Genomic DNA, 72089 nt, shown 5'->3' with positions numbered 1-72089 from the left:
CATTTTGCTTCTTTTATGAGAGCTATAGGAGGCCGAACCAGGGAGCCGATCTGAAAGAACGCCTGTACCTCCTAGTAAAGAACTCTATGCGAAAGGGGTTATCTTGAACATATTAAATATGCCAGTTTTATAGTTTACATAGCCCCTCTGTTACTCTTCGTGAATTCACTGTAACCAGTTCTCATTTTGTATTGACAGTCTATATTGTACTGCTTTTCTAATATTATGTTGGCGTAACGTCGTTGCAAGCGAGGAAATTTATAACGATGTTTATTCAGTATTATAGCTGTAGTTCTTTTATTAAGTGTCAAAAGTGTAGGCGGGCGTTCGTGCATATTGTTTTGAGAAATATAACTTGTATATGTGCATAATAATAATAAACACACATACAATATATATATATATATATATATATATATATATATATATATATATATATATATATATATATATATATATATATATATATATATATATATATATATATATATATAATAAGGGAAAGTAGTGTATACCTAAGGGCTCGTTTTTCCTTGTTTTAACACAATAATAATGAGATCTAACAGACAGTAATGCCAAGAAATGTAGAGGGGAAGTTATTAGAACCTATGTAATGTAAATAAGAAGAAAGAAAAGTGGATGAAAAAATAACCAACCGTGGGCAGGAATCGAACCTACGACCTTCGAATCGCTACGACCTTCGAAGAGCATCGAACGCGTTATTCGAAGGTCACTCCGACGATGATTCACTCCGACGAAGGCAGGCCCACCTGCCGAAACGTTAGTAAAACTAGTGTTTTCTCGCACGTTTGTCGACCTCTTTTTCTACCGCATTTTCCACCGGATCCATTGAGTTTCACCCCACCATATATATATATATATATATATATATATATATATATATATATATATATATATATATATATTATTTATTTTATTTATTTCCAATACTGCTGCTCTCATCTGAGAGCGTAGCAGGAGGGCAATACAAAAAGTGCAATATATAAAACATAAAACATTTCAGGAACAATGAAATATCTAATAAATGTAAAAAAAGAGGTTACAATAAATATAAGGCAAGAACAAATAGCGTTTACCAAAATATATACAATGAATACATTTATCACACTATTGAGACAGGCCTGTAGTTATATCCTCTCTGTGTCGAGGATTAGTTGCTTGTGCCTTCAATTTTATTAACAAATTCCGAGAATGATTTGGTGTTTGTGATCGATGGATGTACTTGATTCCATTCCCTAATGGCAAGTGCAAAAAAAAGAATGCTTGAAGGTTTCATTACTATATGAATATTCTGTTAGTATATTGGGATGCTGTTGGCGTGTAGGTCGGGTTTCGGAAAACGAAATGTACTTCGACACGTTTATCTTGAAACTGTTGTGAATTATCTGAAACAAGAATTTTAAGCGGGCTTCTTTCGCCCTTTCTAGCAGCGTTTTTAGATTGGATGCGTTTAAAAGGTAAGTTGGGGAGTCAGTGCGCCTGTACCTGTTGTGAATAAATCTTATCGCTTTTCTTTGCACTGCTTCCAGTTTCCTTATGTTAGTCTTTGTATGCGGGAACCAAACCACGTTGGCATATTCTAAAATCGGTCTTATAAATGTCTTATAGGCAAGCAGCTTTATTGGGGTGGGAGCTAGTTTTAGGCTTCTTTTAAGAAAAAATAACTTGCGTAGTGCTGCTGCGGAAACGTTATCTATGTGCTGGGTCCAGTTAAGGTCCGAAGTAAGCGTCACCCCTAAATATTTATGTTGGTTTACTTTAGGTAGCATGGTGCCGTCGACTGCATAGTTGAATATTGAGGGCTGTTTTCTTTTAGTTATTGTGATCACAGCGGATTTTTTTACGTTTATTGACATCTGCCATTGTTTACACCATTCGGATATTGTGTTTAGGGAGGCACTCAGCGCAAGGTGGTCTGTATGGCTATTGATTTCCTGATATATAACACAATCGTCAGCAAAAAGTTTTATGTTAGAGTCGATGTTTGTTGCAATGTCGTTGATATAGATTAAAAATAACAATGGTCCAAGAACTGATCCTTGTGGTACGCCTGATGATACAGAAACGGTTTTCGATGTAGCTTGTTCAAAGAATACGAATTGTTTTCGATTGAGCAAAAAGTCCTTAATCCAACTGGCGAATGAGGTGTTACCTAAGATGGCTTCCAATTTCGCAATTAATTTGTTATGGCAGACACTGTCAAATGCTTTTGAAAAATCTAATAGGACCATATCTGTTTGACTGCGGCGATTGAGGCTATGTGCAAGGTCATGTACAACTTCGGTCAATTGTGTAATAGTTGATAAACCGTTTCGAAATCCATGCTGGTTGGGAGAAAAAAAATGTATTTGTTCAAGGAAAGATGTGATGTGTTTAAAAATAACATGTTCTAGTAGTTTGCACGATGTACTTGTAAGAGATATAGGTCTATAGTTCGATACCAGGACTTTATCTCCGGATTTATGTATTGGTATGACTTTAGCTAATTTCCAGTCAGACGGTAATTTAGCGAGCTGCAAGGATTTCCTAAAAATTATTCCGAGATATTTACTACTCCATTCCGCGTACCTTTTAAGAAATTCGTTCGGAATGTTATCGGGACCACTAGATTTCCTGGGATCAATTTTCAATAAAAGATTCATGACACCGGCATCTGTAATGATTAGGTCATCGATGGTCGTGGTAATGCGCGAACTAATAGAGGGTACATTTTTATTTTCAGCTGTGAATACAGATTGAAAAAAGTTGTTAAATGACTCAGCTTTATCTTGTTTTTCTTTTGCAGATAGTTGTGTCACTGCCCCCTTTACACTGAAATGTTTCCAGAACCTGCGAGGGTTATTTGCAAGGAAACTCGGCAGAGTTACGTTAAAGTAATGATCTTTTGCCGCTTTGGTTTTATCTCGTAGATCAGTCTTAGCGTTCTGCAGTTTTAAAGTTATCGACTGGCTTTGGTTATTTTTTGCTGTTTTACGAAGACGATTCACGCGACGTTTTGAGTGAATAACTTCACGCGTGATCCATGGGTTTGACCTCTGCTGTTTTCTAGTTTTTTGGGGAACATACTTATCGATACAAAAAAATATAATTGATTTGAACTTAATCCATAGAGCGTCTATGTCACATGATGCGTCCGACGCGAGTTGTGAAAAGTTGGCAAACTCGTAGTCTAAGTGTGTTAGTATGCTGTTGTCGTCTGCTCTTTGAAAGTCAGCAATCACAGACACTTCGTCACGATTGATTTGGGTATTGCTAATAGGTAGAATGCATAGCGGTATATCGTGGTCCGAAATGCCTTCAATAATACTCGATTTAACGGCACTTATCGGGAAGTGTTGGCTGAGAAGGATAAGATCCAGGATGTTTTTAACGGCACCTTGTGTGCGCGTAGGCTCAGTTACGATTTGTTGAAGGTTAAAGGCAAGCATAATATCAAGGAGAGCTTCAGAGGCTGCTGACGAGTGATGCATAGTATTCCATTCTATGTCAGCAAGATTGAAATCACCCATCAGCAGTACTTTCGAATTTCTCACATTTTGATGCATGAATTCTTGAATGGCCGATATACTTTCATGACCCGATGACGGGCTCCGGTAAACACACCCAATGAACACAGTCCCTGAGTCACACGTGAGTTTACAAAAGATTGCTTCAGCTTCTAAATTGTGCGCCAAAACGTGGAAGGAAAAGCGATTCTTTATCAGCAGAGCAACACCACCCCCTCGCGTCAGACGGTCCTTGCGGATTACAGAATAACTTGGGGGAGCAATTTCAGAGTCGTACACGTCAGGGGTGAGCCATGTTTCAGTAATAGCCACAACATCAGGTTCATATTCAAGCAACAGATTTTCAAGAGCTTCGATTTTGTTTAGAATACTTCTAGCATTTATATTCAGTACAGTTATTTCTTTAATTTTGTGCCTTGACGAGTGTAAGGCCGCCCCTTCGTGTCGTCCTTTTTTTGACGAAGCAGAACTTTGTCATTTTTTTCGTTATTCCAAACGAAGGCTTGGCCATTAATATAGAGTTTGTCGAAGGCTAGTGACACCTTCTCGTGTTTCTGTCGATTTTCTTTTGCACTCTCCCAAAGCCTCTTTCTGACTTCCCGTATTTTACGCGAGAAGTCTTCACCAATGGACAAGCCAGAGTTTTTCAGTTTGTACCCATTTTTGAGTATTCCATTTTTTTGTCTAGAATCCAGCAGTTTGAAAATCACTGGTCTGACTTTATTTGTCTGTGCATTCCCTAATCGGTGTATACGTTCGATTGCAACTGGTTCAAGTTCCAGTTTTTCTTTAATAATACCTTCGTTTACGGCTTGTTCTAAGCTTTCACTTGTTTCTCCCTCCTGTTCAGCTAAGCCGTACACAATAAGGTTTGACCGGCGGCTTCGATTTTCAAGGTCATCTATTCTTTTTTGCAGTGTTTCAATTACCTGTTTCATGTTTAATATTTCACCGTGAGAAGCTTCGACTTTCTTTTCTAGTTCCGTTATTGCGTCAAGCTTTTTATCAATATCGGTCAGACGCTTCTCTTTTATCTCTTTTATGTCGGAAGCAATTTCCTTTATCTGTCTTGCGATTTGGGTTAGCTCAGGCCCAGGGTTTGTTTCAATATCGCCCCCAAGGAGCAATAATTTCTTCGCTAGGTCTATACATATTGACACAATTCCACAAAACTGCCGCGGGCACAGCAGCACAAGCAAGAAACGGTTGTCTGATCGAATACAAATTCCATGTTCCCTTCTCACCTGCACGATGAAGACGAAGGGGTTAAGCGTCCGCATTGCCTGAGTGCCGCTGTGCCCACAGCCTGCGTTGTTTGGTGCGGGCGCTTTTGTAGTCGTGGTTATCCGTGGTGGCGCTGCTTGTAGGTCGATTGCACTGGTTGCCTTGTAGTGACGCAACACAGATTCAACTGCCACGAAGAGCAGGATATCTGGTGCGTGTAGTGTCGGTGCGTTGAATGCCTGCGCAGTCCACGTGTCCGTGGTCAAGATGGCGTTTCCACCGCTGACAGAGAACAGCAAGTCCGGGAAGAGCTGCAGCATCTGCACGATGAAGACGAAGGGGTTAAGCGTCCGCATTGCCTGAGTGCCGCTGTGCCCATATATATATATATATATATATATATATATATATATATATATATATATATATATATATATATATATATATATATATATATATATATATATATATATATATATATATATATATATATATATATATATATATATATATATATATATATATATATATATATATATATATATATATATATATATATATATATGGTGCATCGAACGCGTAATTCGAAGGTCGTAGGTTCGATTCCTGCTCACAGTTGGTAATTTTTTCATCCACTTTTCTTTCTTCTTATTTACATTCCATTGGTTTTAATAACTTCCCCTGTACATTCCTTGGCATTACTGTCTGTTATATCTCATATATATATATATATATATATATATATATATATATATATATATATATATATATATACATACACACATTGGCACTAGTACAAGTTCTGAAACTATTATTTCCACAGATTCTGGCATGCTTGTATGTGCCGCTGTTCAGAAGAGGACATAGATGCGCGTGCAGAGAAAAACAATAGTCATACTGCGGAAGACTGACTGCGGAGTCATACGACGGAAGAGAAGTGCTGTTTATGTCATGAAGCGCATTCTGCAGACTTTTTAGATTGTGAGGCGAAAGAACGAGAAGTTAAGCTGCTGGAAATTGTGGAACGCAGGCGTTGCTCCCAGAGGGAAGCTGTGACTAAATTACAAGAACGCTCGAAAGGTTACGCAAGCGCTACAGCACGGCATACCACTGCTACGGATGCATCGTTAGCAAAATATATAGCAGAGGCTATAGAGAAGGTAACGGAAAAGGCGATGAAGCGTCTTGTCAGCAGTATTATTGGAGTCGTGGCTGAATTGTTAACATCTCATTTGACCCAAATCACTGCTTCAGTGGCTATGAAAAATCAGACTTCACAGGATTTGGAGGTTTCAAAGTGTGCCGGGACAGAAAGTCCAATAGCTCCTACACGATGCGCATCTCCTAAAGCAGGACCCTCCAATAAGACACTGCGGGCAGATCCAGAACCCGTATCAGATGACACTGATGAATTCACAGATATGGATGCAGAATCTCATAATTTCTTGAAGCGTGCCAGATCTCCCCTATCGAAAGAGTCTTCACAGAAATCAAAATCTAAAAAGTTCCTGTCAAAGAAAGACTTTTCGGAGAACCTCTCCAAAAAAGACTTTTTGAAGAAACATGTTTTGGATCAAGCAGTCTCTGCGGCGGGTTTATAGAGTCGAAATAGGCTCCTTAAAAATATTACAGTGGAATTGTCGATCAACAGGGTCGGCTACCACAGATTTATCGTGTATTTCTTCGCAAATTTCCCCAGATATTATTACTTTACAAGAAACTTGGCTTACAAATGGACAAAAATTTTACCTAAAAAATTATCGCTCATTTCGTTTAGACAGACCTAGCAGAGGTGGTGGACTTGCCATTTTTATATCAACTAAATTCAGTCATAGAGCGAAGATTAACTACCTGTGCATGGATTCTAACTATGAAATTATGGTATTAGACATCACTCTGCCAGGCTGTTCCCCTTTTTCTTTTGTTAACGCATACTTTCCGGTAGGAGTACAGGACACAAGATGCTTAGATGCAATGTTAGCTTCCTGTAGGAAGAATGTAATATTAACTGGTGACTTTAATTCACACCACGTGTCTTGGGGTTTCAAGACTGATGTAAATGGAAGGCGCTTGTGGGAACGGACTGTTGATAATAACTTATCTTGTGTAAATTTCCCCACTGTTACGTTTATTAGGAGACAATCAAAGTCGGCGATAGATCTGACCTTTTCCAGCTCCTCACTAAACATTTCGTCGTGGAAAACATTAGATTGCGCAACAAACAGTGACCACCTTCCTATTAGCTTTGATATTAACTTTCCCGGGATATTTTTAACTGGTAAAATTGGCTCGTTTGTAAATTATGAGCGTTTACAAAAAGATTTAAAGTCTGCTTGGTTCTTCGCAAGGACATGCAGGAAGACATTCGGGCTATGAGTCTGTGTGGGGTATTGAGAAGAGCAATAAAAAAGTCAACTTTTTCGATAACTTCAGGCACAGGCGGGTCGTTTAGCCCATGGTGGAACGCTGATTGTATGAGGGGGTATAGAAAACGAAAAGCGGCGTGGAAGCAACTTATTCACAACCAATGTACAAAAAAACTGGTGTGACTATAAATACGTGGCAGCAGATTTTAAACGTACAGTACGCAAATCAAAAAATGACTATGGCACTAACAAATTTAGCTATCTTTCAAAACCATACAACAGAAAAGCGCTTTTTAGATTTTTGCGTTCCAGAAAAATGATACCACCATCAGACAATATTGATTCTTCAGTTCTATCGCCTACCGAATTCACTGAAATATTAGAAAATGTTGCTAAAAGATTAGAAGAAAGATTCAGATCAACAATGCCAAGACACATAGTAAAGCCAATTGCAGGGGAGGAGTTCAATGAGGTGGCATTAGCGGAAGTAGCGGGTGTAGTGAGGCACTTACCTCCTACAGCACCTGGACCAGATGGAGTAACCTCAGCAATGATAAAAGTACTGTATGACATTTCCCCACATGAACTCTGTAATATGGTTAATTACTCTTTGAAAAATTTTTGGATACCGGCGGATTGGAAACTTTCCAAAATAATTCCGATACCTAAAAAACAGGGACTTGGGTATACACTTGATAATGTGAGGCCGATTTCTCTTACATCTAATTTGGTTAAACTAACTGAAAGAGTTTTGAATGCACGTGTAATAAAATACATTGAGGATAAATCAATACTGAACCCCAGTCAAATTGGCTTTAGATCGGGATGCTCCATATGGTGTACACGCGGATTTGGAGAGTCGTATACAGTTGGCTAGGCGTAGAATAGAGTATTGTGCATTAGTTACTCTGGATTTGGCCAAGGTGTATGACAAAGTGGAGCATATAGTACTAATAGAGCAGATGGAAATGTCACACTTACCAATCTACATGACAGCAAGGGTAGCAGAGTTTTTAAGGGAGAGAGAGTTTTATTGCTTTCAAAGGGTTTGTTTTTCTAACAGATATCGACAATACCGTGGCGTACCACAGGGGGCAGTGCTCTCGCCGGTGTTGTTTAACATCTTCCTCAGTTCGATTCCAACACATAGCGATATTAATTTATATGTGTATGCAGATGACATTGCTTTCTTTGCGACAAACAGTGATCTGCAATTACTTTATCAGACATTACAGAATTACCTAAACATGATAGAGGAATGGCTTGAAAAAATTGGAATGTCTCTAAACGTAAGCAAAAGCGCGCTTCTAGCGTCCTCGTTCAGGGGTCCTGTCAACATCTCCTTGATGTATAGCACAGAGCAGATTCCCCAGGTGGATTCACTCAAATACTTAGGCATCATATATAACAGCTCGTTAAATTGGAAAAGCCACATCGATCACATTGCGTCCAAAGCAACACGAGCCATGGGGTGGTTACGCAAGCTCAGCAACATAAAAAGGGGGTTGCGAAGAAATAAATTGGTAATGGTCTATAAAATGTACATTCGTCCTATCATGGAATTCAGCTGTGTCTTATTTTCTGGCAGTGCGACGTATAAAATGAGACCGCTAATACTATTAGGAAGGGAGGCTTTACGACTGTGCCTTGGACTGCCCAAGTTTGGTGCTAACAATGTGCTATACATGGAAGGGCGTATACCGTCATTGTTGAATAGATTCAAAATGCTTACTATCCAAACATTTTTAAAAATATACAATGTGCCCCAGAGAGCATCATTTTATGCTTTTATTAAAGAACCAAGCTTATTTTTTGAAACTTGGTGGTCACGATTCCACTGCCCACAGATCTTGTTCGTTCAAGCGCTGCTAGAACCACTGAACGTCAAAATCAAACATATTTTCTCAACAAGAAACGTTAATTTAGATCTCAAGATAGAATTGGAGAATATTTATTCTTATAACGCAAAGCAAATGCCATTTGAATATTTAAATGATTGGCTGCAGGATTACTTGGCACATGTGAACATGAACAACATAATTGCGACTGATACATCCGTATCAAATGAAAAGGCTGGGGCAGGTATCTTCTCACGTTTCCTTGACTGGCCCTTTTCGGTTAGACTCCTAGATTACACACCAATATTCATGGCAGAATTATTTGATTTGTACTGGCACTACGGAAACTTCCTTTGGGCGAATCGGAAGCAGTCGTAATTACAGGTTCTTTTTCAGTATGTGCTGCTCTGTCTTCAGGAGCCAACTTAACACTTATGCACATGTTTCGACAACTCATACTGACAAACTTGAAAAAACTGCAGCTCTTATGGGTACCAGGCCATCGTGGCATATATCTCAATGAGATGGCGGATGCACTAGCCACAGTATCTCTTAGCGGTCCCCTTATCCCGATTTCGCCTGATACGGCTTACGCGACAGCAATAAGGTTTAGAAACCTCTGTTTGCATGAATACGACTGCTACTCATTGGATAAATATCGAGATTTCGTGCATCTAAGATGCCGCTAGAATAGGCAGTGGTGTGCAACACGGCACTTGGAAGTTACTTTTACAAGATTGCGTTGCAGAATTCCGCAACTGAATTATTATTTGCATAAAGTTGGTCTAAAGGCGTCACCTTTATGTCAGACTTGCGAAGAAATGGAAACGATAGATCACTTGTTTTTGTTCTGTCACCGATATTCTCATCAGCGGAAAAGACACCTGGTAGCTCCACTTGAAAAATTGGGATTAGAATTAAATGTGGCAGTAATTTTGTCGTTTGGGAGCATAAAATTCGGTTATAGCCACAGGGACGTCTGCTCTGTGGTATTTGAATACATAATTGAAACAAAGCGATTGGCATGTTAATCTGCCTATATATATATATATATATATATATATATATATATATATATATATATATATAATATATATATATATATATATATATATATATATATATATATATATATATATATATCATTTTACACCCACCATTACCTCTGTCTCAAATCGCATCTGATAGCCTGCATCGCTCCCTGCTCAGATATACTCCTTTTTCAATTTTCGGCTTTTCTTTCTATATTTTTTTCAGCCCAAAATTACGTTTTGCTTGAAAAACCATTAGCCTTTTAGTTAAGATCCTGCCGCCTGGTTCTTGGCCGATCCCCCTCTGTGGGTGTGCGCCAGAGTATCAACGATCATCATCATCATACTGCCGTTGTTCGAATCAGTTTGACGTCCTTGTGTGCCATTATCAGCAGGTTACAGTTACGTTGTAACGTGACACTGGTGGAGGTGCTGGGTAATAGTCTATGCACTGTTACCACGAGGAAGATCTCGGTCCCAACATCGACGCCTTAATAGAAACAGCCAACCTTCGACGCAGTCGGTGGCAACTAGGCCTACCACCCGAATTCAGCCCTCTTTCGGAACGCTCCAGAACCATGGCATATGCGACAACTGCAAGCCAGACTGAACAGACCGCGACTCCGCCAGCACCATGGCTACCAGCCTCTCGAACGCCAAAGCCCTTCCATGGGGAGCCCTACGAAGACGTTGAAGACTGGCTGGACCAATACGATCGAGTCGCCGTCGCCAACGAGTGGGACGAGCTCCGGAAACTGCGGTTTGTCTATTTCTACCTGGAGGATTCGGCGCGTATTTGGTTCGAGAATCACGAGGCCGCCCTGACAACCTGGCCGGTGTTTTGCACTCAGCTGCGGAACACGTATGGTAGCGCCGACCGGAAAAAACAAGCCGAAGGTCTCCTCAATTCTCGCAATCAAAGACCCAATGAAAGTGTGACCATGTTCGTTGAGGGGATGTCTCCTCTGTTCCGTCGAGCGGATTCTGCAATGACGGAAGACAAAAAGGTACGCATTCTGATGCGGGGTGTCAAGGAGCAGCTGTTTGCAGTACCTGTACGAAACCCACCAGCTACAGTGGCAGAATTCCTCCGTGAAGCGACGACAATGGAGTGAATGCTAAGACAGCGGTCTTCACAGTATGAGCGGTCCGACAACCTTGCATGTCTGTCAGCACCCTTGGTAACAGCCGATGTCACGAGCGTGAGAGACCTTGATGAGCTAGTCCGTAGCATCGTACGCGATGAGCTGCAAAAGCTTCACGCAGTGCCTTCACAGCCTCAAGTGGCTGCTCTGACAGACGTCGTCCGTGAAGAGGTGCGGCAGCTGGTACGACCATTAGCGCCACCTCCAACCGAAGCTCCTCTGCTAACGTATGCGGAAGCTGTACGTACTCCTGCACCAGCAGCCAGCTATTTCTCCCGACCGACTAGCCTGCAGACGCCGCAGCACTTCTCGGGCGGGCCACGCTATGAAAACCAACGACCGACTTGCCTGCAGATGCCGCAGTACTTCTCGGGCCCACCACGCTATGAGAATCCGCGACCCAATTTGCGTAAATCTAGCGTGTGGCGCGCTTTCGACAATCGGCCACTATGCTACCACTGTGATAAGCCAGGTCACGTGTACCGGGAGTGCTCGTACAGACAGATGGGCCTACCTGGATTTCAGCCAGACGCTCGTCGGCCCAGGGACGGCGAACGACCCCGCGCCATCGCAGAATACTTGGGAAGTCTACCGTCTCCGAATTTTCAGCGACGCCAATCACGCTGTCCGTCTCTTCGATGCTCTACGTCCGCGAATCAATACTCCACTTTCGCCGATGTTGTTGCGGGACGATCCGCTAGGTCCCCAAGTCTACGCCGGGGAAACTAGAATCAGCGGCCTCCGAGGGTGGGACCGCTGTTGATCTATCATCAAAACAGCCTCCTCCGACCCTTTCACCGACCTTCGATGATTCCTTTCAGCCGACACCTCACATCGCTGACGAACCCGTTTCTGCTGACATTGCCGTTCGTGTCGACAACCATGCAGTGACTGCTCTGGTCGACACCGGTGCCGACTACTCAGTTATCAGCGCTGAACTTGTGGCTGAACTCAGGAAAGTCACGACTCCTTGGGGGCATGGACCAAACCTTCGGACAGCCGGTGGTCATCTCTTGACACCAATCGGGAGATGCACCGCAAGGCTGCAAATCTGTGAGTCGACGTTCGTAGCTTCTTTCGTTGTGCTTCCCGAATGCTCCCGGAAGATTATCCTTGGCATGGATTTCCTTCGTGAACACGGCGCTCTTATAAATCTTCGAGACTGCCTCGTAACGTTTGCTGACGACTATGGCCCGAAGCCTAGAGATACCAATACGCAGAAGACTGCGCTTCGCATTGTCGACGACACCGTTACACTTCCGCCACGCACCAGTATGTTCGTTACAGTACCGGGCGACATAGACCATGACAGTAGTGGTATCGATGAAGCCAACCTTTCGGTGCTCTTGTCTCAGCAAATCTGTGTTGCCCGCGGCATAATTCAATTTAAACGTGGGATGACTGAGTTGTTGGTCACCAATTTTAGTGGAGCATACCAACATTTGGCCAAGCGAACAACTATCGCTCATTTCAAATCCATCGACGATGAAGCGTGTACGACGATAGCCCCCAATTTCTGCAGCCGTTGAAATGACACCACGGTAGCCGATGCAGTCGATGTCAATCCGAAGCTGTCATGTGCACAGAAAGAGCAAATCCGCTGTATCCTCCGCATGTTGAGCGACTGTATCGCATCTACATCGAAGATAAAACAAACGCCAACCGTAAAGCACCGCATTGTCACTGACCATGCTGAGCGACCCATACGTCAGCACGCCTACCGAGTATCACAAAAAGAAGAAGAGGCTATACGTTCTCAAGTGAAGCAAATGCTCGAAGATGGCGTAATCCAACCCTCGAACAGTCCATGGTCGTCCCCCGTCGTACTAGTAAAAAAGAAGGACGGCACTTTCCGATTTTGCGTCGATTACCGCAAACTCAACAGTCACAAAGAAAGACGTTTATCCGCTTCCGCGCATCGACGACTCACTAGACCGCCTACGACGCGCCCGATACTTCTCCTCTATGGATTTACGCAGTGGCTACTGGCACATCGAAGTTGATGAACGCGACCGAGAGAAAACAGCATTCATATTGCCTGATGGTCTGTACGAATTCAAGGTGCTGCCCTTCGGTCTGTGTTCTGCCCCTGCGACAATCCAGAGGATGATGGATACAGTGCTCTCCAGTCTCAAGTAGGAAGCATGCCTTGTTTACTTAGACGACGTCGTTGTCTTCTCCCAAACGTGTGAGCAGCATTTGCCGCGACTTAGATCTGTGTTTGCTGCGATTCGCACGGCAGGCCTTCCACTGAAACCAGAAAAATGTCATTTTGGTTACAACTAATTAAAGTTCCTCGGTCACCTTGTTAGCCCTGATGGTATTCAGCCGGACCCAGACAAAACATTGGCTGTCGCAGATTTTCCACCACCTACCAAGAAACGTGATGTGCGTCGATTTTTAGGTCTCTTCGCATACTACAGACGCTTTGTGGAAAATTTCGCAAACATTGCCGGACCCCTCACTCGTCAGACAAAAGACGACGTTCCCTTCGTGTGGGGCCTTGAGCAAACACGCGCTTTCTCCGAGCTCCAGCAGCGTCTCCAGTCTGAGCCCTTACTCGGACACTACGACGAATATGCCGACACTGAACTACACACAGAGGCCAGTAACATCGGCCTTGGTGCATTCCCCGTCCAGTGGCAAGGCGTCGTCGAACGCCCTATTGCTTATGCGAGTCGGATTTTATCATCTGCGGAGGCGAATTAAACAACAACTGAAAAGGAGTGCCTAGCTGTTGTCTGGGCAATAGCTAAATTCAGACCGCACCTGTATGGTCGCCCGTTCAGAGTTGTTGCCGATCATCATGCGCTCTGCTGGTTGGCGAACATTAAAGACCTTTCCGGACGTCTGGCCAGGTGGAGCTTACGCCTTCAGGAGTTCGATTTGACAGTCGTGTACAAGTCTGGCCGGAAGCATACTGACGCGGACTGCCTTTCCCGAGCTCCTCTTAAGACAGCGTCAGGTGATCACGATCTCGACGGCCGTTTTATCTGCGCCGTTAGTGTATCCGACTTGGCTGAACAGCAGAAGAATGATTCCGAGTTTCGACAATTCATCGAATATCTCGAAGGCCGTACGCCGCATCCACCACCAGCATTCGCCCGCTCGTCATCATTGTTCTGCGTCCACAGAAATATTCTCTATAAAAGAAACTTCGACACTTACGCGACTGAGTACCTGCTCGTTGTCCCGCCAGCGTTACGAGCCGATGTCTTGTCCGCCTGTCACGATGAGCCTTCCTCAGGCCACTTGGGATACACACGTACCTTGGCCCGGATTCGCCAACACTACTACTGGCCTAAGCTCAGTCGAGACGTGAAGCATTACGTGAAGACGTGTCACGAGTGCCAGCGCCGTAAAGCACCACATCAGCGCCCAGCCGGCTTTTTGAAGCCCGTCGATCCTCCGACACAACCGTTCCAACAAATTGGCATGGATCTACTCGGACCTTTTCCCAAGTCTCGTGACGGCAACCGGTGGATTGTAGTCGCTACTGATTACATGACGCGCTACTGCGAAACGAAGGCATTACAACGTGGCACCGCCATTAACACTGCCCACTTTTTTTATGAAAAACATCGTCCTCCGACATGGAGCACCAGCAGTTGTCATAACTGATCGTGGCACAGCTTTTACCGCCCGGATGATACAAGACGTCATGCAGCTTAGCGGCACAGGACATGGAAAAACTACTGCATACCACCCACAAAGCAACGGCCTTACAGAGCGACTAAACAAGACGATCGCCGACATGCTGTCCATGTACGTTGACCAAGACCACAAAAACTGGGATGACATCCTCCCTTACGTAACGTTCGCTTACAACACCGCTGTGCAAGAAACAACTGGATTCACACCATTCCGGTTGCTTCACGGCGGGGAGGTCATTACAATGCTGGATGCCATGTTTCTACCAGACAGGCACCAGATTGGTGTCAAGACGAGCGAATTTATCAGACTGGCAGACGCGGCTCCTAAGCTTGCAGTCGAACGAATCTATAAGAAACAATGCATCGACTCGCTGCGGTACAACGCACGTCGTTTAGATGTCTCTTACCAACCCGGAGAACGAGTATAGTTGTGGACTCCCATTCGACAACGGGGCCGGTCGGAAAAGTTGTTACGCCGCTATTTTGGTCCCTATAGAGTTCTCCGTCGTCTCAGCGAAGTGAACTACGATGTTCTTGACGAGGACATGGCTCGTCAATCCCGCCGTTCACAACAGCCACACGTCGTCCATGTTTCGAGGATGAAACCATTTTACCAACGCTGACTATTCGTCACACTCCCTTGAATAGACTTACAGTGATTGTGAACACCCCCTTGTGTACTGCTTATCGTACGTGTTTTCTTTTCATCTGGTAATTATGTTATGACATCGGCACGATGTCCTTTGGGAAGGGGGGTAATGCCACTAGAACAAGTTGTGAAATTATTATTTCTACAGATGCTGGCATGCTTGTATGTGCCGCTGTTCAGAAGAGGACAAAGAGGCGCGTGCAGAGAAAAACAATAGTCATACTGCCGTTGTTCGAATCAGTTTGACGTCCTTGTGAGCCATTATCAGCAGGTTACAGTTACGTTGTAACGTGACAATATATATATATATATATATATATATATATATATATATATATATATATATATATATATATATATATATATATATATATATATATATATATATATATATATATATATATATATATATATATATATATATATATATATATATATATATACATATATATAAAATAAGGGAAAGAAGTGTATACCTAAGGGCTCGTTTTCCGTGTTTTTAACACAATAATAATGAGATATAACAGACAGTAATGCCAAGGAATGTACAGGGGAAGTTATTAACATTAATGGAATGTAAATAAGAAGAAAGAAAAGTGGATGAAAAAATTACCAACTGTAAGCAGGAATCGAACCTACGACAGAGCGGGATACATATATATATATATATATATATATATATATATATATATATATATATATATATATATATATATATATATATATATATATATATATATATATATATATATATATATATATATGTGTGTGTGTGTGTGACGCTATGATGAATGGGCGACGTGGCCTGGCTCATACCCATGTTTATTCTACTCTGCACTTCTTCCTCATCTGCTTCTACCAACCGTCCCTGCCTTCTTACGTCACAGGATTCCCCCTCCCCCCGAAAGATGGCACCGGTTACAAACTACAACAAATTGAAAAAGAGAATAAACAAAACAATGGCCAAGTTCACAGTTTCACATCCCGACGGAGTTTCACAATCTCACTGAATCTTCAAGCCCGACCGAGCAGTCCGGTGAACTCTATAAAAACTCTGGTGGGCGAGGCTGACTGTTGCGTTCCGGACAGAGCGGGATACACGTGGATACTGACAGTACTGCTAGAACTCTTGTTCGGGCTGACCAAGGTTGGAACGCTTTGTTGCATCGGCAGCTGGGATGACGCCGGGGTTGTATTTTTCGCCGTGAATGGTGCAATCCTGATGCTTCTTGCTTGCGTGTTTCTCGACAGACTGTGATAGAGTGCCTGAGTGCTTGCGGTTTGCAAGCAGTGCTTCCACGTCTTTCTCGGCGCTTTCTGTGGTTTTGCAGTCGGCGGAATAGCAGGCGCTGGGAGCGTTTGTGGCGACTTTTCTTTGTCCAAAAGTGTCTGACGTCTTGTTGGTTTGGAGATCTTATTTTTCGATGTTCTTCAACTGGTGAACGCGCTTCCATTGAATTTGGCGTTCGCCGATGCCCTCGTTGCAGTCTCTCTCGTTTTCTGAGTTTGTGAACTTCGTTTTGCTTGCTTTGCTGGTGCTGCTCAGGAGATGGCCGTAGTGGCGCCCCTTCTGGAATCGGGCATTCATTTCCTTCGAGGTTTGACGCGTCCTGTAGACAGCTGATGCATGGCGAGCTGGTGTCTTGCTTATCGGGCATAGTTGGTAATGTGCCATCATTATGCTCTTTAAGGCTTCTTCGCAGTTCACTGCGAGTGGTTCTTGCGCCTGGTAGCTTGCGACGTTCGATGAGTTGGAGCCTTCAGTGTTTCTTCCACTGTCGAGTGTGTATGGACTGGATGGCGATGCATGAGCCCGTGTGGAAGGAGCATGGCTCGACAGGGTATTTTCCCGATGCGCCAGGTCATCTACCATAAATACGGCGTCCTTATAAGGCAAATGGTGAGCGTTAGGAGCGCTTGAAGAACCGCGTGATGAAAACCCAGGTGGTGGACCACGTATGCCAGACGAAGAGTGAACGGCATCAGGTGGTTGGGCAACGTCTCGGGTCATATGCTGAAGCGGTGACTTCGCAAATGCCGACTTTCGTACAGAAGGGAGGCGCGCTCGACGGCTGTGTTTTTCCCAAAATACGCGTGTTCGTCTGCCACTGAACTCGTGGGCCACTTCGTCTTTTGTCAGAGGTCGAATCTTGTTGTGCGTTCGAATGGTTGAAGACTGCCTGTAAAATTGACGACTGAGTGCAGTTGTCTGCGGATGGTGGGATACAAGCAAGTGTTCGTCGTAGTCGTCATCGTATTTTTTAAACCAAACGATCATTTCTTGTTTTATCTTTTGCCAAGACTCATCGTTGTCGAATATGTGGGTGAGGTAAAATTTAAATGCCTCACCGGTGACGTAGTCGCTGAAGTTCGTAACCATCTCCCGTTCCGACCAAGATGCAGCGGCGGCGTGGACCTCGAATAGGTTGGACCAGTCCTGCACGGGTCCGTCGTCCGCTGATCCGGTGTACTTGCTGATGTCGAGCTCAGTCGATGGTTCTGTCATGGTGCCGGTAACTGTACGCGCCTGAGATCACCTCTTCTGTGGTCGATATTCAGTTGAGGCGTACTGCAGGTGGCTTCATGAATGATGTGAGGTTGATGAGTGGTGGCCAGGTCTTCATCCTGTCGACTCGTGTGACGCTATAATGAATGGGCGACGTGGCCTGGCTCATACCCCATGTTTATTCTACTCTGCACTTCTTCCTCATCTGCTTCTACCAACCCTCCCTGCCTTCTTACGTCACACACACACACACACACACACACACACACACACACACACATATATATATATATATATATATATATATATATATATATATATATATATATATATAAGAATAACTTCGGTTGCCGCAAGGTTATAAATATGAAAGTAGATGCGCTTTCACATAACAACTGTTTATTGTGCCGACGTTTTGACGGGAACCCCGTCTTTTTCAAGGCATAATACTATTTACACATGTTCCGTGTCTTCTTATAGCCTCTCGAGACAGGAGGGAAGGGGTCAAAAGAAAAGTAAAAAAAGGAAAAAAAACACAGAGAGAGAGAGAAAAAAAGGGAGAAGAAGAAACAGCGAAACGGGAGGACAAACATTAAATAAAATATAGAAAATCTAGGAGAAGAAGCAAGACCGACACGGCGTAATTAGAAAGAGCGGCATCTCAACAGAGTAGGGCAGAGGTAGATGAGCATTGTCATCATTGTCAACAATACCTCCCCCGCACCCACTCTTCCCCAAGTGGGCAGTGAGCCGCCGTTCCTGTATTTCACCTTTCCGTGTAGTCCGCTGGCGGCTCGTTTCTCTTTGAAGTTTAGGATAAGTTAATGGGGAGGGCTTAAGTGCGTCGAGTGCGTGCTGGTGGCGTCGGGAGGAATGAACAAGCCGGTGATTGAGGCACCACCATCGATATTCATTATATGCAATGGCTCCTTGGCAGTGGAGGAACAGAATGTGCGTTAAAAATTAAAGAAGGAAAAAAAAGAAGTACAAGAACAGGGGGAGGGGGAGAGACTGTACGACATCCCGGACAGTCACCACACAGTTGCGGCTCACTGGGAAGACATGGGCGCATGCATGGAAAAGTCAACGAAACCACCTAGCTGTCAGCTCCTTGTCAGTGAAGGAACAGAATGCGCGTTAAAACTTAACGAAGCAAAGAAAAGAAAAAGAAAGAAAAAAAAGGGGGGGGGGGACCGTACGACATCCGGGACCACTTATCTGTGCGTTCCGGCTGTGCTTGATGAGACAAATCATTTCTGTGTTGCCAGATGCATAGGCCAAAAGCTTTGTTAGCGGGTAATATTATTGTCGTAATGAAACCGGACTGATTAGAGAGAAGCGTTTGCGTCTTTTAGCGGTCGTAACGCTGACAGAGTGCCTGGGTGTTCATTTATTCCGGATTTTATCGTGTTAAATTTGTAGATAAAATAAGATTCCCGTTGTTCCCGTTCTCTGATTGTTCGAAAGTTGTTTTCTAGTAGTGTAACCCCAATGTCATCAAAGCTTTGGTCTTTTAATGTGTTTTGAAAGTGGAAGGCCTGGCAGAGATCGTACATGTGCCCGATGGTTGTTAAATCTAATTCTAAACGAAGTGTCTGTGTGGCCCACGTATTGCTTGTTACATACCCCACATTCCAGGAGGTATATGACGTTGTCTGAGTCACAGTCTAGTGCACCTCTTATCCTGTGCTTAAAATCCGAGTGGGTGCTTTTCGCCACTGTCGTTGTCTGCATGTGTTTGCATACCTTGCATCTGTTTTTTCCGCAAGGGTGACACCCAATTTGAGGTTTCACACCTATCTTTGAATTTTAAAATGATCTTTTATATTTTTTGGCCGTCTGTATACAAATCAAGGAGGAGAAGTGAAAATTTTGAATAGTCGCACGCTCTGTTCCAATATGTTAAAGTGTTTTCTTAGGACCTTGTTTATGTTCGGTGGGTTGCTCGTGAAAGTTAATAGCAAGTTTTTGTTGCGGTGTTGGTCGGCGTTTTTCTGGTGGTTGAAAGAAGATGAAACAAGATGAAAGAAAATTGGACTCTTGTAATATCAAACCATTACTCTATAAACGGTACCTAGATAATATATTCATAATTTGGACACATTCGAAAACGAGCTGCTCAAATTCATACAGGCATTCAACCAGGTACACCCCAGCATTTATTTTACACACTCCTACTCTAACACTGAAATAAACTTTCTTGATGTACTCATTCGAGTTGACGATGGTGCGTTGGTAACTAACGTATACAGAAAACCTACGGACAGGCAACAATACCTGCACTTCAAAAGCTGCCACCCGCGACATTGCAAGACCAGCATTCCCTATTCCGACGAATCTGCTCCCGCACCGAGGACTTCCACAAAAACAGCACACATATGCGCGAAGTACTCCTTAATCAAAAATACTCGCCAGCTATCATCGATGACGCCATCAAAAAAGCTGAAAATCTGGACCGTCAGATTCTGCTCAACCACCAGAAAAACGCCGACCAACACCGCAACAAAAACTTGCTATTAACTTTCACGAGCAACCCACCGAACATAAACAAGGTCCTAAGAAAACACTTTAACATATTGGAACAGAGCGTGCGACTATCCAAAAGTTTCACTTCTCCTCCTTGTGTTGTATACAGACGGCCAAAAAATATAAAGGATCATTTAATAAATTCAAAGATAGGCGTGAAACCTCAAATTGGGTGTCACCCTTGCGGAAAAAGCAGATGCAAGGTATTCAAACACTTGCAGACATCGACAGTGGCGAAAAGCACCCACTCGGATTTTAAGCACAGGATAAGAGGGGCACTAGACTGTGACTCAGACAACGTCATATACCTCCTGGAATGTGGGGTATGTAACAAGCAATACGTGGGCCAAACAGACACTCCGTTTAGAATTAGATTCAACAACCATCGGGCACATGTACGATCTCTGCCAGGCCTTCCACTTTCAAAACACATTAAAAGACCAAAGCTTTGATGACATTGGGGTTACACTACTAGAAAACAACTTTCGAACAATCAGAGAACGGGAACAACGGGAATCTTATTTTATCTACAAATTTAACACGATGAAATCCGGAATAAATGAACACCCAGGCACTCTGTCAGCGTTACGACCGCTAAAAGACGCAAACGCTTCTGTCTAATCAGTCCGGTTTCATTACGACAATAATATTACCCGCTAACAAAGCTTTTGGCCTATGCATCTGAAACACAGAAATGATTTGCCTCATCAAGCACAGCCGGAACGCACAGATAAGTGGTCCCGGATGTCGTACGGTCTCCCCCCCCCCTTTTTCTTTTCTTTTTTTCTTCTTTAAGTTTTAACGCGCATTCTGTTCCTTCACTGACAAGGAGCTGACAGCTAGGTGGTTTCGTTGACTTTTCCATGCATGCGCCCATGTCTTCCCAGTGAGCCGCAACTGTGTGGTGACTGTCCGGGATGTCGTACAGTCTCTCCCCCCCCCCCCCCCTGTTCTTGTACTTCTTTTTTTTCTTCTTTTTTTTAAGGCACATTCTCTTCCTTCACTGACAAGGAGCCATTGCATATAATGAATATCGATGGTGGTGCCTCAATCACCGGCTTTTTCATTCCTCCCGACGCCACCAGCACGCACTCGACGCACTTAAGCGCTCCCCATTAACTTATCCTAAACTTCAAAGAGGAACGAGCCGCCAGTGGACTACACGGAAAGGTGAAATACAGGAACGGCGGCTCACTGCCCACTTGGGGAAGAGTGGGTGCGGGGGAGGTATTGTTGACAATGATGACAATGCTCATCTACCTCTGCCCTACTCTGTTGAGATACGGCCCCTTTCTAATTACGCCGTGTCGGTCTTGCTTCTTCTCCTAGATTTTCTATAGTTTATTTAATGTTTGTCCTCCCGTTTCGCTGTTTTTTCTCCTCCCTTTTTTCTCTCTCTCCCTTTTCTGTGTTTTTTCCCTTTTTTTACTTTTCTTTTGACCCCTTCCCTCCTGTCTCGAGAGCCTATAAGAAGACACGGAACATGTGTAAATAGTATTATGCCTTGAAAAAGACGGGGTTCCCGTCGACACGTCGGCACAATAGACAGTTGTTATGTGAAAGCGCATCTACTTTCATATATATATATATATATATATATATATGTGTGTATGTATATATATATATATATATATATATATATATATATATATATATATATATATATATATATATATATATATCCACAAGTATACGCATTTATGTCACACGTCACCGCATCCTTAACAACATCCATGCAATGGCCCTTAGAACAGCCGCTATTTTTACGCCGTGCATTTTTTGTCCAACTACGTTAGACTTGACCTAGTTTTGAGACGTAACAGTGTCGCAAAGATGGAATTTACGGTGTCAATTAGTACAGAGGCACGTCATATTATGCTTCGCCAACTGTAAACGTTTGGCGCAGGGCTACCCAGGATTTTTTTTATTTTTTAGGGGAGGGAAGTGCAGCAGAACGACTAACTTTGGCAATTGGCGGTCACTGGGAATACGTGTATATATTTTAGTATACTCTGAAAAGTTGAATTACGAAAACATTTCGTGCTGTAGGGGGTTCAGATTCCCTTCCTGGCCCCTCTACTTGCGGCCTCCTGGTTCTGCGTGCGTTTGACGCGGTATGTTTTTTTTTCATCCCACAGCTTTGCAAGCGCAGCTAACTTTAAATCAATCGACTCAGTTATGCTTAATATCGTAGACGCCTGCTAAGCTAGAAGAAAGGGTTGAGAGAAGTCATAACAAGACACGCCCTATCTAAATAATTTTCGATATCTTACAATAACTTTTATGGAGCTCAAATTCAGTGGATTGGCGTGTCATTCTTCAAGGGTTATGACATCATGAATGATGCAAAGGTACGAAGAAATCTGTATCAAAAAAGCGCGCCGGAGAAGCCGGAGCACCTATAGCAGTTCCTGCATGCGCGCGGCGCGCTGTTCTTTCAGTACTATTCGACTGCTGCTGCGGGCAATGCGGAAGGCATCAGGTGGTGAGGTGCGGTCATGCCACTCAACACTTCTAGTACGCTCTACCGATGCTGACACCTATCCTTCTAGCCACCATAATGCTGTTTTCTAAGCAGTCTGCGTAGACTACATGCTGTCTAAGAATTGGAACACAGCCAGTCTACGTAGACTACTTGGAAGACAGCTCCGAGCCCATGCTGTCCGTGAATTGGAACATGTCTGAGCGGCTTTTACGCGACGATGCGCCACCTCGCGTCGAGAAGAGAAAGCCAAATAAACAAACGTAATAGTTGTATTTTCTGGCTTATTTCATATTGAAACTTAAATAATATTAAACGTTACTCACATTGAGCTACTGAAGAAGCGTCTGCTTCTGTGCAGACGAGCATTCCGGCGAGGTACAATCTATCTGAGCGATTCGCACAGCCGCCATCTTGTTTAGACAGCAAAGTAGCCTGCATCATGCCTGCATCGTATTTGGGTGTGTTCCAATACTACAGTGCTCTAGATCTCTACAAATACTCAGCGTAGACGGCTAAATAGCCAGCTAAATAGATGACCGCCCTCTTAAGTCTCATTCCAATTTTCACGTAGCCCAGAAGTGTGGCAGCTTGTGCTAGTTGGTATTTATTTAATAATTTATTTACATTACCCTCAGGGCCCGTAAAGGCGTTACAGAGGGGGTGGGTAATATAACAAAAATGCAGCAATAACAGAACACAATAATACAACCAATTAATTAGAATACACGTTGAAACAATATTCAGTTATTAGAGGCTTAAGATATGATCGGTTAGTGCAGTCTTGAAGGATGAGACTTCCTCAATGGAGGTGATGAAGGGGGGAAGGTGGTTCCACTCGGCACTGGTCTTTGGCAGAAAGGAGTCTGAAAAAACGTTAGTACGGCAGAAAGGAATAAAAACTTTATACTGATGATCAAGACGTGACGATATGTATGAAGGTTGCGAGATGAGTTCCTGTTTAACTTGAATTATTTTGGTAAAAGATTTTGTGAAAAAGGCATAGACGGGAAATTTTTCTTCGAATTTGCAAATCAATTAGTCCAAGGTTTGATTTCATTAGTGAAACGCTAGATGTGCGGGTACAGTTTGAATTAATGAAACGTGCTGACCGATTTTGAACCGACTCAATGATTGCTGATAATGTTTTTTGACCGGGGCCCCACACAGAGGACGCATACTCAAGCTTAGGTCTAATTAGCGTTTTGTACAGCATTAATTTTAAATGGGAGGGGGCTTTAGAAAAATTTCTGCGTAGGTAGCCGAGGGATCTGTTGGAATTGTTAGTGATGTGTTCGATGTGCGCATGCCAAGAAATATTATTGGTTAGCTGAATTCCGAAATATTTATATGACGTTACGTAATCAAGATTGATGTTAATGATAGTATAGCCGAAAGAAGTGGATGAGCCAGAGCGACGCGAAAAAGACATGATTTTGCATTTAATGGGATTTAGGAACATTAGCCATTGTGAGTGTCAGCGGCACCCGAGTTCGCACAGCTGAATTCTCCGGTAGCGTCTCATTCTCCGGCAGCGCCTCCTTCTCCGGCAGCGTCTCCGTGCTTGCTCGGGAAAGGCTGCACTGCGTTACGTGGACTCCGAGCCCTGAGCGCGTCCACTCGACGCGGTTGCTGATTGGTTCAACGAACATTCAAAAAACAAAAAGCGAGCCTTCGAGCCGGGACCGCATAGCAACGCATCGCCAAAGAGGGGAGAATGAGCCGAGATTCGAGCCGGGACCGCAGAGCGACGCACCGCAGAGCGAGACGAGAAGCGAGTGGCGTCGGACGTATCCGATCGAGCTCCTGCACCGAGTCCAGTTTCCTTTTACATGTAACCACTGACGATTCACCTGTAACTTACCACAATACAGTTTTTCTTAAAATTTGAACCTTGCCTTGATTACATTCATTCGGACATCGCTGACAGTGAGCACCACTTAGATATGTTATCTAGGTCTGACTGAAGAATAACGTTATCATGCTGATTAGTTATTTCACGATATAGAACACAATCGTCGGCAAAAAGTTTTATAGAGCTATTAACAACAGTAGGTAAGTAATTAATATAAATTAAAAATAGAAATGGGCCCAAGGCGGAGCCTTGAGGAACACCTGACTTTACGTGACAGTGCGGGGATGCAGCATCATTAGCGGTTACAAACTGAGTATGGTTAGTTAGAAAGCATTCTATTCAACTCAAGATGTTAGGATCAATATTAAGAGTACTGAGTTCAAGAAGTAGTAAGCGATGAGACACCTTGTCAAAAACTTTAGCAAAGTCTAAGAAAATACAATAAATAACTTGGCCTTTGTCTAAAAAGGAAGAAATGCTCTGTATAAATGATAATAGTTGTGTTTCGTAGGAGTAGTTCTTGCGAAACCCATGCTGAAATGAAGTGAATAAAGAGTTTGACTGAAGAAATGAAACGAGATTAGAAAATATGACATGTCCAAGGATTTTGCAAGGTACGCTGGTAAGTGAAATGGGTCTGTAATTGAGAGGAGAATGCGGGTTACCTGATTTCAACAGCGGTACCACCTTCCCCACCTTCCAATCTGCGGGCAAAGTCGAGCACTCAATAGACTGGGTGAAAAGGTACATAAAAAATACAGAGGAGTACACAGCAGTATTTCTCAGAAATTTCGAATTAATTTCGTCCGCTCCACAGGAAGAGGATAGTTTTAAGCTATGAATTAACTTTAAAATCCCCGCAAAATCGACAACGAGTGGATCCATGAGAAAAAAATCTTTTTTGCGCATGTACGGGACTGTGTCAGTACAGCAGTCAGAAAATGACTTTGCAAAGGTGTCATTTAGAACCATGCAACATTCTTCATTGCTCATGGTGCAACCACCAGTATCTGTAAGAGATATGTTATTTTTCTTTTTTATTTGAATAGTGCTCCAAAATTTCGATGGATTAGTAGAAAGAAGGGAAGGTAGATATGTATTAAAGAAGACGACCTTTGCTTCTCTTAACGTGATGCGATATGCATGCTGTGTGTTTGCGTAATCATTCCAACGAGTAGATGTTTGACAGCGTTTCGCAAGACGAAAAGTGCGTTTTTTCTTGTTTGATAATCTTTTTAAAGTCGTTGAAAACCAAGGGGAGCGTTTCTTTCCGGAAAGCCTGCGCAGTGGAATATATTTAGCGACAAGTGACGTGGCTTTGTTCCTAAATAGTGTCCAATTATCTTCTACAGTACGGCTAAAAAATTCTAGCATGAACTCGTCAATGAATAATGCAAGCTCATTATTGATTGCTGTGTAATCACCTCTCGCATAATCTCTGATAAATTTTGGATTGCTTTTCTGACATGTAACACGGCCCTTTACAAAAAAAATGTAAAAAACAATGATCGCTTATTCCGGGTAAACAAGTTAATGAATGCACTAAATTAGGATTACTGACAAGGACCAGGTCAAGTGTGTTCGATGAAGTAGTGCCAGTTCTAGTAGGCCCAGATACAAGTTGCGCAAGATTGAAACTTAAGCACAAGTTAATAAAAGATTGACTTTCAGCGGACGAACCAAAAACGGAGGGATATTGCGAAGCCCAACTTATTCTAGGAAAGTTAAAATGTCCCAGAAGAACCAACGGAGAGTGAGGAAATTCTGAGACGAGAAAATTAAGAACGTCATGCAGCTCATCGCAGAAAGTAGTTGGTGCATTGGGCGGCCGATAACAAGCACAGATCAATGTGTTTTGGTGGTCTATGACCACGCACACAAACCAACTCTAAGGACGTTGTAAGTGCAATCCTAGCAGACACTATATTGTCGGCAACGGCAATTAGAGTGCCACCACCCGGTTTTAAATCGCGGTCACGACGGTACACAACATAATTCATGTCGCAGTGAAACAGCTCTTCACTATAAATTTTATCGGTCAACCAGGTCTCAGTCAATGCAACCACGTCAGCAGTGCATGAATCAACAATAGGTGTTAGAGCGTCGCGTTTATTGATTAAACTGCGCACATTTGACAATAAAAATTATAAGCCTTGTGAAGACTGGCTGCGTTGCTGATGCCTAACATCTGTTAGGAAAAAGACACATCAGGACGGCGGTTTGTAGCGGCAGACGACAGTTCAGCAGTACTGGCGGCATTGCCCAAAGGCAGTTCACAGACACGGTCGGTATCAGGGGAGTAAATGTAACATTTTTTGTTGATATACAGCTTGTTGTACCTCACAGTGAAACGTTCGCAGCTTTTCTTGCCAAAATCGCACAACTTTGTCCTGACAGTTCTGGTTGCCTCACAAAAGTCTTCACTTACGGAGACACCACTTGTTTTTAACTTGTGTTTGGAAGACATAATCGTTTCTCTTAGTTTACAGGATGAAAGCCGGACAATAACAGGTTTGGACTTATTAAGGACAAAAACGGCCAAGCCTGTGCGCCCGGGAAATGCGATCATCGCTGCTATCTAGGTTCAGGCTATAAAAGCTGAATTTAATATCGAGCAAACGTTTTCTTCTGACTGTGCCCAAGTTTCAGCAGCGGCATCTACTACGCTGTGAAATATTAAATTTTCTCGACGTGAACGGTCTTCAAATTCATTGAGCCGTTGGTTCAGTACGGCCATTTGAGGCACGAGACTTTCTTCCTGTTGCCCCTCTGACGATCGAATGCTTTGTTCAACTGCCGAGAGCCTATTGTTGATATCGGCGATTTGTTGCTCCATTGAATACTGAGCCTCTTTGACTTCACTCAAGGCAGACATCACTTCTTCATGTTTGGAATCAAATTTGTCGTGCAGTGAATTAACGAGCTGTAGCAATTCTTTGTTAGGATCGTCTTTGGGGGGGCCAGGGTTTAGCTCTACAACGCCGGACATGAATAGCAACTTAGCGATAAACACACATTCACATGTTAATTGAAACGTTTGTGGGCCTGGAAGCACTAGCAGCCAAACATTGCTTGACTTTTTACAGTGAAGTTGAGGTGCTGTACTCACCTGCACCCAAAAACGGAACGGTGTTTGAAACATGTTGACGGCTGTAGTGCTTCCATTCCCACTGAAGTGGCGTAAGCCATTCTAGCTGCTTTTGAGGCTTGCCGATGTTGATGCGTCTGTCGATTTGGTAGCCGGGAATGACAGCGCTGCGGTGAGACGCGGCCAGCTTGCGCGAAATGTCTCGGTGGTCTCACAGCGGAACGGGTGCTTGTTCAGCCGGTTGGGCGAGTTGATGCCTCCGTCATTTGCTGCCGGGATTGCCAGCACTTGTGCTTGCGCAGAACCAGTCAGGCTGTTCCACGCGGCGAATCCGATGAAAATCTGTCCCCAAAAACGAAACGGTGTTTGAAACATGTTGACGGCTGTAGTGCTTCCATTCCCGCTCTGACATGACATGACGATAGTTACAGCGCGAGAACAGAACGACGACAAAGAGTCCTTCATGTCCTTTTTGTCTGTTTGTCGTCGTTCTGTTCTCGCGCTACAACTACCTTCACGTAGCCCGCCATATAGACAGCTCCGAGAAGACCGCATCGTAGACAATGCGAATCGCTCAGATTATTGATAGAGTGAACTTGAAGTGCTGAGTGGCATGGCTGTGGCTCGCCGCCTGATCCCTTCCACATTGCCCGTTGCGGCAGCGCTGCAGTCGAATAGTAATGAGAGAGCCGCGCGCCGCGTGCAGAAACTGCTGTGCGCTTTGTTTCCTCCGTCGCGCTTTTTTGATGCAGATTTCTTTATTCCTGGCAATTATTCATGTCTTGCACATGGTGCCATAGCACTTAAATTATGACACGCCAATCTACTGAATTGGAGCTCCGAAAAGCCCTTGTGAGAGATCGAAAATAATTAAGGAAGGGCGTGTCTTGTACTAATTTCTTCTGTCTTAACTCTTTCTTCGTTGGTTAGGCGTTTACAATATTCAGAACAGCAGAGCCGATTTATTGGAAGTTATCTGTGCTCAGAAAGCGGTGAGATTAAAAAAAAATACCGTTTTAAACGCACGCAGAACCAGGAGGCCGTAAGTAGAGAGGGGAGATGAAAGAAATCTGAACCCTTACACCACGGATTTTTTTTAAATTTAACCTTTAAAGGTATACTAAATATTTACAAGCATTAAAAACGACCACCAGTTTCCAAAGTTAGCCGTTATGCTAAAGCTCTCTCTCTCTCAAAAAAAAAGGGGGGGGGGTGATAGCCTTGCACCGAACGTTTCCAGTTGACAAAGCTGAAATAGCGTGTCAAATGCCCACTGTAAATTTCACCTTTCGACAGTATGACGTCTTAAAACTAGTTCAAGTCTAGCGTAGTCGGATGAGAAATGCTCCACCGAAAAATAGAATCTGGGCTATGGGCATTGCATGAATATTGTTAATGGGGTGGTGACGTGTGCGTTAAACGCGTGTCGATATGATTGATCGATATGTGGGGTTTACCGTCCCAAAACCTCCATTTGATTAGGAGACACACACACACACATACATACATACATACATATATATATATATATATATATATATATATATATATATATATATATATATATATATATATATATATATATATATATATATATATATATATAATATTGCGCACATGCACGAAGACAAAGAAGCGTATAGAAAGCACTTGTCGCCCAGAGCGAGAGCGGAAGAAGAGGATCAGGAGGATCGTTAACCTGTCGGCCGCTTCTGAGCTGCCCCTCACGACCTAATAAACGGTCCCTTTCAACGTCTACCAGTCCTTTTCAAACGTAACAGAGTGGTGGAGGAGCTGGGTAAGCGCTTCAACTACGGAACGATCACTGCCACAGCTTCGACGAAGCCGTCGACTTGCCGGTCTCCCACCATCTGCCGTGAGTGACTTCGACATGCCCGAAGAAGCAGGCGTTTCCAGGACGGCACCGTCTGGCCCGCTTCCGTGCTACCAAGTTCCACCGCTTTTCAGAGGAAAAGCCGAAGAAGATGTCGACGCCTGGCTCACCAAGTACAAACGTGTGGGCGAGTTCAACAGTTGGGATGCAGCCGCTATGCTAGCCAACGTAGTGTTCGCCCTGACCGACATCGCACTGGTATGGTACGAGAACCACGAGGACGCACTCACGACGTGGGATCTTTTTTTTGAAGAGCTCAGGGCGTGTTTCGGCGACTCGGTTGCTAGAAAGAAGCGGGCTCAGCAAACACTGTCGCAACGGGCACAGCTACCAGGTGAGACATGCACCACTTACATAGAAAAAGTGTTAAGGCTGTGCAATGTGGTCTGTGCTACCATGTAGGAAGAGGACAAAGTTGGGCATCTGCTAAAAGGGATTGCTGAGGACGTGCGTAAGTTTCTAATTGGAAAAGAAAGCCTCAGTTATGTGTCCGACGTGATTCGGCATTGCCGAACGTTTGAAACGCTCAAGATGCGTCGAATTGCGGCCAAGTTTGGTCGGCTGGCTAACGTTACAACTGTTGCCAGTGTGGACACGAATCCTGCCCTAGACATTTTTTCTACCATTCGACAGATTGTTCGTGAGGAACTGTCCCACCGAGAAATGTCGTGTTCAAAAGCTGACCATCACGAGTTGTATCTGCCACGTGAGGCCATCGATGTGCCTCCTTTGACCCCATGGCAACCGACGATGAGCGCGGCAACTGTGGAGTACAGTCCAGCCCCTCAATCGAGGGTGACAACCAAATTTCGCGGTATGACCGACGCTCTCAGCGCATGCCTCGTCGACACCCGACGTCTAGGTACGACGCACCCGACCAGTACATCCGTCACACAAGAGCAAATGATGACGCTCTATTCACGACGAGTGACCAACGTTTCGACCTCGGCCGGTGTGCTATTCCTGCGGTGTGCCAGGCCACATATCGCGATTTTCCAACCGTCGGGTGTCACCAACCATCCGACTTTTCACGACCCTGCGAACTGCCTTATGGTGTCCAGCGGCCGGCCCACATACCACCTGATGACAACTATTGGCCCAGCAGCTTCCGCAACCACTCCCCGGCATCTGACAGGGGTTTAACGCCCCCACCGCGACCTCGTGCTCATCGTTCTCCTTCACCGCTGCGTCGCAAAGCGCCCTCTTCGCAACCGGAAAACTAGCCAGCGCGGCCAATGGTGAGGTCGCTGGAAACGTGCTACCGACAGAAATACATCCTGTGTGTATGTTTAAAAACAAAGTGCGTGTTTTGGTGGATTATGTGCCTGTGATGGCCTTGGTGGACACAGGCGCAACGATTTCCGTGATGAGTGCTTCCTTTAAAGACGTGTTACGGCGGAAAGTTGTTTTTACCTGGGGTGAAACTTAGACGTTCTGTGGAGTGAGTGGAGAGCCGTTGCGTCCTATTGGTGTGTGTAGTGCTGAAATATTTTTGGGAGGCCTTATGATAACGACAGAGTTTGGATTATTCCTCGGTCGACACATGATGTCATTCTGGGCATGGACTTCTTGCGAGAATGTGGTGCTACAGTAGACTATCGCACGGGGAAAGTCTTTGTGAGTGGCCAGGGGCCGTCAGAACTTGTGGAAACTCCAGCGAGTCTCCAAACTACACGGTGTGTCTGTGACGATACGTTCATACCTGCGTTGTCTACCCTACGTGTTCCTGTTGTTTGTCGTGGCGCAGATTCTGACAGCTTCGATTCGAGCGTAGAACCAATGCACATAAACTGCGTGAAGAAGAATGTGTTGGTTCCCCATTGTGTGGTGTCGATCGATGGCGGACGAACTGGCCTATGGACTGTAAACTGTTCCTCTGAGCCCGTGACACTACCCAATGGATTGAAATTAGCTTCGCGACCTTATCACGCGACCTTATCAGTGGTCGAGCTCACAGACGTGCTGGAAGAACGGGACAAAATTGGTTGTCACAATTTGGATGGGGCGCTTATGGCAACGATAAATAAGTCGCTTAGCACTAGCGAGCGCCGAACTTTAATGAATGTGCTGTTGAAGCACGTTTCGGTATTTGACTTTGCGCAGAAGGGCAAAGTAATCCCTATCCCTCTGTCTCGTCCGCGCCAAACCTAAATGTCCAGATGTAGGGTCGTCGTGCATGACACTCATAATAACTGTTGGCAGGCTCCTGGAGAGCCTGCGAACAGTTATTATGAGTGTTATGCACGACGACCCTACATCTGGACATTAGGTTTGGCGTGGACGCTTCACCGGACTAAAGAGCGCTTTTATTGGCCTGGTATGCAGAAGTCCGTTGAGAGTTATGTGGCAAGCTGCATACAATGTCAGCGTCACAAACGTCCATCAACTGGTCCAGCTGGTCTTCTACAGCCGATGCCTACTCCAAGCGCACCTTTCGAACAATTGGGGATTGGCTTTCTGGGCCCCTTTCCAAAACCTGCTAAGGGCAACCGATGGATAATTGTTTGCGCCGACTACCACACACGCTACTGCGAGACGGCGGTCGTCCCCTCCGCAACTGCCAGTGAAGTCTCGTCGTTTTTGTTACAGTACGTCATCCTCCGACACGGCCCACCTCGCCTGATTATCAGCGATTGTGGACGACAATTCACAGCGGATGTCGTGAAGGAGCTACTCCGTTTATGTGAATCCCGCCTGCGTCACTCGACACCATACCACCCCCAAACTAGTGGGCTGACGGAGCGTACTAACCGCGCCATTATCAACATGTTGTCTATGTATGTTTCATGCGACCACAAGAACTGGGATGACGTACTTCCGTTCATTACTTACGCGTTCAGCACCGCGAAGCATGAGATTACAAGCTATAGCCCTTTCTTTTTGCTTTATGCACGTTCGCCCCGGCACACAATCGACACAATATTGCCTTTCTGTGATCAATATTGCCTTTCTGTGGTCACTGTCGCCGACACTCTCTGCCTCGCCAAAGAGGCGCGTCGCATAGCTCGTCTACGCACATTGGCATCGCAAGACAAAGCGAAGGCACGCTATGACATTCACCATCGACCAGTGATTTATCGCCGTGGTGATCTGGTGTGGTTGTGGACTCCAATGCGCAAGCGCGGGTTATGCCACAAGTTTTTGGCCACTTACGATGGACCTTTTGTCATTGTCGACAGACTTACAGAGGTCAACTATGCAACAGCTCGTCTCACGGCTAGTGGTCGACGAGCTGCCAAAACTCAAGTGGTTCATGTTGCCCGCCTGAAACTGTACACGCCACGACAACTTGACTGACTCGTCCGGCGGCCTTCGTCTGCGCGGAGAAGAATGTTGCGCACATGCACGAAGACAAAGAAGCGTATAAGGTGAACGCACTTGTCGCCTAGAGCGAGACAGGAAGAAGAGGATCAGGAGGGTCTTTAACCAGTCGGCTGCTTCTGAGCTGCCCCTCACTACCTAATAAACGGCCCCTTTCAACGTCTACCAGTCTCTTTCAAACGTAACAATATATATATATATATATATATATATATAATATATATATATATATATATATTGGGAGCATTATGCGTCCCATCTTTTCATCTGTACATACTCATCATCACCAGTCAAGTTTAGGTTGTGGGGCACATACTCAAGTCAATAAAGGAGAGTCTTGAGTGTACTCGACGCCATCTTACAAGTGGTGGAGAGTGCTGCTCGGTTCCTGCGTCCTCTCGCGTTCTCAGACAACCCAGCGTCTTCTAGAACACATCCCTGGAGCTCCGTTCAGGCCGCCGCTTAAACGACCTGGGTCCGGTAATGTCGCAAGCCGCCCAGTCCAGCGTGCCAGCTTCGCCACCGCTCCCACCGCCAAGAAACCCTTCTCACCTGGTCACCAGTCCTCAAAAGAATCCTCCGCTGTTCACAGGGCTTCCGGGTGAAGACGGTGAAGACTAGCTCGAGGAGTATGACCACGTGAATGTTATCAACAATTGGGATGAGCCTGCGAAACTCACCCACGTTGCATTCTACTTGAGCGGCGTCGCAAAAACGTGGTTTTTCAACCACGCCAGAGAGTTGCCGACATGGCCCGCCTTTACACGTCAGCTCCGCCAGATTTTCGCCAACCCGTCAGTGTGCTCGGATATCGCCAAAAAGAGGCTTGGTACACGTGTTCAACGCCCTGGCGAGTCTTACACTTCTTACATCGAAGATGTTCTCGCCCTTTGCCACCGCATTGACAACTATATGCCGGAAAACGACCGTGTGCGCCACCTGCTAAAAGGCATTGCGACTGTCGCTTTTAATGTGCTTGTGGTGCAAAATCCCCAAACCGTAGCCGATGTTGTCGCTACCTGTCAGCGCCTTGAGGAGCTTCAGACCACTCGGCTACAACCTGATATGTCTGATCTGAGGTCAAGTCATGATACAACAGAGCTGCGTGCATTGATCCGCTCTATCATCCGCGAGGAACTTCATGCACAGGCTTCACCTCGCCACCTCGATATCCGATCTACGCCACCCGCTACTAGTTTACGCGACGTCTAGAGGGAGGAACTGACCTTGATGACTGGTACACCAGCTCCGAGTTCACATCCCATGCCCAGTTATACTCACGTTGCTGCAACGATACCTACGCCCCACCAAAGCCTGGCCTCGATGACTGTCACACCTGTCCCGAGCTCATATCTTGTGGCCATGCCAACGTATGCTCAGGTTGCTGCTAGGACACCTGCACCCCAGCAAAGCCCAATGCAGCTACCAGCGCCCGAAGTGCATGGTTCGCTCAACTCACTCGCACCGCGACCATCTTTGCTTCCTTACAACGCCTGGCGCAGTTCGCGGCCGACTTGCTTCTATTGCGGCATCCGTGGTCATATTTCAAGGTTTCGCCGACACCGTTAGCAAGACGAACGACGAAGCTACGATAACCTTGAACGGGACAACTTCTACGCACCTGGACCACACTATCGTCGGCTGTATCCGAAGAGCACACGTCGGTCGCTGTCTCCGCAGAACTTTGACCCAGTTGGCAGTTCCCGGTTCTCACGTCGTCGCTCACCTTCACCGATGCGGCGTTCCTCTTCTCCTCTCCGACCTTCTGCTTCAATTCCGGACCGCCAACTGGAAAACTGAACAGTGCAGCTTCGGGAGGAAAAGCTGCATCTTTCGAACTGCGTCAAACTCCTCCGGACCGCCCATCGAATGTTTTATTGGTGTATGTTGAAGGTATACAGACAGAGGCACTGGTGGACACAGGCGCATCACTTTCCGTAATTCGTGCAGACTTTTGTGCCCGCTCGAAAAAAGTTAGGACGCCCTACGATGGTCCTCCCCTTCGTTGCGCAGATGGAGTCCCTATCCAACATTCAAGTGTGTGCACAGTCCGCGTTTTCATGGATGGCATCCTTCACCACATTCAGTTTCCTGTACTTCCTTTGTGCACTCACACAGTAATTTTAGGATGGGACTTCCTTTCTTCGGCATCAGCTTTCATATCGCGTCGTCAGCGAGTCATTCAAATGTCAGCTACTGAGAGTTCACCCGATGTCGATCCATACAGCTTCCGTTTCGTTGCTGCCACTGATTGTTTCATTTCACCAAGAGATGAACAACTTCTAACGATCGCTTCGGATACAATAGTTAACGGTGACGTGTTCATAGCTCCATCAGTTTGCTCCAGACCTGCGGGGCTTACCATAGCACCCGGCCTTGTGCGGTTTACCGACGGTAAAGCATTGTTCACCGCTTTGAATCCAACTTCGCCAGTGATGCTGCCCCAAGGCACTGCTGTGAGCTGCTTCGCTGACAGTGAGCCCTTTTCGCTGGTTCCCCTTCACGCAGAATCACCGCCTTTGTCTGCTACTATTGATATCAAGGCTACCACTGTTACCTTAAATGACACCATAAGTCCTTACCTCACTGCCGAGCAAAAGAGAGACCTCTTAGACCTTCTCCAAAAGCACAGCCTTTCGTTTGATGTGCATTGACACGTTCTGGGTCGCACCTCCGTTGAAGAGCACAGCATTGAAACCGAAGGCAGCTCCATTGTACGCCGCCGCCCATACCGTCTCTCTTCGGGGGAACGGCAAATCATTGAGGAAAACGTCGCCTACATGCTCAAACGGGATATCATTCGACCTTCATCTAGCTCCTGGTCGTCTCCTGTGGTGTTGGTCCGGAAAAAGGATGGCTCTGTCCGCTTTTGTGTTGATTACAGAGCGCTAAATAAAATAACAAAAAAAGCTGTATATCCATTTCCACGCATAGATGATGCCCTGGACTCCTTACAAGGCGCAGAATATTTCTCCAGCCTTGACCTTCGATCCGGGTATTGGCAAATACCTATGCACGAAGCAGAAAAGGAGAATACAGCGTTTGCAACGCCTAATGGACTTTACGAATTCAACGTCATGCCTTTTGGCTTATGCAACGCTCCAGCAACATTCGAGCGCATGATAGATACTGGTCTCAAATGGAAAACCTGTTTATGTTATTTAGACGACATCGTCATTTATTCTTCTACTTTTCCTCAGCACCTTAAGCGTTTGGACGAAGTTCTAACGTGCATTTCGAACGCTGGCCTACAGCTCAATACAAAAAAGTGCCACTTCGGCAGCACAAGCATCAAATTATTGGGTCACCTTGTCAGCAAAGACGGCGTTCGACCCGACCCCGACAAGGTTGCTGCCGTAATTAGTTTTCCACGTCCGCGCAATCAAAAACAATTGCGAAGTTTCGTGGGCCTGGCGTCTTACTTCCGCCGCTTCATCCGTCACTTTGCTGCCATTGCGGGGCCGTTACACAAGCTTCTGACGTCAGGAACGGATTTCACGTGGACTGACGAGTGCGAGTGTGCTTTCCAAGCCCTTAAGCGTGCTTTGAAATCCGACCCGGTCCTCCGTTACTTCGATGAGTGTGCACCCACTTTCCTGCACACAGATGCCAGCGGCCACGGAATCGGTGCTGTCCTCCTCCAGCGCGACGACACTTCACGTGAGAGAGTAGTTGCGTATGCCAACCGCGCACTAACACATGCGGAGCAGGACTACCCGATAACAGAGCAGGAATGTCTTGCTGTCATTTGGGTCATCCAGAAATTTCGACCTTATCTGTACGGACGCCACTTCACTGTGGTTACCGACCACCATGCCCTATGCTGGTTGTCCTCGCTGAAGAATTTGTCTAGGCGCCTTTGTCGCTGGATACTGCGTTTGCAAAGTACACTTTTGACGTTGTGTACAGGTTCGGCAAACAGCATCAGGATGCTGACGCTCTCTCTCACTGCCCTCTGCTACTTTCATCTCCAACCACGCATCCTCAATGCCCCTCAGGTAATCAAGCGGCTTTCTCTTCACTCACGTTATCACCCCTGGCAGTTGCTCGGTCACTACCTTTAAACAGCAGCGCCCAGTTTGCCGCGTACCAACGTGACGACCCCGACTGTAACCGAATCATCGGATACTTGAATGGCTCGCCTTCTCCACCTAATGCCAGACTGCGTCGTCAGCTACGGCTGTCAAGCTAGAGAACAATGTCCTGCAGCACTATACTTACAATGCGGATGGACATCGGTGGGTGCCAGTACTTTCCCGTTCACTGCGAAAAGAAGTTCTCGAAGCATTGCACGACGACCCATCAGCTGGACACTTAGGATTTCTAAAGACCTACAACCGCGTTAGGAGCCGTTTCTTCTGGCCTGGTCTTTCTACCTTTGTGGCTAATTATGTCGCTTCTTGCGCACTTTGTCAACGCCGGAAACGACCAACTTCAGCTCCTGCTGGCTTATTACAACCCATTCCATGTCCCAACACACCTTTTGTCGTTGTCAGAATAGTCCTCGTCGGGCCACTTCCGGTAACGCCAGCGGGCCACCGCTGGATCGTCACAGCCGTCGACCACCTCACACGATACGCGGAGACCGCTTCTCTACGTACTAGCTCTGCTTCAGACGTTGCCGCCTTCTTTTTAGAAGCCATTGTGTTGCGTCATGGTGCACCTCGCGTGTTGTTGAGTGACCGAGGCAAGGCCTTCCTGTCAACAATTCTCGACGAAATCCTAAAAACTTGTGGAACATTTCATAAGACCACATCCGCTTACCACCCGCAGACAAATGGGCTGACAGAGCGATTCCACCGGTCTCTAATCGACATGATATCCATGTACATCAGACCGAACCACGATAATTGGGACAAAATCTTGCCGTTCGTAACATTTGCACACAGCACCGGTGTTCAACGAACCACCGGTTATTCACCTTTCTTCCTCGTCTATGGTCGTGCGCCGACATTCACCATTGACGCCTCTTTCTTCAATATAATGACAAAAACGTCGACGACTACGCCAGAACATTTCGTCTCCAGGCTTGCAGAGGCACGGCAATGTGCTCAACTCAACACGGAGGCCAGTCAAGAAGACCGCAAGCAACGCTATGACTGCTTTCGTCGAGATGTCACCTTCCGTCCTGGAGATGAAGTACTACTTTGGACGCCTGTTCGCACACCCGGATTGTGTGAAAAGTTTCAGTCACGCCTTCTAGGACCTTACGTTGTTAGTGAACGAACATCTCCTGTCAATTACATGTCCTGTCAATAGTCCACATCTCCTGTCAATAGTCCACGTTTCACGTCTTAAACCCTTTGTGCGCCGTACCTTTCCCGCCTAAGTCTCGGCCAGGCCAGCTGCTCAAGTGCGCGGGGAAAATAAGTGTGAGCATTATTTATGCGTCCCATCTTTTGATCTGTACATACTCATCATCACCAGTCAAGTTTAGGTTGTGGGGCACATACTCAAGTCAATAAAGGAGAGTCTTGAGTGTACTCGACGCCATCTTACATATATATATATATATATATATATATATATATATATATATGTATATATATATATATATATATATATATATATATATATATATATATATATATATATAGTGGGAGTAATAATTCAATGGTCCAGTTAGTCTTTGTGAATGTATGGGATATGGCACAACGGGAGCGTTGTCAACAAGGATAAATATATTTATTTCCCAACAGTTTCGGGAGGGGTCCTCCCTTCATCAGGGGATGAGTTATACTGACATGAATTTCCAAACTTCGTTGCTTCCGCGTCCCTCTCACCTTGAAACATGTTTGTGAGAGTGAGAGGGAACTAGAAAAAAGGGGGGGAGAAAAAAAAGAAAAAGAAAGAAAAGAAAGAAAGTAAAAAAGAGGAAGAACCACTGTCAACACTGAGAACGAAACCAACTGTCCGTGTACGTCCACATACGTTTCTTATCACGTGCTGTTCAGTTCTCAACGTGTGTCGGGCCACCCAAGATTGTCACCGCGGTGCCGGGAGGGTCCGTGACGGCGTGCGTAAGGAAAGGGTTTCCCCGTAATGGGTCGGTCGGCATGCGGCGTGCGTAAAGGAAGGGTCTCCCGTTAATGGGTCGGTCAGCTCTTTTTACCTTTAATCTTCGTCCGTTTCCCTTCAATGGTCATCAAGTGGTAGGCGAACGAAAACACTTTGTATGTGCATGTGGAAAAAAGAAGAAAAGAAAAAAAAATGAATGAAGAATAAACGAAAACAAGAATGGACAGTGTACACGTACGAGTCAGTCAGAAAAAAGCATGGTCTCCAGCTATCAATCTTTGTCACCAATTTCCTCCTGGCTTACTTCTCGGCGGCAGTTGAGTTTACCGGGGTCCTCGTGTATGCCGGCTACTAATGTTCGAAATTTGAAAATAAAATATTCCTCACGCTGTTCGCACTCGCGTCTGTTTGAGAAACCGGACTGTGAAAGAGTTACGCTGATATTTTCAAAACTGTGGTTTGGCAGGCGCAGATGTCTAGATAAAGGTAGCTTCGGCAGTGAAGTGGCGTGGTACCGGTGATTATTGAACCACAGCCGAAATGGCGTCTCTGTTTGGCCGATATATTCTTGTCCGCAGATGTTGCAATGTAGCATGTATATTACGTTACTGGAGTCACAAGTGGGAGCGGCTGCACTACAGCAGCAATGTCGCTGAAACATGCGTGGCTTATCTTGCAGATGGTGCCGCTCGTGCTCAGTGCTCCAACATCGACCGACAAAGTCCCGGCCCTGCCCAGATTATCCCCGACAGCATCCCGTGACGTCATCTGGGCGAACCTATGGAACTGGAAGACTTCGGTGACGTCACCTCGCGAAGAAGACATAAAACCTCGTCCGCTTCAGCGGCACCTCAGTGGGAGCGGCGGCACTACAGCAGCAATGTCGCTGAAACATGCGTGGCTTATCTTGCAGATGGTGCCGCTCGTGCTCAGTGCTCCAACAGCGACCGACAAAGTCCCGACCCTGCGCAGATTATCCCAGACAGCATCCCGTGACGTCATCGGGGCCAACCTATGGAACTGGAAGACGTCGGTGAAGTCACCACGCGAAGAAGACATAAAACCTCGTCCGCTTCAGCGGCACCTCAGTGGGAGCGGCGGCACTACAGCAGCAATGTCGCTGAAACATGCGTGGCTTATCTTGCAGGTTGGTTATTATGCTCCTGCATCTGCAATATTTTTTTTATTCTGCTGCCGCTCCCAGTGAATTGTTTTGACATTTTGTTCAAGTTGTGGTCAGAATTGGTGCTAATGCTTTCCGGGGACATTGAACTCAATCCCGAACCAACTGTTGAGGAAATGCTAGAGACAATCTTAAAGACACAAACTCAAATACAAGCTAGGCTAACTCAGATAGAAGAAAAATTGGAACCTTTGTCTGAACATTCTGCTAAGATAAATAACCTTGACATTGCTGTTGAAAGCCTCCAGCGCACGATTGAACAACAACAACAACAAGAAAGGTTTATCGAATTGGATGACAGGGCTAGAAGAAATAATCTTCTTGTTTTCGGTGTCACTGAGACTGATAAGGAAACACGACAGGACATTGAAGAGAAAGTATTAAAAAACATATTCTCAGCGCGCCTTGGTGTTACAGTGTCCTCAGTAGAAAGAATTCACCGCATTGGTCAGAAGAAAAGCAAACAGGACAGACCAGTAATTGTAAGATTTTATGACTACAGTGAAAAGATGGCCATATTTAGGAGCTGCAAAAAATTGAGAGGTACTAATATCGGAGTCTCTGATGACTACTCAAAAGAAACATTAGAAAAGAGGAAGTCCCTTTGGCACTCTGCTCTTGATGATAGGCGCAATGGTGCGAAGGTGAAGCTTGTTCGAGATAAGCTTTACATCGACGACGCTGCTTATACGTGGGATTCCCGTTCCCATACACGCGTGAAAGTTAAGAACGTTCAAAGCGAAGCACGCAGCTCGGTCTGACAAAAGAAGCAGTGCGACATAAAGCTGACAAACGTGAATGCACGAAGCGTTTTGAACAAAACAGAAGAACTAGAATCGTTGACACTAATTTATGACCCTGACCTCGTGGCTGTAACAGAAACTTGGCTAACAGAGGATGTTGCAGATACGGATGTTTTTCCCATTTCATTTCATGTACTGCGTAATGACAGACTAACCCGAGGCGGAGGCGTTGCTTTACTGATTAAGAAAACTCTTCGGTACGAATTATTGTCGCCCAATAAAGACTGTGAGAACGTGTGGTGCAAATTATTTATGGGAGATATCACGTTACTTATAGGGGTTCTCTATAGGCCCCCCGGAACTTCAGTTGATATTTTTGAGAAATTGGATGACTACTTGCTAACAATGACAAACAAACGAAGCAGAGTAATAATCACAGGCGATTTTAATTTACCAGGTGTTGACTGGAATTCACGAGTTGCTGGGCCGCTTAACAGGCCTCTTGCAGAAAATCTGCTTGACATCATGATCAAGTGCGATTTGGTTCAGGTAGTTGACAAGCCCACTCGAGTTCAAGGACGAACCGAGACATTGTTGGACTTACTATTTTTGTCACAGGAAGTGTTTGATTATGAAATAAGTATCGAGGATAGAATCTCGGATCATAAGGTGGTTGCAGCAACTCTTAAACCAAATAAAAAATTAGAAAAAATAACCAGAGTAAAGGTGTACAATTTTCAGGCCGCAGATGATACCTCAATTCTTGATTACTTAGAAATGGCTTTTGACGCTATCCCGCCTACAGATGATGTAAATGACCTCTGGGAATACTTTAAGAAGGTAGTAAACGACTGTTTGTCACGTTTTGTTCCCCAAAGAGAAAAGAGAACTGCAAAAGCTAACCCATGGATTACTAGAAGCATCATTCACTTAAAACGACGACTATGTCGCGCCCGTCAGAAAATACCAAGAAACTCGTCTGTTATTGCTCACATTAGTGCTCAGGTACGAAGAGAAGTCAAGCAATCTAAAAGTAATTTTCTAACTACTATATTGTCTGAATACATATTCAACTCTCCCCAGAAATTTTGGCGGTATCTGTCTAATTCGCAGTCTGAAATAACTGGGCTTTCTATAGACGGGACCTCTTATAGTGAACCGATTCAGATTGCCGAAGCACTCAATCATTGCTTCAGTACTGTTTTTTCTCAAAGTATTGATCATTCAAAAAAAGGCTGTACGTTCGATGATACTAGTTCCAATCTTCTTACCGTATCTAAAGAGGGCGTAATGGCATTACTGCTTGAATTAGATCATAAAAAATCACCTGGTCCGGATATGATTCCCAACGAATTTTTGAGGCGCTACTCTGATTGGGTTTCTAGTTTCTTAGTTAAAATTTTTAATTTATCTTTGTGTACTGCCGCTGTTCCGATTGAATGGTTATTAGCAAGAGTTGCACCCAATTTCAAAGCTGGTGACCGCCTTAATGTTTGTAATTACCGTCCAATTTCTATCACATGTACGGCATGCAAAGCAATTGAACATATAATTTCAAAATGTATATTTCAATATATAGAAAACAATAATCTGTTTTATAATAAGCAACACGGTTTTAGAAAAGGCCTTTCAACCGTCACTTAGCTTTTTGAGTCTGTTCATGCTTTCGCTACAGCGATAAACTCAAAAGAACAAGTAGATGTCATAGCAATTGATTTCTCTAAGGCCTTTGATAGAGTATGTCACCAGAAACTTATTCAAAAAATGTTAATACTTGGTATTGATCCCGCAATTGTAAGATGGGTTGAAGCGTACTTGCGCAATAGGTTGCAGTTTGTTGAAATAAGTGGCGCACGTTCTTCTCTTTTACGCGTATCCTCAGGTGTGCCACAAGGCTCCGTGTTGGGACCTCTACTCTTTTTAATTTATGTGAATGATATTGCAACGGTTGTGCCTCCTTTTGTTGATGTAAGGTTATATGCAGATGATTGTCTCTTGTTTTGTCATGTGAAAAGTGTTTCTGATCAAATGCTCCTCAATGATGCTCTGCGATGTATTGACAACTGGGGTGAAAAATGGGACATGAAAATTAATTTCGATAAAACTGTTTGCATGACAATTTCAAAAAATAAATCCCCCTTAACTATAAATACACAATAAACAATAGAGAAATTAAGAGTTCTAATGAGTTTAAATACTTAGGTGTTACTATATCCAGCAGTTTAAAGTGGGACAAGAATATTGACAACATTACCGGACTGGCGAAGCGAAAGCTGCGTTTTCTGAGAAGGAAACTCCGTAATGCAACGCCCTCTGTTAAATTGTTGGCGTATAAGACTATTGTTAGACCAACGCTGGAGTACGCAGCTATCATCTGGGATCCGCATACTAAAACTGAAATTAACAAACTTGAACGAGTACAAAGATTGGCCGCAAGGTTTATTTATTCAAATTACATGAGAACACAGTCTGTATCACTTTTGCTTGCTAGGGCTGACCTTCAATCGTTAGCTACACGTAGAAAAATAGCTCGCTTAAAATTTATTTATGACCTGTATCATAAGAACTACAAGCTGGATCCCAGTGTATACCAGCGCCCCCCAGGACGAGTGTCGGCTCGTACCAATCACTCATTTTCTGTCCAAGCTTATGTACCGCGGGTGGATGTATTTAAGTTTTCGTTTCTGGTGCGATCTATTGTTGACTGGAATGCGCTTCCTCCCGGGGTACTTACAGGATGTAGATCCTCACAGGATTTTCAACGACGGCTGGACTTGTTTTTTGCCTAACATTGTTTGTGTATTGTTCACCTGTTCACCTCCCAGCCCTGCTACAGCCCGCAAGGGCTAGCAGTATTGTAAATAAATAAATAAATAAATTAAGGCTTTCAGTTATGCGGACTTTGAAATCCGAGAAGTTCGCTTTGGATTCACGTGTTGTGACCATCTGTGGGCATACCTTGCATCGAGCTGTGCCATATCCCATATATATATATATATATATATATATATATATATATATATATATATATATATATATATATATATATATATATATATATATATATATATATATATATATATATATATATATATATATATATATATATATATATATATATATATATATATATATATATATATATATATATATATATATATTGACCGTTTATTGGGCCTAACAGCACCGAGACAGCAACCAGCGGTTTAAGCAGCAGCTGCAGCAGCACGAGCCTCCGCCATAACAAACGTCTTCTTCGTCGTTTTCAGAGCCCGTATTTGTCACTACATTGACTCCCCGGTGCGAAAGGAGCCATCAAGGTGACTTATGGAACAGACAGGACTGGTGGGTCGTAGTGAGGTATTAGACACTCGACGTGCACAGTCTCGCGCCCGCGGCGCCGTTGATCTGTAGGTGGCTGAATAGGTTCAACTATGTAGTTGACTGGTGAAGTCTGGCGCAGGATCCGGTACGGACCGTCATACTTGGGTATGAACTTTGAGCAAAGGCCTGGGGCAGACGATGGCACGCGGAGCCACACGATTGCCCCAGGCGCGTATGATGAAGGGGATGAGCGTTGGTCATGCAAGGGCTTCTGGCGAGCCTGATCGTGCGTTGTAAGCGAACGTGCTAGCTGCCGACATTCTTCGGCATATGTGGCGGCTTCGGCCAATGTTGTCGATTCTGTAGGGTCTGGGTGGTACAGAAGGATAGTGTCCAAGAACGATGAAGGTTCCTGACCATAAAGAAGGAAGAATGGGGAGAATTCAGTTGTCGATTGAATTGCGCTATTGTAAGCGTAAGTAACGAATGACACTATGCGGTCCTAGTTCGTATGGTCATCAGAAATATACATGGAGAGCGTGTCACCCAGCGTGTGACTGAATGGCTTGGTCACTCAATTGGTTTGGGGGTGGTATGCGGTCGTTATTCGGTGCATGATGTTGCATTCGCGTAGGAGGGCTTCTACAGCTTCCGACAAGAAGGAACACCCATGGTCACTGAGAAGCTCACGGGGTGCACCATGCCGAAGGACGAGGTTGTGCAGAATGAACAGGCCGACTTCACGCGCAGTGGCCTCGGGAAGCGCTGAAGTTTCGGCGTAGCGCGTAAGGTGGTCCACGGCTACGATGACCCAGCGGTTTCCAGTTGGTGTGTACGGTATAGGGGACCGTACAAGTCGATTCCGATGCGGCTGAAAGGCCGAGAAGGACATGGCAGTGGCTGGAGTGGCCCTGTGGTTGTGCGAGGGGAGCTCGTCCGGCGTTGGCACAAGGAACATGAATGGACGTACTGCCTAACAAAGTGGTGCATTCCGCGCCAGTAATATTGAATTCGTAGGCAAGCATACGTCTTCACTACACCTGCGTGGGCGCATTGCAGATCTGCGTGGAAGGAGGCGCAGACGTCAGAACGTAGGTGGCGAGGTATTACCAGCAACCATTTGCGGCCATAAGATAGGTAGTTTCGCCGGTACAGAAGACCGTCACGGACGGTAAAATGGCGAGCAGTTCGTCGAAGTAAATGGTTGTCGGTACGTGGAGACGTCTGAGACATGTACTCTAAGAGAGACGCTATCCATGAATCCTGGCATCGCTCAGCGGACATGTCGGCCTGTTCAAGTGAAGAACATTTGCAGCTGGAAACAGACGCTGCAACATAATCGTGGGGAAGTGGCGAGCGAGAAAAAGCGTCGGCGTCCGAATGCTTGCGGCCTGACCGATAAATTACACGAATATCGTAATCTTGGAGACGTAGTGCCCAGCGAGCTAGGCGACCAGATGGGTCTTTTAATGACGGCAACCAACACAATGCGTGGTGATCAGTCACGGCGTCAAATGGGCGGCCATATACGTAAGGTCGGAATTTTGTGATTGCCCAAACAATGGCAAGGCATTCTTTTTCGGTGAATAAATCGTTCTTTTCCGCTTTAGTGAGGGTGCGACTAGCGTAGGACACAACATACTCATCGATGCCAGATTTACGCTGAGCAAGAATAGCGCCGAGGCCAACTTCACTAGCGTCCGTATGGATTTTGGTTGGAGCGTCTGGATCAAAGTGGCGTAGGATAGGTGGTGATGTCAGAAGATGACGTAAAGACGCGAATGCTTCGTCGCATGCTGGGGACCACGCCGAGAGGTCTTGGTTGTCGGCAAGTAGCTGCGTCAGGGGTGCGGTTATGGTGGCGAAATTGCGCACAAGATGGCGAAAATATGAACAGAGCCCGATGAAGCTGCGGAGTTCTTTTAGTGTAGCCGGCCTGGGAAAGTCGGCGTCAGCGTGAAGCTTGGCTGGATCAGGAAGGACACCATGCTTGCTAACAACATGCCCTAAGATGGTAAGCTGGCGGGCAGCGAAGTGGCATTTCTTCAAATTCAGCTGCAGTCCAGCGTTCGAAAGACAAGTCAGGACGCTTGCGAGGCGGCTGAGGTGGGAGTTGAAGTCCTTCGAGAAAACGACGACGTCATCCAAATAGCACAGGCATGTGTTTCATTTAAAGCCTCTAAGGATGTTGCCCATGAGACGCTCGAAGGTGGCAGGCGCATTACAGAGGCCGAATGGCATGACGTTAAACTCGTACAATCCGTCAGGCGTTATAAACGCAGTCTTGGAGCAGTCGTTCCATTCATAGGGACCTGCCAGTAGCCGGATCGAAGATCTAAAGAAGAAAAGAACTCTGCTTCTTGCAGGCAATCGAGGGCGTCATCGATTCTGAGCAGCGGATAAACATCTTTTCTGGTGATCTTGTTGAGACGCCTCTAATCAACGCAAAATCTGATGCCGCCATCCTTTTTTTCACCAGTACAACCGGAGAGGTCCAAGGGCTGTTTGAAGGTTTTATTACACCACGTCGAAGTATATCGTTCACGTGATCATCAATGGCACGGCATTCAGCGTGAGAAACTTGATATGGGCGCTGGCGCAAAGGTTCATGGCTACCGGTGTCGATTTTGTGAACTATGGCAGACGTGCGACCCAAAGAAGGTTGGCTATGGTCAAATGACATCTTGAAGCGATTGAGTAAAGCCAAGAGTTGGGTGCGCTGAGAAACGGGATGTTTAGGGTCAATGGATGGGGAAAAAACCTCCGGAGATGAAGTGGGAGTGGTATCAGAGGTAATGGTATCTAAGTGAGATGATAAGTCATCAGGTAAGTGACTGGATGAAACAGAATCGATTTCCTCAAGGTGACCGAGGAGTTCGCCGCGGAATAATATGGCCGGGGAAGGAAGCCAGTTTGTTATATAAATGGAGCCACGTGAGTTTTCTACGGTGATTACTGCGAACGAGAGAAGGAAGCTTTTGCGAGAGCCGAACGTGTCGGAGGGGATAAAGAGGGCGGTGACAGAGGGTGCGTCGTCGCAGAAGAGTGGCACATGAACACAGGATAGAGGAGGGATGTGAGTGTCCGCGGCTACGGTGACTCGGGAAGATAGCGGCTTGAAAGAAGGTCCTTCAGACGGCGGCGCTTCACAAAGGGGCAGTTCACACATCGTCGACAACTCTAGTTCGGCACGCGCACAGTGAACGACGGCATGATGAGCGCAGAGGAAGTCCCAGCCTAAGATGATATCGTGTGAACATGGGGAAAACACAAAGAATTCGATTACATACAAAATATTTTGGATGACCAGTCGAGCTGTGCACGCCGCAGAAGGTTGGATGTGATGCGCAGTGGCCGTGCGGAGAGAGAAATCGGAAAGCGGCCGCGTAAGCTTCTTCAACTTGTGGCACAGTTCACCACTTAACACAGACATGGCAGCACCAGTATCAACGAGCGCTTTCGCAGGTATACACCATCAATATGCACAGTTATTTTATTAGCAGGTGAAAACGGAGGCCTTGAAGGTTTCGATATATGCGCAGCTCTTGCCTCGGGAACTGCGATGGTCAGTTTTCCATTTGGGCGGGTGGTGATCGAGGAAGCATCGGAGAAATTGAGCGGCGCCGTGGTGTGGGCGACCGATTGCTGTCGAAGCCGCGGTGACGTGGCGGCGACTGATCCGACGTGGGGTGGAACGAAGACGGCTGCGGTGGCTCTGGACGATAGGAGTCGTACGTTGCCTCACCAGCAGTTGGGTTGTAATCCCGACGACGGCAGTAGCGTGCTACATGAGCAGGAAGCTGGCAGAAATGGCAAATAGGCCTGTTGTCTGGAGTGCGCCAAGGGTTTCTTGATGGTGGTGTGGGGTGGCCAACAGGAGGTAGGTGGCGACGGGTAGGTGGACTTGCTGCGTAGAGGGAACGGGGCTGTCTAGCAAGATTCAAGACGGTTATTAGCGACGGCGGTGATCGTCTGGCAGCCTCAGCGTAAGTGAGAGGGGCGGAGATAGGCGGAGGATTGTATGAGGGAGACAGGGCGTCAGAAACTTGCTCTTCGATTGCCTTGCGGAGCGTTGGGGTCAGCGTGTGCGCACTGGTCGGGACGTACGGCACAAGAGACAATTGGCGCGAAACTTCTTCTCGAACAAACTGCTCGATTTGCTGCAATAACGTTATTTGTTCGGAGGAAACAGCGCCAATGGTTAAACCTGATGTAGAGGTCGTGTCGAGGTTTGGACGTCGAGTAGAAATCCGCTCTTTCCGCAGCTCGTCGAAACTCTGACAGTGCTGAATAAGCTGGGCGACGGTTCGCGGGTTTTTCGCAACGAGCATGTGAAAGGCGTCGTCCTCGATACCTTTCATGATGTGCCGTATTTTGTCAGTGTCAGGCATTTCGGAATCGATACGACGGCAGAGGTCCAAAACATCCTCAATATACGAGGTAAAGGTCTCGCCTGAGCGCTGTGCGCGGATGCGCAGGCGCTGTTCGGCGCGGAGCTTGCGAAGAGCAGGTCGGCAAAGACTTCTGCGAAGCGCGTCTTGAAGGTTGACCATGAGGATATTTCCGCTTTGTGGTTGTTAAACCACAGTTGTGCCACACCCGCGAGATAGAAATTGAGGTAAGCGAGCTTGTCTGTGTCATCCCACTTATTGTGGGTGCTTACCGCTTCATACTGCGATAGCCAGTCTTCGGCGTCTTGGTCGTCGGTGGCGTTGAAAATTACTGGATCTCGCTGTCGTGGCATTCCGGAACAGGTGACGGATGGGATTATCACTGCAGGGGGCTGGGTCATGTTGTCAGGCATTGGCGAGGCGAGTGGCTGAGGTAGAGTCCGGAAACGGAGTTCCAGTTTGAGACAACCGGCACTCTCCACCAATTGTAAGAATACTGCTAGACGCACGCCGGGGTAGATCAACCGTTTGTTGGGCTTAACAGCACCGAGACAGCAACCAGTGGTTTATGATGATGATGATGATCCTTGATACTCTGGCGCACAACCACAAAGGGGGATCGGCCAAGAACCGGGTGGCAGAATCTTAAGTAAAAGGCTTATGGTTTTTCAAACACAACGTAATTTTGGGGTGAAAAAAATATAGAAAGAAAAGCCAAAAATCGAAAAAGGAGTATATCTGAGCAAAGAGCAATGCAGGCTATCAGATGCGATTTGAGACTTTGAGGCAGATGTAATGGTGGGTCAAAAAGGAATAATATATATATATATATATATATATATATATATATATATATATATATATATATATATATATATATATATATATATATATATATATATATATATATATATATATATAAAGAGAGAGAGAGAGAGAGAGAAATTGGCTTGAGCGGACAAACGTGCGAAAACATTTATTGCTCCTACATTTCTGCCGGGGTCCGGCCTTCGTCAGGGAATACATTGCAAACGTCAACGTGCTGCTTATATACATTGGGGGCCCCCAACACGTGTCTATTTAATATCAAATGTCACATATATGACAGTGGCACACAAATCAACATGCGAAACAGCACGATGTGATAATGACAAGGCTATATAACGAAATGATAATATACGGTAAAGTCTGCACAGCAAAAAAGGGGCATTTTTCACAGTCACGGAAAGGATCAACATAACAAGGGTGAATATGTACCACGAATACATTTAACAATATTGCGTTAAAACAACTCGATGAACTAACAAGAAACATAGGTAATCAACCAGCAACAATGTGCTAAAAGAATTAACAAAAAACAGGTGTAAAGCAACGAGAACAGCAATATAAAGAAAACATAGGTGAATTATGTGGCAATGGTGATTTGAAAAATTAAAAAAAAGGTAAAAGTGGCATTCATACATGGCATTCATGAGAACGAAATATAACAGAATTGTATGTAACAGGCTGAAAACTGATGAAAGCGGCAGACATGTGATAGGGAATTTAGTCTTGTCCGTGACATAGTGATCCCGTTGCTGAACGTGCGCCCAGGAACGTGAGATTTCCTGCGCTTTCGTTAAGGCTGAATGACAGTGCTTTAAATTTGTAGATGAGAAATGATTCGCGTGCTTCCCGTTCGTGGTGAGACTTAAAACCAGATTCTAATATGGTTGCTGTTAGGTTATCGAGTGAATGTCCTGTCGCATTCAGGTGCTTAGATAGGGGTAGGTTAGGAAAAGTTGTGACATGCGCCTTGTGGTTATTAAACCGCAGTCTGAATGGTGTCGCTGTCTGGCCTAAGTACTGAAGCTTACAGACTGAGCACTCAAGTAGGTACACACAGTTACTTGTATCGCAATCGTAATCACCATTATTTTCATTGTGAAATTCGACGCCGAACTGTGGGCTGAAATAGAGGTGGTCATGTGTACGCAAACCTTGCAACGTGGTTTGCCACAAGGGTGGCAACCTGAATAGGCAAGATGAGTTTATTTATTTATTTATTTATTTATTCAAAATACCTTACAGGCCCACTGAAGGGCATTGAGTAAGGGGGGCATCAGTATACAAACGAAATAACAATAAAGGAGAAAAGCAGACGAAAAAATATATACATATATAAAAGATTACAAAAATCAAAAATCAAGGTGCAACAGCGCTATACAATGCTAGAGTGCAACGAATTCAGGTTGTCACGAAAGATTTCACGGTTACAAATGGATACAACATGATCGGGAAGACCGTTCCAATATGCAATGGCTCGAGGTAGTGATGATAAGTTAAATGCCTGCGTGTGACCATGAATGCGCATAAAACTACGGGCATTGTGAATGCGCTAGGAAGTGCGCGCAGGAGAATAAAGTGGCAAACAGTGAATTTCGTTACTATAAATGTACCTATGAAACAGACATAAAAGAGCAATGTTGCGGCGTATTTCTAGCGACTGAAATGCAAGGTCTTGTTTTATTAGGGTAATACTTGAATGATAGTCGTAGTTTCCGGAGATGAATCTCGCTGCCCTATTCTGGACGGCTTCCAACATACGTACCAAGTAATCTTGATATGGTGACCATGTGGATGATGCATACTCTAGCTGTGGGCGAACATAAGTAATATATGATAATGCGCGTATGTTAGAAGGAGCGTTGCGCAAGTTTCTGCGGAGATATCCGAGAGATTGAGATGCTTTCGATGAGACAGCTGCTATATGCGTAGTCCAGGATAGATCCGATGTAAGGTTAGTACAGATGAAGTCAGCATATTGCGCAAGTTTCACGACCGGCGATATACTACACGTGGTGATTTCGAAAATATGTTTTTGAGACGGTCGCTCTGCATAAGACTGTTGTGGTGTCTTCGTAGGATGTGGTCAACGTTTGGTGCTGATGCAGAATACGTTAATATGAGGTTTGTAGATGGTCGCTGTTGAGAAGGCTTGTTGGAGTGGAGGAGCACACTCCTGTCCACTTCATTAGCACGTTTAATGGCATCGTCAATTATCTGAGGCGGGTACTTTTGTCATCTTAGCGCATCACTGAGCTTGTCACAATTATCCCTGAAGTCAGATTGTGCGGAGCACAACCTTTTAAAACGAAGTGCTTGGCTGTACGGTATGCTTGTCTTGTTGTGTCTTACGTGGCTACTTTGAAAATGAAGGTACCGGTGTCTATCAGTCGACTTTCTGTAAAGCTTTGTCGTTAGTTTATCACCTGATATGCATACCGCGACGTCCAGAAAGTTTATGTTTGATGCTGAGTAGGCGAGCGAGAAGGAGATTGATGGATGAAAATTGTTAAAGCTTTCCACAAAAGACAAAAGTTCAGTTTCCCCGTGATGCCATATCAAAAAGATATCGTCAATAAAGCGCTTATAGTATAACGGTTTTAGGGCGCACGTGGCAAGAAACCTGTCCTCCAATGTGCCCATGAATATATTGGCGTAATTCGGTCCTATCTTTGTGCCCATCGAGGTGCCACTCGTTTGTACATAGTGAGTTTGATTAAATTCGAAGTTATTTAGTTGCAGAATTAGTTTTAAAAGGGAGGCTAGAGTTGAGCTGTCAATAGGTTTGTCTAGCGAAGATTCGTCATATGCACGTATTATGGACGGAATGCCGTCGTCATGCGGGATATTCGTGTATAGAGAAGCTACGTCTAGAGTGACTAGTAGCGCTTTGTCGGGGACGTCAAGATCAGCAATGTCACTCAAGAAATGGCTAATGTCTCGAAGATACGAGGGAAAGGAGGCGGGAATTACTCTGATAAGAGCGTCAATGTAGCCGGAAAGAGGTTCAGTAACCGTACCAATAGCCGAAACTATTGGACGACCGGGGTTATTTGGTTTGTGCACCTTCGGTAATAAGTAAAACCTTCCTGCAGCAGGACTAAGTGGTATTAGTGATTCCATCGTCTTTTTACTGATGCACCCTTTTTGTAAAAGTTCGCCAAGAGCCTCGGCAATAATGCGTTTAAAGTCCTCAGTTGGGTCGTGACCGAGCTGCCTATAGTATGCAGTGTCGCCTAACTGTCTCAATGCTTCAGTGATATAGTCAGAGGTATTCATTACCACTACTGCACCGCCTTTGTCAGCGGGCTTGATAACAATGTCCGAACGGTTCTGCAATGTCCTAATGGCTTTACTTTCATTTGAGGTCAAGTTGTGTTTGAAAGAATTTTTCTGGTTATATGCTTCAAGAATATCGTGTTGGACAGCTGAAATGTACATATCAAAGCACTTGTCACGTTGTACCGGTGGTGTCCATGTTTACTGGATGACACGTTGTTGGATGAGGATCGTTCATGAAAAAATTCACGTAGTCTCATGTTCCGCGCGAAGTCGTCAAGGTCCTTTACGAGCTGAAATTCATTGTACCTGCCAGTTGCCGGACAGAAGTTGAGACCACAAGAAGATCTCTTTAATTCGTCGCCGTCTTCCTGGGGTGACCACGCAACCACCATGCCGTCCAAGCAGGATTCGACTCGCTTGCTACCTCCGTAGCAATCAACGCACTAGCCAGGCTTTCGCCAGCACACCGAGTCCACAAAGACCTTCTACCGAAGCCAGTTTGCCACCTCAACCACAGAGGCACTCCCGCAACGCAACTAAAAGGTCTGAAATTCATTCTTCATGTTCCCATCCATATTCTTTGAGAAGTGCTAATCGCTCTACAACTGTGACTCGCAAATGCCCCCACCAGTGTAACTGTACACTCCAGTAATTTCCTAAAGATTAGGAAAGTTGTTGAAAAACGTGTGCGATGTGAAATGCATGAGTTTGCATTGTCGTCATACGTAGCTTCACAAAAAGTACCAAAAGGCCTTCAGCTGTCCTTCAAACCAGCTACATCGGAAATGTCTAGCCATAATTTAGAACGTTGGAATGAAACGCTGGGGAAAGTGTCTTTGGACCTTACCCGCATTGTAATCAAACACTACAGCTCATTGGCAAAGAACTTAAGCAACCAAGAACGACAGCTACGAAGCGCCCATTTAATTAGTTCCGACGAACGTATTTTGCTTCAAGATTACGAACAAAGGAAGCGATTAGAAATCCAAGCAAGAAAATCTGCAAAGATGGTTCGCGATAACGTTCTACCTTCACCACTACCAGCACTCTCGTCCACCGGCGCTTCAAATATATCCGGCCAGGCTATTGATAATGAAAACCAGTTCACTAACATTATCACTATTTCGAACATCAAACTTACAAACCCTGAAATGTCTCTTCTTTCTCGTGGTCTCAACTTCTGTCCGGCAACTGGCAGGTACAATGAATTTCAGCTCGTAAAGGACCTTGACAACTTCGCGCGGAACATGAGACTACGTGAATTTTTTCATGAACGATCCTCATCCAACAACGTGTCATCCAGTAAACATGGACACCACCGGTACAACGTGACAAGTGCTTTGATATGTACATTTCAGCTGTCCAACACGATATTCTTGAAGCATATAACCAGAAAAATTCTTTCAAACACAACTTGACCTCAAATGAAAGTAAAGCCATTAGGACATTGCAGAACCGTTCGGACATTGTTATCAAGCCCGCTGACAAAGGCGGTGCAGTAGTGGTAATGAATACCTCTGACTATATCACTGAAGCATTGAGACAGTTAGGCGACAATGCATACTATAGGCAGCTCGGTCACGACCCAACTGAGGACTTTAAACGCATTATTGCCGAGGCTCTTGGCGAACTTTTACAAAAAGGGTGCATGAGTAAAAAGACGATGGAATCACTAATACCGCTTAGTCCTGCTGCAGGAAGGTTTTACTTATTACCGAAGGTGCACAAACCAAATAACCCCGGTTGTCCAATAGTTTCGGCTATTGGTGCGGTTACTGAACCTCTTTCCGGCTACATTGACGCTCTTATCAGAGTAATTCCCGCCTCCTTTCTCTCGTATCTCCGAGGCACTAGCCATTTCTTGAGTGACATTGCTGATCTTGACGTCCCCGACAAAGCGCTACTAGTCACTCTAGACGTAGCTTCTCTATACACGAATATCCCGCATGACGACGGCATTCAGTCCATAATACGTGCATATGACGAATTTTCGCTAGACAAACCTATTGACAGCTCAACTCTCGCCTCCCTTTTAAAACTAATTCTGCAACTAAATAACTTCGAATTTAATCAAACTCACTATGTACAAACGAGTGGCACCTCGATAGGCACAAAGATAGGACCGAATTACGCCAATATATTCATGGGCACATTGGAGGACAGATTTCTTGCCACGTGCGCCCTAAAACCGTTATACTATAAGCGCTTTATTGACGATATCTTTTTGATATGGCATCACGGGGAAACTGAACTTTTGTCTTTTGTGGAAAGCTTTAACAATTTTCATCCATCAATCTCCTCCTCGCTCACCTATTTAGCATCAAACATAAACTTTCTGGACGTCACGGTATGCATATAAGGTGATAAACTAACGACAAAGCTTTACAGAAAGCCGACTGATAGACACCGCTACCTTCATTTTGAAAGTAGCCACGTAAGACACAACAAGACAAGCATCCCGTACAGCCAGGCGCTCCGTTTTAAAAGGTTGTGCTCCGCACAATCTGACTTCAGGGATAATTGTGACAAGCTCAGTGATGCGCTAAGAAGACAAAAGTACCCGCCTCAGATAATTGACGATGCCATTAAACGTGCCAATGAAGTGGACAGGAGCGTGCTCCTCCACTTCAACAAGCCTGCTCAACAGCGACCATCTACAAACCTCATATTAACGTATTCCGCATCAGCACCAAACGTTAACCACATCCTACGAAGGCACCACAACATTCTTATGCAGAGCTACCGTCTCAAAAACATATTTTCAGAGTCGCCACGTGTAGTCTAGCGCCGGTCGAGAAACTTGCACAATATGCTGACTTCATCTGTACTAACTCATCCTGCCTATTCAGGTTGCCACCCTTGTGGCAAACCACGTTGCAAGGTTTGCGTACACATGACCACCTCTATTTCAGCCCACAGTTCGGCGTCAAATTTCACAATGAAAATTAATGGTTATTACGATTGCGATACAAGTAACTGTGTGTACCTACTTGAGTGCTCAGTCTGTAAGCTTCAGTACTTAGGCCAGACAGCGACACCATTCAGACTGCGGTTTAATAACCACAAGGCGCATGTCACAACTTTTCCTAACCTTCCCTTATCTAAGCATCTGAATGCGACAGGACATTCACTCGATAACCTAACAGCAACCATATTAGAATCTGGTTTTAAGTCTCAACACGAACGGGAAGCACGCGAATCATTTCTCATCTACAAATTTAAAGCACTGTCATTCGGCCTTAACGACAGCGCAGGAAAGCTCACGTTCCTGGGCGCATGTTCAGCAACGGGATCACTATGTCACGGACAAGACTAAATTCCCTATCACATGTCTGCCGCTTTCATTAGTTTTCAGCCTGTCACATGCAATTCTGTTATATTTCGTTCTCATGAATGCCATGTATGAATGCCACTTTAACCTTTTTTTTTAATTTTTCAAATCACCATTGCCACATAATTCACCTATGTTTTCTTTATATTGCTGTTCTCGTTGCTTTACACCTGTTTTTGTTAATTCTTTTAGCGCATTGTTGCTGGTTGATTACCTATGTTTCTTGTTAGTTCATCGAGTTGTTTTAACGCAATATTGTTAAATGTATTCGTGGTACATATTCGCCCTTGTTATGTTGATCCTTTCCGTGACTGTGAAAAATGCCCCTTTTTGCTGCGCAGACTTCACCGTATATTATCATTTCGTGATATAGTCTTGTCATTATCACATCGTGCTGTTTCGCATGTTGATTTGTGTGCCACTGTCATATATGTGACATTTGATATTTAAATAGACACGTGTTGGGGGCCCCCAATGTATATGAGCAGCACGTTGACGTTTGCAATGTATTCCCTGACGAAGGCCGGACCCCGGCCGAAACGTAGGAGCAATAAAAGTTTTCGCACGTTTGTCCGCTCAAGCCAATTTCTATTCATCACTGGATTCACAGAAGACACTCGCTGAATATATATATATATATATATATATATATATATATATATATATATATATATATATATATATATATATATATATATATATATATATATATACACATATATGTATATATATATATATAATATATATATATATATATATATATATATATATATATATATATATATATATATATATATATATATATATATAACGCTTATATGCAGAAGAATAACTTCGGTTGCCGCATGGTTATAAATATGAAAGTAGATGCGCTTTCACATAACAACTGTTTATTGTGCCGACGTTTCGACGGGAACCCCGTCTTTTTCAAGGCATAATAATATTTACACATATTCCGTGTCTTCTTATAGCCTGTCGAGACAGGGGGGAAGGGGTCAGAAGAAAAGTAAAGAAAGAAAAAAAGAAAAGAGAGAGAGAAAGAAAAAAGAAGAAACAGCGAAACGGGAGGAGAAACATTAAATAAAATATACAAAATCTAGGAGAAGAAGCAAGGCCGACACGGCGTAATTAGAAAGGGGCAGCGTCTCAACAGAGTAGGGCAGAGGTAGATGAGCAATGTCATCATTGTCATCAATACCTCCCCTGCACCCACTCTTCCCCAAGTGGGCAGTGTGCCGTCGTTCTTGTATTTAACATTTCAGTGTAGTCCGCTGGCTCTCGTTCCTCATTGAAGTTTAAGACAAGTTAATGGAGAGAGCTTAAGCGCTTCGAGTGCGTGCTGGTGGCGTCGGGAGGAATGAAAAAGCCGGTGATTGAGGCGCCGCCATCGATATTCATTATATGCAATGGCTCCTTGTCAGTGAAGGAAGAGAATGTGCGTTAAAAATTAAAGTAGAAAAAAAGAGCAGGGGAGGGGGGAGACTGTACGACATCCGGGACAGCCACCACACAGTTGCGGCTCACTGGAAAGACATGGGCGCATGCATGGAAAAGTCAACGAAACCACCTAGCTGTCAGCTCCTTGTCAGTGAAGGAACAGAATGCGTGTTAAAACTTAAAGAAAAAAAAAAGGGGGGGGGGACCGTACGACATCCGGGACCACTTATCTGTGCGTTCCAGCTGTGCTTGATGAGGCAAATCATTTGTCAGATGCATCGGCTAAAAGCTTTGTTAGCGGGTAATATTATTGTCATAATGAAACCGGACTGACTAGAGAGAAGCGTTTGCGTCTTTTAGCGGTTGTAACGCTGACAGAGTGCCTGGGTGTTCATTTATTCTGGATTTCATCGTGTTAAATTTGTAGATAAAATAAGATTCCTGTTGTTCCCGTTCTCTGATTGTTCGAAAGTTTTTTTCTAGTAGTGTAACCCTGATGTCATCAAAGCTGTGGTCTTTTAATGTGCAGTGTTTTGAAAGTGGAAGGCCTGGCAGAGATCGTACATGTGCCCGATGGTTGTTGAATCTAATTCTAAACGGAGTGTCTGTCTGGCCCACGTATTGCTTGTTACATACCCCACATTCCAGGAGGTATATGACGTTGTATGAGTCACAGTCTAGTGCACCTCTTATCCTGTGCTTAAAATCTGAGTGGGTGCTTTTCGCCACTGTCGTTGTCTGCATGTGTTTGCATACCTTGCATCTGCTTTTTCCGCAAGGGTGACACCCAATTTGAGGTTTCTCTTATCTTCCCCGTAACATATTTTTGTGGAAGGTGCGGGGTCTTCACACAACCCGGCTCTGGAACTCCGCAGGGGACGCCAGCTTTGTCCAGCCGCGATGCCTGAAACCGGCACTCAGTCCTCGCCATCCACGCCGGCTCCGTCACCTGTGATTCCCCCTCATCTTCTCGACCCACGCAGGTTTTCCGGGACGGACAGCACGGACGTCGATGAGTGGCTCGCATTATTCGAGTGTGTCAGCAAGCACTACAGGTGGGGCGAAACGCTTATGCTGGAAAATATTCTATTCTACCTACGGGGTACGGCACGCGCCTGGTATGAGACGCATGAAGAAGAACTAACCAGCTGGGACACATGCAAGCAAAAGCTTCGCGATTTGTTCGGTCGGTCAGTTGCTCGTCAGATGGCAGCCAGGCAGGAACTCGCGTCGCGTGTTCAATCATCGACGGAGTCGTACGTCACTTACATTCAAGACGTACTGGCACTGTGCCGGAAGACTGACAAAAACATGTCCGAGGCGGACAAGATCAGCAACGTGTTGAAAGGCATTGCTGATGATGCTTTCAACATACTAATGTGCAAAAACTGCACCACTGTCGACTCCATCATATCTGAATGCTGACGATTTGAACAAGCTAAAAGCAGGCGAATAATCCACCACATCACGAGACTACCAAACACTGCTGCGACTTCATTTTGTGAGGATTCTGCAGGGCCCCGTTCACTTGCGCCTCCTGCCAATATCGCAAGGATTGTTCGCCAGGAGCTGGAAGCCATGGCACCCGCTTCCTATCAGCCCTCTGCGCAAGACAACTGGGCAACAGTCTCGCTTATTCAAGCCGTCGTACGTCAGGAGTTTGCTAACCTGGGCGTCCAGGTTCCCCAGCCCGCCAGACTTATGCCGCAGCCCACGAGCACTCCCGTCCACAACGCTGACCACCACTCTGCTCCACTTGTCGCTGCGGCAGCTGCGACTCCTCGGTTTCCACCACGCTACCGAAATCCATCTGAATGGCGCATGTACGATGATCGACCCATCTGCTTTTCTTGCTCTCGAGTTGGGCACAACTCCCGCCATTGCCGCAACAGGTCGTATTTCCGGCCAAGCTTTCCTAATGTCGACCGCCGTCAGGACCGTGGACACTATTTGCAAGCCGGTTTTCCGGATGACCATATTCAGGACCCTTCAGCTCGCCGTTCATCTCCATGCTCCGAACCGTCCTACGCTGATGTTGTCGCCCAAAGAAACTGGTCTAGCCGCTCGCCGTCACCTCAGGGTCGGCCGTCACGCTCCCCTCAACGCCGCCGCTCTCCGTCACCGACTTATTCTGGCCATTCCTCGGGAAACTGACGAGTGCAGCTCCTGGAGGTGGCGCTGCGTTGACGACTTGGAACGAAAACCCTCAACCGGCTACAAATTCTAGACGCAATTTGCTTCGGGTGTTCGTTGATGGCCACGCCGTTACTGCTATAATTGACACTGGTGCCCAAGTATCTGTTATGAGTTCTACACTTCGATCTCGCCTGAAAAAGGTTCTTACACCGGCTATGCTTTCTACTGTTCGAGTTGCCAACGAAAGTCGAACATCGGTGCTTGGTATGTGCACTGCCCGCGTTACTGTTGCTGGCCACCACACTTCCGTTCTCTTCGCAGTCCTCGATGCTTGCCCACACGACGTCATCCTTGGAATTGACTTCTTAACCGCCCACTCCATCCTCATCGATTGTGCTACCGGTATCTTACGACTCGAATGGCCTTTGTGCACTGATTTAACTACTCCAAGTCGCACTCGGCTACGATCCGTGGAGTCTCTACGGCTACCACCCCAGGCTGCTATGCACATTCCTCTGTCGCCCTTCCCGTTCGTTCCTGATAGAGACTATCTGGTGGCTCCCCTCATTGATTGGACTCTTACGCACCACATCGCACTACCACATACTATAGTGGCTGTTGCTAACAACACGGTGCTACTTCCAGGTCTGAACTTCTCTATGTCGACCCAAGTTCTTCCCTAAGGCATCACTTTAGCCGATCTTTACACCCTTGATGAATGTTCGATTTGTTCTTTTACCCCTGACACTAAGGTCATGGCAAAACCTGTCATCACGTCGCAATATAAGGCGTTCCTCGACAAAATGATATCCAGTGACCTCTTACCTTCCCAAGTTGCAGCGCTCCGGGGTGTTCTATTTTCTTACCTGACCAGTCCACTCCACAAACGCCCTTATCGCGTGTCACATGCTGAGCGCCAAGTTATACAGATGGAGGTCGAGAAAATGCTGAGTAAAGACGTCATTGAGCCTTTATCGAGTCCTTGGGCATCCCCAGTGATCTTAGTTAAAAAGAAGGACAACACCTGGGTCTTTTGCGTCGACTAACGCCACCTGAATCGTATCACCAAGAAGGACGTTTGTGCTTTGCTCCGAATAGATGATGCGCTCGACAGCCTCCACGGCGCCAACTATTTCTCGTCCCTCGACCTTCGATGCGGATACTGGCAAATTTCGGTCGACGACCGCGACCTCGAGAAGACAGCATTCATCACACCCGACGGCCTTTACCAATTCAAGGTCATGCCTTTTGGGTTGTGCAATGCCCCGGCTAATGAAACTGTCGCCCCGACACAGCTGAATTGGCACCCAAACGAAGAAGACGACAACGTGGTTGTTGTGGGTTGGACTCTCGTTGCTTCTCCCCTTGGCCTGCATGACTTTGCGCTCTCTAAGCCTTTAGCAAGACCAGCTCTCGGTGAATAAATCTTCCCCGTAAGAATATATATGTGTATATATATATATATATATATATATATATATATATATATTAGTGGGTAAGGCTGTTTTCGAGACGACAACGAAGCAGGCGTCTTCGTTTTCAGGAAAACTACCAGACTTTACACCTATTTTTGAAGCTGAACTTTTGGCAATTGTTATAGCACTACAACAACTAACTTTGTACGCCCACACTGCAATAATAATTACAGACTCCATTTTGCTTGCCCACTTCGACAAAGACGCCCCGACAATGCTTCATACTGACGCTAGCAATGTCTGGGGACTGTGCTTGTGCCACGGTAAGAGGACATAGGAAGAGTGATCAGCTACGCAAGCCGAATGCTAACACGAGCAGAAGTTAACCAATTAACAGAGAAAGACTGCCCCGCCATAGTATGGGCAGTAATAAAATTTCCCCCGTATTTGTAAGGCCGACACTTTGAAGTTATAACAACCATCATTCACTTTGGTGGGTAACTAATCTAAGAGATCTCACCGGCTGATTAGCGCGTTGGAGTTTAAGGCTGCTAGCGTTTCACGTGACAGTCGTACAAAAGTCGGGGAAGAGACATATGGACGCTGACTTTATATCCCGATCACCAATACAGTCAGCTTCCCAACCTGATGAGGGTGGAACTGCGTTTCTTGAGGTGCCTGATAGGTCTACCATCGCCCAACAACAACGTGATGACCCTGAGCGGCTTGCTTTGATTAATTACATGGAAGGACGATCTGAGAGTGCACCCAGAGTTTCTGCAAGATTGTTGTCGTCATTTTCTATACGGAACAGCGTCCTATACAAAAGAAATATTTCATCAATCGGATCTCCCTACTTGCTCGTCATTCCGGCAACCCTCCGTACCGAAGTGCTTCAAGCATGTCACAAAGAGTTCACTTATGGCCACTTAGGCTACATGCTCACATTGGCGAGAGTTCAGCAAAGATGCTACTGGCCAAGGCTCACCACCACCGTGAAGCAACACATTCGTACTTGTTTGGACTCCCAACGACGTGTGCATTTACGAATGCTCAAGGATCTTTGTGGCCAAGCCAGGAAGGGAGAATGCGAAAACCGAAAATGCACTCTTGAACGGAGGAAGTGAAACGCATTGTGCCTAACAATGGGTCGCTGTTCAGGAGCCTGAAACTTGCAAAGTGGAGAGAAGAAAAGAACATCGCTCTTTACAGCCCCTTACCCTCCTCCTGCCAACGGGCTCGCAGAACGGGTCATACGAGACATAAAGCAATACATAAGCGTGCACGCTGTAAACGCAAACTAGCCTATTTGGGCGTTTCAAGGGCATGATATTACCTTTATTCATAGCACCCATATTATGGTTCTGCAACCTCAATTTTACCTCCTTAGGAAATAACGTGGATAAATGGGAGGAGACGTCTCTGACGTCATTCATGACAAACTAGACCAACAGAAAACTCTCATTTCACCTTCTCTCACATGTTTTATTTTATTTGTTTCCGGAGCTCTCTGCAATTTGCCTTCAGTGCTGGTGGGCATGCATTCTGATGTGCAGGGGGAATAAGTGCACCGTTACAAGAAAGCACAAGTTTATCAGAATGAACAAATTCACAACGCGCTAATCAATTATTTATTTCTTCGTATCGTTGAATGATGTACGTTGTACGGAATGCTGCAGAGGGCACACTTGAGACAGTTGGGCTCAAGTTCAACAGCACTGTGACCACAAAATGACTTCGCTTATGTTGTTTTACCGTGAAATCAATAGGAAGTTTTAGAGTAGCGCAGCATGACGCATGCGCAGTGGTCGAGGCCACTGCGCATGCGTCATATCGCGAGCAGCTGTCCGCGTTCGCGGCCGACCCGCAGAAAATTTGAAATAGTGGGCGGCGTGTGCGGCCCGCAAACGCTGGTTTAGATGCTGCGGTGTCGCTGTGATTGCGCGTTGCGGTTTCCAGAAGAGAAAGTGCTTTTCTAAAGCTCATATTGCGCCCGCTATTGCGCCCGCAATAGCGCCGGCAACGCCCGATGCCCCTGCAAACGTTATTCTAAAACTCCCTTATATAATGCTAAAGGAATAGCGTGCAAACGTTCGATGGGGCCGATCGGTACTGCATGACGTGTCTGACAGGTGCGGCGTGCATAAACCCACGTAATAAAACGAGGAGTTTAGAAGGCTTGAAGAAAAAAAAGAAGAAAGGGAGGGAATAACCCGACTTTTCTCAAGCGGCCTTTACGTAGCGGGAAAAAATGCCCTTCGACCGACCTGTGGTTTCACCTCTGAACAGCGACGGCCCCTGGTTAGAGGGGAACCAATGCACGCTTCTGTACGCGGCGAAATAAGTAAAAAAGAACACGCGAAAAAAGAGCCGTTGAAGTTCCGAAATGCCATCAGAGGCAAGACTACCCCAGCGGTGTGCGTGAGCGATAGCGAAGCGAAGCTCTAACGAGATAACCTTCGCCTTCTGAGCGAGGCCATTCCCTGGAAACTCTCAAGTTCCCGCGATGGCCGTAGAGGGCGAAAAAACCGACCAAGGTCTGAACAGAATTGAGCACGGTGAATTGACGTGTTTTTTTGAGCGCTCCCGATCAACTGCGCAGATAAATGCTTTTACATGGTTTGAGCTTGCCTTTATAATTATTAAGGCAGCAGTTGAAACAGCACTTATTACATTGCAGGCTTTTTTGGGCGTCAGTCACCAGGTATTTACTAGTTTGTGTGTGGGTGTGTGTTAGTTTCTTTCTGTTTTTTTCTCTTGCCACTCTCTCGGAGAGGTTCACGTACATTTAGCACCCAAAATTGTTTAGTACAGCTTAGGCTTTCTCTTTTTCGTAGGGCAGGATTCGTCGTACGCCGTGTTTTGTTTTTATCGAGTGGAACAATTCATAAGGACAATTGGTGTCAGAAAGACATGCTTAAAAGGCTGTAAAGTGTTAAGAATGCGGGATGGATTTGAAAATGTACCCAAGTGCCGAAGCGATTGAAGGGGAGGCTGACGCCAAGTGTAGGCAATGTGAGGTCGAGGAAAAAATGGAGAGAATGATGGTTGCCCAGAGTGAACTGCTGATGAGAACCACCGATCTAGAGACTGCGTTGGCGACAGAGCGAGAGAAAACGAGGGCTATTGGAGAAAGGCTGAAGTCCACCGATGAGGCACTAGTGAAGGTGAACAAAGCTGCGGTCGACAAAGAGAACAGTAGGGCACCGACAACCAGAACGGCGGAGAAGAGCCAGCAAGTTTGGAAAAAACAGGTTCAGCAGGTTCAATGGTCGCAAGACCAAGCTTCAGCGATGTAGTGGTGGGGCTGGGAGGAAACAAAGCAGCCGGCGTAACAGGTGCAAGTAACCCCAAGGTGCAGGACGCTCCAGCTGAAAAGTCACAGCACGTGATAACCACTGGGGACTTGAATTTAAATCGATGCGCAGAAGCAGTAAAGAGAGGGTAATAGGTGACAAGAGGGTTGCAGTAGAGATGTTCCCGGGACGCCAAGCTGGAAGCAGTCATGAGGCAAGTGAGTGCAAAATCAAAACTAGTGCTGATGAACTAAACCTATTGGTAATTTCAGGCGGTTTCAACTATGTCTTAAATGAAGATACGGCAGGACTAGCGACCACACTGGCGAAAGGGGTCGATCACATGCGTGCAATTTCTCCTCGGGCACAGGCAGTGATATGCACGATACCGGAGGTACCAGTGCCTGACAGACATGCAAAGAGTGGTTGTCAACGCAAACCAAGAGATATGGCGGTTGAGTCGAGAGAAAGGCTTTGTCGTGGTGAAAATAAAGAGAGAAGTGCATAGGTGGGGTGGTTTTCAACGAGACAGAAATAACTTTGATGGGCGTCTAGGTCATGAGGTGGGTTGGCGACTTACAGGACGTGCAGTAGATTTTGGTGGGGGGGGGGGGCACCCGGGTCTTTCAGGGTGTAGGATAGCTAGTAACCAGGAAAACAACCAGGGAGACTCTTTGACAGGTGGTATGGACAGGTACGATTCCAAAGTGGCACCAATTTATAAGACAGGTGGAGTCCGGGGCAGAAATAGACGTAGCCACGAGGGCCGAGTCGATTCAGACGTAGGGTATATTGACATGCAGGGTAGCCGGAACAGGCTGAAGTGGGAAGAGATAGAAGAACAGCTAAGGGAGGAGGGGCCTATGGTATGCGGTTTTGTAGAAACACATCTGAGGGACATGAAACAACCTCCTAACAATCCGGACTACGCGTGGTAATATTGTAATAGAACAGGAGGCAGCAGAAAGGTGGTTGGTATTGGGGCATTCATTCATAAAAATATAGACTGGCAAAGGGCCAAACGGGAGTGCAAGGAACATTTATGGCTAAAAGGTAAAGTGGCAGGGAAAATGACACTCCTTGGTTTGGTGTACTTGTTGACGGGAGCAAAGGCCAGAGAGGAAAACCAGGCAATGGTAGAGTGTATATCAAAGGACATTCAGGAGTTAGGAAGAGAGTTCGAGATAATTATACTAGGAGACATGAATGCGCACATAGAAGATATAGATGGGTATACCGACCCGACAGGCAAAATGATCATGGATATGTGTGAAAGGCTTGATTTGATCATTTGCAACAGTACCGAGAAGTGTGAAGGGCAAATAACATGGGAGGTAGGAAGGCTTCAGTCGACGATAGATTATGCACTGATGTCACATAGGATGTATGATAAGCTCAGGGAAATGCACATAGATAAAGGTGGCTCCAGAAGTCTGCGTAGTGATCACAAACGTATCAATCTAAGTTTTAGAAGAGCAGTGCAAGTGGGAAGGAGACAAGATGAGCAACAAGAAAATTTTTATTCAGAAAGGCAAATAGATATAGCTACTAAATAAATTGAGAACGTAATTGTTGAGGATAATAAAACAGTGTGGACATACACGAATCTAATTAGACTATTTGAGCCAGAGCTTGCTAAGGCATGTGACAAGTCACCCAGGAAAAGAAGACAGAAACCCAAGAGTTGGTGGGATGAGGAAGTTAAGAGAGCCATAGCAAAACGCCAGGAAGCCTCTAGGTAACACAGACATGCTAAGCAGCGGGGTGAACCAACAGATGATGTTGAAAGAAAATGGGAAACCTTTATAAGCTGTAAAACGGAAGCATCCCTTGTGATCAATGAAAAGATTATAAGAAATGGGGCTCAGTGGCGGACAGATGTACATAAAAAGTATAGAAAGGCAGATGCGAAATTTCGGAACCATCTAAACTCCCTAAGAAATGAAACAAACCTAGAGCAGAGGTTTATAACTACAGCTCAAGGTGGTAGGCTAGAAGGGAACGAAGCTATTGAATATATAGGAACAAGGGTGACAGAAAAATTTCAACAGAGTGCCTTATGCACCACAATAGACAAGGATGAATCAAATGGCGCAATGGCTCCATTTTCACAACAAGAGTGGGAAAGGGCTGAGAAGAGGGTTCCTATTAGCACATTAGCGGGCCCAGATAGCATTCCTGTGAAGAGGTTAATTAGTAGTTAACGACAACGGCAAGACATCGTGATGAACCGTCCAGCAGAGACCGGCCCAACAGCGAGCTGAAGCACGAGCCGAGAGAGCCGGGCGTTGGCGATGCTGCTCGCTGCAGGCACATCTTCTTCACAATCGCCCCCACTGAAAAAGGAGCCATCCTGGCGACTTAAGAAGTTTCAGGCAGAGGATCATGGTATGCTTTCAGTCGGGAAACATGGACGATGTCACGTGCACGCCGGCGCATGTCGTCCGATCGGGAAACTGGTTCAATTAGGAAATTAACCGGAGGGGTTTTCTCCAAAACGGTGTAAGGCCCCTCGTACCGGTGGACAAGTTTCGAGGAGAGTCCAGGAGTTTTGTATGGGATGGCAAGCCACACAAGAGACCCTGGGGCATAGCTGGGATCCGGAAGAGAGGTGCTACGGTTTTCTTTCTGGTGTTGTTGCTCTTCCGAGGTGAACGCACGGGCACGCTGGCGGCACTCTTCGGCTTGTCGAGCAGCATCGGAAATAGGTGGACACTCGGAAGCATCAGGACGGTAGGGAAGTAGGGTATCAATTGCATGGGAAGGCTCACGTCCGTAAAGAAGAAAGAAAGATGAAAATCCCGCAGCGGTTTTTATTGCGGTGTTATATGCGAACGTGACGATTGGGAGAACACGGTCCCAGTGGCTATGATCAGATGCCACGTACATTGAGAGCATATCACGTAGCGTGCGGTTGAACCATTCCGTTAGCCCGTTAGTCTGCGGGTGGTATGCTGTCGTTTTCCTATGAATGACGTGGCATTCTGAAAGCAGAGTTTTGATGACCTCGGGGAAGAAAGCGCGGCCTCTGTCACTAAGGAGCTCTCGAGATGCCATGTCAAAGGATAAAGCGTTGTAAAATGAAAGAGGCGACATCCTGAGCTGTAGCGCTCGGCAAAGCGGCTGTTTCGGCGTAGCGTGTCAGGTGGTCAACCGCCACTATAATCCACCGATTACCATCTGGTGTCATTGGAAGGGGACCGTAGAGGTCAACGCCGACGCGATCAAATGGCTTGGCATGGCATGGAAGTGGCTGCAATGCGCCAGTCGCATGTGGCAGTGTTGATTTGCGTCGCTGGCAGTCAGGACAGCACTGCACGAATTTGCGTACAAAATTGTACATGCCGCGCTAGTAATAGCGATGGCGAAGGCGTTCATATGTTTTGAACACTCCGGCGTGGCTGCATTGCGGATCGTCGTGAAGAGAGACGCATACTTGCGATCGTAAAGTGCGTGGAATGACCAGCAGCCACCGGCGGCCATCGGGAGCGTAGTTGCGTCAATGAAGAAGTTGATCGCGGATGGCGAAAAGGAAAGCTTGACGTCGGAGGGATGGAGATACTGGAAGGTTGGGCGTGCCAGATAAATATTCGATAAGAGAGGCGATCCACGGGTCACGACGTTGTTCGGTGGCAATCGAGTCGAGATTGAGCGATGACAAGGTCTGGAGGCAAGTGTTTCCGCACGTCTGAAATGGTGGTAAAGGTGAGTGGGACAGGGCATCAGCGTCAGAGTGTTTGCGTCCGCAGCGGTATACGACGTGAATGTCGTACTCCTGGATGCGGAGTGCCCATCGCGCAAGGCGGCCAGAAGGGTCTTTCAAAGTGGAGAGCCAGCAAAGCGCGTGGTGATCAGTTACTAGATCGAACGGGCGGCCGTATAGGTATGTCCGGAACTTTCCAAGCGCCCACACCAGAGCCAAACACTCTTTTTTCTGTCACGCTGTAATTAGTTTCGGCTTTCGTCAGAGCGCGGCTAGCGTAGGCTACAACGTATTCTGAATAGCCGGGCTTTCGTTGAGCGAGGACCACGCCTCGCGCGACGCCGCTAGCGTCGGTGTGCACTTCGGTAGGAGCCATCGGGTTGAAGTGGCGAAGAATAGGTGGGGAACTGAGCAGACGGCGCAGAGTAGTGAAGGCAACGTCACATGCAGAGGACCAGGAGGAGAGGTTCACGTCACCGCGAAGAAGCTGGGTTAACGGTGACATGATGCAAAATTGCGAGCAAAGCGCCGGAAATAGGAGCATAGGCCTACAAAACTGCGAAGTTCTTTCAAGGTCGTCGGCTTGGGAAATTCTGCTACTGCTCGAAGTTTTGCTGGGTCATGTAATACACCGTGCTTGGACACGATGTGGCCTAGGATGACGAGCTCGCGTGCAGCGAAGCGGCATTTTTTCAGGTTAAGCTGCAGACCAGCATTGGTCAGACAAGTCAAAACGTGCCTGAGGTGAAGGAGGTGCGTAGGAAAGTCATGGGAGAAAACCACGACATCGTCGAGGTAACAGAGGCACATATTCCATTTGAGGCCACGTAGCGTGTTATCCATAAAACGTTCAAACGTGGCAGGCGCGTTACAAAGCCCAAAAGGCATGACGTTAAATTCATATAGTCCATCTGGTGTAATAAATGCCGTTTTTTGGTGGTCAGCTTCAGCCATTGGGACCTGCCAGTAGCCAGATCGCGAATCTAGCAACGAGAAAAATTCCGCTCCGTGAGGGGTGTCAATGGCGTCATCAATGCGCGGCAAAGGATAGACGTTGTGGAGATAGGTTTGCACAAGGCTCACCTACTATGCGCAACCGTGTAGGGATGCGACGTCCTCCACTGCCGCTGCGTACAAAGACGTGGCGGCCGGGTTCGTCGTTTTTTCCGGCACGGCGCAGAAACCACGCACGAGGCAGGATAACAACAACAACGGGTTTATTAACCCAAGATGCAGCACAGTGCGACACTCACGGGCTTGCAAGCCGTATAGGGAACTCCGCAATACTGAGCAAGTACGCTTGCCTAGGGCGCGACGACTCCCGCACAAGGGCCGAAGTCGAACGCACGAACGAGAAGCCGCCTGCTTAGCAGCGCGTCAACCCCTCGTGGAGGCCTGAGAGAATCCACCGCGACGAGCGAATCGTCAAGCGCAACATAGCCCGTAGGAGAGGAAGATGTCACGCGCGGCCCAAAGGGAAATGGCGCTGCGTTGTGCCGTAGGCCCGCGCAGCACGCCAGCGTAGCGTGCCCGGACATGCCAGCGCGGGAAAGAGCCGACGGTTGCCTGGCCCAGACCAAAAGGCGCCGTGGCAGCCATCTTGGCGGATGCCGGTGCTTATACGTGCCCGGGTTACGCTGTCGGCACGCGTGCGGCAGCTGGGGAACGAGGCGCCAGGTAGGAGGGCGCTCTCGATTCTCACAACGTCCTTGCTGGTTATCTTATTCAAACGACGATAGTCCACGCAAAATTGGATAGATCCGTTTTTATTACGCACCAGGACGACGGGAGACGCCCAGGGACTGTGAGATGGTCGAATGACGTCTCTACGAAGCATATCTTCGACTTGATCGTTGATGACGCAGCGCTCTTCAGCGGAGACACGGTATGGTCTTTGACGCAGTGGCTGGTGTAGGCCGGTGTCAACATAATGTTCGACTTGTGATGTGCGGCCCAGTTGAGGTTGCGACACATCGAAAGAACTCCTGAACTCATGCAGAAGATCCAGCAGGTCGGCATGTTCGGTGAGAGTAAGAGTGTCGGCGATGGCGCTGGAAACCGTATCATTGGACGACTCCCCGAGTGCTGACAGTGCTTTTGGGTGGTCGCAGTAGTCATCCGGGACACCAACCAAAAACGAAGGGTCGAGATCTTGCACGCGGCCGAGACATTTCCCCGCAAGCAACGTGACCGGTGTGGAAAGCAGATTGCTTACGAACATGTTGCTTCTTCCGGCGGCAAGGTCAATTGTTGCGAAAGGCAGCGGCAAAGCTCGACGACATTTGAAGATATCGGAAGGCATAAAAAGGACTGTAGCGTCAGTGTAGGCGTTGCATGAAACGGGAACAAGTGCGAAATTTCCAGGCGGAATGTTGGTATATCTTCATGAACGAGCAACTTCGGCGGCTGATGAAGAGCGTCCAGTAATGGGACATCACACAAGGGTGGAAACTCAACTTCGGCGCGTGCGCAGTCTATGACGGCATTATGGCGGGATAGGAAGTCCCACCCGAGGATGACGTCATGCGAACAGACAGGGAGAACAATAAACGCCACGATGTAAAAAATGCCTTCGATGGAGACTCTTACAGTGCAGGCTGCGAGAGGCGTTACTTGATGTGCGCTTGTGGTGTGAAGCGACAGTCCCGAAAGCGGCGTCGTTACTTTGCGTAGTAAACGGCAGAGATTAGCGGCAATAACAGAAACAGCGGCGCCGGTGTCCACAAGGGCGAAAGTACAATAACCTTCAACAGTTACTGCGACCACGTTAGCAGGAGAGGAGCGAGGGCTTAGACAGTTCGAAAACGGCGCAGTTCTTGCCTCTTGAACTGTGGTGGTTAGTTTTCCTGGTCGGAGGGTCCGGGCCGGCGACGCATCGGGGAGGGCGATCGCCGACGAGGAGAGGGTGCGCGTTGTGGCTGGAAGTCAAGGTGGTCAGTAGAGGCATAGCGAGGTGGCGAGACCGGCCCGTATTGGACGAAGGGTTGGCTGCCGGGATGAGACGACCGGGCATAGTTGCCGAACGTCTGAGGTCGACGGCGGCAGTAGCAAGCAACGTGTCGGGGAGTGAAGCAGGCGTAGCAAATCCGTCGGTTATCGGGCGTCCTCTAGGGATTGGCGACTGGTGCTGCCGCCCAAGGTGCAGTATAAGCAGCCGGGTGTGCGGGCTGTGAGAGCGTGGTGTAGGATGGTTGCGGGAGCCTACGTACAGCTTCTGCATATGTGAGCGGCGCGGCTACGGGCTGCATATCTTGCGAAAAGGCGACAGGAGGAGCCACAGGCTGCGCTGCATAGGTTAGGGGCGCGGCCACAGGCTGAACGGCTGGCGGATAGGCGACAGGAGCGCCTACCGGCTGTGCGACACCTGGGCAGTGACCACGGCTAGATAGAGGTGGCTCGTAGTGTGCAAGAGGAACAGCTTGTGCAACCTCTTCCGATATAGCAGTGCGAAGCGGGGCAGGTAGACGGGTGTTGGTCTCGTGAGTAAAGGGCACTAGGGAAAGTTGGCGGGCGACTTCTTCACGGACGAAGGCTCGGACTTGCTGAAGCAATAGTGAATTGTCAGGCATGGAGTCGAAACTGGACAGCGACTCACCACCAGGCTGAGGCTGCCGAGTCAGAGTGCGTTGCTTTTTCAACTCGTCGTAGCTCTGACACAAGTTGACGACTTCAGAAACTGTGCTTGGATTCCTAGCCAAGAGCATTTGAAAAGCGCCATCGTCGATGCCCTTCAGGATGTGTTTGACCTTGTCCGACTGGGGCATGGTGTCATTCGCGCGTCCACAAAGGTCGACGACATCCTCAATATAGCTGGTAAAATTTTCTCCAGTCTGCTGAGAGTGGACGCGCAAGCGCCGTTCTGCTCGCTGCTTGCGGACAGCCGGCCGACCGAACACTTTG

This window comes from Rhipicephalus microplus, chromosome 3 (genome assembly GCF_043290135.1).
Source record: "Rhipicephalus microplus isolate Deutch F79 chromosome 3, USDA_Rmic, whole genome shotgun sequence".
In the NCBI taxonomy this organism is placed as follows: domain Eukaryota; kingdom Metazoa; phylum Arthropoda; class Arachnida; order Ixodida; family Ixodidae; genus Rhipicephalus; species Rhipicephalus microplus.
This window is presented reverse-complemented; position numbering follows the sequence as displayed.